The 72,089-nt window shown below is 42.7% G+C and overlaps 2 protein-coding genes across 3 annotated transcripts; one reads left to right on the forward strand and one right to left on the reverse strand.

Moving 5' to 3' along the window:
- Positions 1 to 5,700: 5,700 nt before the first annotated feature.
- On the reverse strand, positions 5,701 to 43,314 carry LOC130123733 (glycogen debranching enzyme-like). 2 transcript variants are annotated; one of them, XM_056293013.1, is made up of 35 exons: positions 43,223 to 43,314; positions 37,403 to 37,554; positions 35,490 to 35,700; positions 34,640 to 34,809; positions 33,932 to 34,135; positions 27,853 to 28,034; positions 27,011 to 27,122; positions 26,505 to 26,625; positions 26,027 to 26,129; positions 25,541 to 25,638; positions 25,140 to 25,279; positions 24,182 to 24,369; positions 22,550 to 22,673; positions 21,185 to 21,348; positions 20,840 to 20,941; positions 20,400 to 20,555; positions 20,035 to 20,185; positions 18,626 to 18,750; positions 18,320 to 18,432; positions 17,942 to 18,076; positions 16,837 to 16,967; positions 15,729 to 15,865; positions 14,642 to 14,775; positions 13,533 to 13,708; positions 12,553 to 12,655; positions 12,246 to 12,369; positions 11,738 to 11,839; positions 10,917 to 11,028; positions 9,745 to 9,880; positions 9,172 to 9,284; positions 8,836 to 9,047; positions 8,185 to 8,282; positions 7,956 to 8,043; positions 6,982 to 7,115; positions 5,701 to 6,759 (listed from the first exon to the last, which is right to left on the reverse strand). In XM_056293013.1, exons 2-35 carry the CDS (start codon positions 37,488 to 37,490, stop codon positions 6,642 to 6,644), a joined length of 4,605 nt encoding a protein of 1,534 aa, XP_056148988.1. In that variant the 5' UTR covers positions 37,491 to 37,554; positions 43,223 to 43,314; the 3' UTR covers positions 5,701 to 6,641. The 2 variants fall into 2 exon arrangements, with proteins under 2 accessions (XP_056148988.1, XP_056148989.1); XM_056293014.1 differs by lacking the exon at positions 22,550 to 22,673 and adding an exon at positions 23,154 to 23,277.
- Positions 43,315 to 59,331: 16,017 nt separating this feature from the next.
- Positions 59,332 to 69,645, forward strand: frrs1a (ferric-chelate reductase 1a). Its single transcript, XM_056293848.1, has 16 exons — positions 59,332 to 59,524; positions 60,704 to 60,843; positions 61,096 to 61,190; positions 61,369 to 61,516; positions 61,885 to 62,004; positions 62,629 to 62,700; positions 62,978 to 63,076; positions 63,449 to 63,599; positions 66,803 to 66,916; positions 67,043 to 67,158; positions 67,484 to 67,570; positions 67,948 to 68,045; positions 68,250 to 68,308; positions 68,679 to 68,825; positions 68,976 to 69,034; positions 69,553 to 69,645. Exons 1-16 carry the CDS (start codon positions 59,332 to 59,334, stop codon positions 69,643 to 69,645), a joined length of 1,791 nt encoding a protein of 596 aa, XP_056149823.1.
- The last annotated feature ends 2,444 nt before the right edge of the window (positions 69,646 to 72,089 follow it).

Raw genomic sequence — 72,089 nt, forward strand, 5'->3', positions numbered from 1 at the left:
CTTCAGGTAACAACCAACCTGCAAACACGCACACATGCACACGCGCGCGCGCACACACACACACACACACACACACACACACACACACACACACACACACACACACACACACACACACACACACACACACACACACACACACACACACACACACACACACACTTAGTGCATTTACATCCTCAGAAATCCTATTTCTCAGTAGCTAATTTGTTCACAAAGGTCGACATACAACCAAGAATGCATTGTTCGCTGGCTTGGTCCAGGCCAATGTACATTTTCTACACTTGTGAAAACCTTCAACTATAAATCAGACAAGAAGTTTTTACTGAACACTGATGATGAATCATGTCTATCAACTTTGTTTATGTAATTGCTACCCGTGTTGTTAATATCACCTTTGCCATTGTAATCGATGCTGTCATTGTTGTGATTGTTGTTGTTGTTGTTGTTTTTAGCGCCACATTTGTTCAGAGCTACACGGTGTTCTGGGTTCGGGTGAACAGCAGCGCTCTGAAGCTGGACAGCGATGGAAACGTATCGGGCTCCGCTGCCAGAGTGAGTGTCCGAGTGACCGGTCAGCTGACTAATTCAGTCCTGTAGGGCCACAGGACGCTGACCGCTGCTTTAACAACTGGTTTTTACTAACCAGCATATGGAACAACTGGCTGTTGTAACTGACTAGCTAACCCTTTTGTCAAGAAGATACTTATGCAGTGAGGTATGTTGGTGTGAAAAGTACTCCCGTTATCCCAAGAGAGTCTACAACTAAACTTGGCCAAAAAAAGGTCCCAAAATATATTTATCTTTAACAAGATGTTGAAGATGAGTATTCCATATATTCTGTTGCATACAGTATTTTCTTTACCCTGAAACTGCTTAATAGTGCCATTGAAACGGCACAGATATACTATGACCAAACGATGAGTGTCCTCAACAAAGCCACAGCACTGCTTGGCTCTGCTGTAGTCCAGATTACATGTGCTCACCTTCCTCTCTCTCCTCTCCTCAGGTCCTCTTCCCCTTAACTGGACTCTGCATAGCTCTGCTGTTTCTCTTTGTTTGCTACTAACGCACACACACGCACACATATAAAGAAAATTCTCTCACTTTGGAGCCCCTCTCATGTGATGAATTGAATTTAGTACACTATCCTGATGACTGTCTGAAGGACCCCCTGTAGTTTGGGGTCCCTTAAACGTACCCCTCCTTTTTTTTTGTCAACCCACTGACAAGTGCCTCTACATTCACACACACACACACACACACACACACACACACACACACACACACACACACACACACACACACACACACATACACTGGCAATGGTTCTTGCTTGAGATCTACCTTTAAATGATCTCACTGATCTGTATAGTCTAAACATCTGGCTGGAATCATTATCCAATCCAACATATCAGCATATGAGTTATCGAATAGATGGCTATGATACTGCTTGTAATATGTCATCGGATACTCTCCAGTAGTTAAAAAGCATTGTATCCAGATAGACCAAGTTTCGGGAAATCAGCACGGGATGAAAATAATGATGTAAATAGCCGGTCAGCAGTTCATCAATAAAAATGGATGTGGAGTTAAATCTTATGTTTGTGTGCTTAATGAATCAAAACAATTTTTTTGTTCTCACTATTAACTTAGATATGGCCATACCTCTTATTAAAAAAAAAAGTGGAATTAAGTTTCCCCTTACACTCCACCATGATAAAAAGACGAAACGTGGCCCTGCAATCCCCCCCCCCTTTTCTCCCTAATTGTACCCGACCAATTACCCCACTCTTCTGAGCCTTCCCAGCCGCTGCTCCACCCCCTCTGCAGATCCGGGGAGGGCTGCAGACTACCACGTCTCCTCCAATACATGTGGAGTCACCAGCCGCTTCTTTTCACCGGACAGTGAGGAATTTCACCAGGGGGGCGTAACGCGTGGGAGGATCACGCTATTCCCCCCAGTTCCCCCTCCCCCCCGAACAGGCACCCCGACCGCCCAGATGAGGCGCTAGTGCAGCAACCAGGACACATACCCACATCTGGCTTCCCACCCACAGACACGGCCAATTGTGTCTGTAGGGATGCCCGACTAAGCCGGGGGTAACACGGGGATTCGATCTGGTGATCCCCGTGTTGGTAGGCAACGGACTAGACCGCTACGCTACCCAGACACCCTTAGTCATGTATTTTGAACATATTTGTATACATACCTTGACAGATGATTAACTTTATTGCATCCCAGCTTTTGAGTTTTGGTTGTAGGAAGTGTTCAGAGGGGAAATGAACCCGGGGGCTTGAGATGGGAGTTCCTCAGGATACTAAATGTCAACTTCAGAAGAGGCAGATGGGTTAACAACGTGTGCTGACCCACCTCAAGATGGCTGCCTTAACTTCAATGGTCTCTCTCTCTCTCAGTCACTCACACACACACACACACTCACTCACCCTCTCTTGCTCTCTCTCACTAGCCCCTTGAGGCAAATTTGTAATTTGTGATATTGGGCTATACAGATAAAATTGACTTGACTCACCCACCCACCCTCTCTCTCTCTCTCTCTCACTCACTCACTCACTCTCTCTCACACACACACACACACACACACACACACAAACGGAAGAGAGCAAAACCGAAGTCACTCAACATGGTGTTTTATTTTGCACCATTGTGTCTATGGCAACAGTAACAGTAGCAAACAGCCAAAATAACAGCGTAAGGGAGCCACACACAAACCTGACAAATAACAATGTCCATGTATCAAACCATCCGCAGGTCATATGACACGGAGGATGGCATGAGTGGATGGTACCGCTGTGGGTAACACGGACATGAAGGGGGTGGTTCGATAATCTTTTAGTGGGGTTTCATGCTATCCAGAAGGATTCTAAAAAATATATATTTAGTGCCATTTAATAAAACTAACAATAGCTATTCATCAAGCTCAGACTATTTCACATTATAATTCAATATTTTTGCCCTTGGCTGATGAAAAAGGACAACAGGTCCCCAAGTGCCAAGTTTTAGGGAACCTGCAGATTAACATTGGATATGGGAGAATTTCCAAAACTCTCACCATGACCACTTAGTTTTATGCACAAAATTGGCTTATTTAGTATCCTTCCGATAGTATGTAACTGAAAATAATACTTTACAGATACGTATTTTTATTGTCAGTGATAACAATTTGCAAAACTCTCCCTTTTTGCAGGTCACAAGTTTACAGGTTGCTACACGTTATTAATAGATACAGAATCTACCACATTGCTCACATATGTTAAGAGATTCATACGCATTATGCACAAGAACAACTCCAATGCACACGTAATGAATGCTTTATTCTGCAACCAGACAACTGCTAGACTCGAACCTCCACATTATTATTTACCCAAGACTCGAACCTCCACATTATTATTATTTCCCAGGACAACCGTTGCAGTTTTCTCTTCTGCAAAATCCCAAGATGTAGAGATCAACATTTTCACAGAACGCACAGTTTCATTTTCAAAACCTCCAGTGACACGGGGTGCGATATCAAACCAAAACACTTTTGCTCATATAAACACATAAGACGTTTACCTATCATGAATCTCTATTTATCAAAAATAAGAAGGCAACGAGGGGCTACTTTGGATGGTTCAAGCTTCATCATGCGTTGACAGATCATCGGGTTTGAGATCGGTGTTGAACCCGGCACGGCACACGCTACTTTCAAACATAAGACGTGATATACACATGATGATAACAACAAACGTGCACTCACAGACATGACCGTGAGATGTTTTGAAGATGTTAGAATATTAAGAGATTTGTGAAAAGTCAGTCTAGGTATCTAAAGGCAGTCGGTGTGTGTATGTGAGGGCACAGGTAGTAGGGAACAGGCCATTGGGTGTTAAGTGTTCACAGTTTAAACTCTTATTATATAACAATACTGGTGCTGGAACTAGCAATCAGCTATCTTTGGGTGAGGTTACATTTAGACCACAGTGATCTATGAAGTAAAGCGTTAGTGGAATAGGACATAGGCAATGGGGTGTAACAGCAATTGGGGTGGGGTTCGGAAGACAGGCGAAGTGGAGGCACGAAGGGTGCTTGAAAATTTTGAACGGGACAGCTGTGATGCCATTACGAGGTCCTCAGACCCACATTCAGAGATAAAAGCGTAAAACATGTACAACACATACTTTATTCCCTCTGAACATGGTGAGGGGCGAAAGTGCTTTGGGCGATGGGGTCAAGGATTTAAGTAAACAGGATCGTCCGACATTTCGTACACTCCAGTGCTGCAGGGCCAGAGTCAATTTTCTTTCAATTTAATCTATTCAAAACGCGATGACAATGGTGTTGAATTTCTACAGATTTTTAGAAGTTGAACAACTTTTTCCTGAGAAATAAACAAAACTAGTATTTGCAGTATGAAGTACACTGATCAGCCAAAACAGCTCTGACCCATCGAGGCATGGACTCCATAAGACCTGAAGGTGTCCTCTGGTATCTGGCACCAGGATGTTAGCAGCAGATCCTTTCAGTCCTGTAAGTTGCAAGGTGGGACCTCCATGGATTGGACTTGTTTTTCCAGCACTTCCCAGAGATGCTCGACTGGATTGAGATCTGGGGAATTTGGAGGCCAAGGCAACATCTTGAGCTCTTCGTCATGTTCCTCAAACCATTCCTGAACAATGTGTGTAGTGTGGCAGGGCGCATTATCCTGCTAAAAGAGGCCACTGCCATCAGGGAATACCATTGCCATGAAGGGGTGTACCTGGTCTGCAACGATGTTTAGGTAGGTGATACGTGTCAAAGTAACGACCACATGAATGCCAGGACCCTAGGTTTCCCAGCACAACATTGACCAGAGCATCATACTGCATCCACTGGCTTGCCTTCTTCCAGCAGTGCATCCTGGTGCCATCTTCTCCCCAGGTAAATGACACACACGCACCCCGCCGTCCACATGATGTAAAAGAAAACGTGATCCATCAGACCAGGCCACCTTCTTCCATTGCTCCATGGTCCAGTTCTCATGCTCACATGCCCATTGTAGGTGCTTTCAGTGGTGGACAGGGGTCATCATGGGGACTCTAACCGGTCTGCAGCTACGCAGCCCCAGACACAGCGAGCTGCGATGCACTGTGTGTTCTGACACCTGTCCGTCATAGTTGGCATTAACTCTTCTGTGACAGCGGACCAGATGGGAGGGGGGGGCCTACAGAATATTAGCCAGGTAGTTTTCATATTTTGGCTGATCAGTGTATGTTGACTTCTTGGGGTGACCAAGGTGGAAGTGAATTGAAACTTGCCCTGATTAGGATTTAAGTGTACATGGCAATGTAACATTTAGTACAAACCGACAAAAAAACAAATCAAATAATGTCAGCACAAGCCACAGCAACAAGCACCACAGGACGGTGGGGATGGAAAGGTTCAATATACAGATGTGGTTTAGTACATACCTTGGTTTTGTGGGTACAGCAGAGGAAAAACAGCATGCTGAAAAACACTACATAAATTGATTTTGTATCGGAAAACCAAAACATCCAACTTCTGCGTTTTCATTTCTTTTTTTAAAATGGATGGGTATTTTAAAAAAACTGAATTAAAAATTAAACTATCCACTGACCAAATTAAAATTTACCATGTAGCTTCTGCAGTTCTTTTCCAGTGAGGAAAAAAGCCCCAAAACTTGTAAGTATTGTGTTTAACTAATTTAGGACATATGACATATTGTAGGAACAAAGTGATGATTTTATTAAAAATTCAACCTTTTTACACATGGATTAGATTGTGTTTGTAAATGAATTTATTTTAAAAAAAATTCTGGAGATTGAGATTGTATTTCAGTATTGAATTTGCCAAGAGGCTTGATTCATTTCATCATAGTCAGGTTATTACAAGCCAGGTCTCCTCCATAAACTGTATGATGCATCTGACCTGTGGTGTGGGCAGCCTCGTGTAATGGGATCGGGCTTTTCAGCAGGGTATCAAATGATAAACGCTGATTCTGCAGGACAGTTTTACCAGTTATAAAAATAACAGCAGACACAGACACGTTGCTCAGTTGTTCACCAGCCCGAAGCATTTCAAACCACTCACCATGACTGAACTGAGAGTACTGAAATCCCCGTGTGCCTTCCAAACCAAGCATTATGAACTAAACACGTTTCTTTAAGATGCACCATCCCATCCCTACAGTAAGTCTTCTCAGACTACAAGGTCAATAGATTATTCAGGTCATGACAATGATGAAACCTCCCAGTTTCCATTAGAATAACATAGAGCTGGGCAATTTGGATAAAGCAGTAGTCTGAATTCTGTGTATTTTTCCACTAAGTGAGTCCACTTGTTCTTTAAAATGTTGTATACTTCCTTAAATACTCAGTTTGGCAACAGAGAGGCTGCTCACAGCAGGGAGGTAATGTGATTCCACCTGGTAAATTTATAGACCTTAGTAGTATGGAAGAGCAAGAGAGAATTCAGCTAAACCAGCTTGTATAGTCAGTGGACTGGGTCTTGACTGGGAATCAAGCCCCGTGAATTCTCCTTTCTGAGCTACCACAGTGAGAACTACAAGACGACCTCTCTGTAACACCTGACATGATAATGCCAGAGGTCAGAGGGCACACGGGTATCACATAAAGGTCATCTAGAGGTCATATAGGACCTCCAGCACAGTAGCCACAGACCAGGCCTGGGTTTCACAGCTGAAGGGGCAGTACTGGCCGTTTTCATTGGTCAGCTCTGGCAGACCCTTCCATGGAGACCTGAGAGAAGGGGAGGAGCATCAATGATTAATGAGCATGCATCTGTTCTTAAAGCAATTTCTTTTTTTTTACATTTTTAAATAACCAATGAGACAACTGCAAATCTCAAAAACTGATAATAGTATAGTTTCTGCTGTAGATGACGAGATAGATGTCATCAGACAAGCTGAAGAAAAGAAAACGATACAATGAACAAGAGAGAGAGAGAGAGAGCTTTCCTACCTCTCCAGGTGGGTGAAGTGTTTTGAAAGAACATTTTTGACCAGGGTGACCGTTTTGCTGTAGGCTTCCTTACCCAGCTTCTTGGCAAAGTAGAGCTTAGCACGTAGGAAGTAGCCTACTGGCCATAACCATTCCTGCATTCACATGAAGAGACACACACACACACACAGTCTGAGTTACTCACCAAAAAACAGATAATCTGTTTTTAATCATAAAAACTTAAAAAGGGGGACTTTATGGGGAACTGAAGCCAGTAACACACAAGGTATTGTTCTCATGCTACCAAATTAATGGATTCCTTACAAAACCGTAAAACCACTAAGATGGATTGACAGTGTATGAAGGTTAGCTTTGTGGCTTAGAATCTTACAGACCCCCCCCCCTTTCTCCCCAATTGTACTTGGGCAATTACCCCACTCTTCCGAGCCGTCCCAGTTGCTGCTCCACCCCCTCTGCCATTCGGGGAGGGCTGCAGAATACCACATGCCTCCTCAGATACATGTGGAGTCGCCAGCCGCTTCTTTTCACCTGACAGTGAGGAGTTTCACCAGGGGGACGTAGCGCGTGGGAGGATCACACTATTCCCCCCAGTTCCCCCTCCCCCCTGAACAGGCGCCCCAACCGACCAGAAGAGGAGCTAGGGCAGCGACCAGGACACATACCCACATCCGGCTTCCCACCCGCATACACGGCCAATTGTGTCTGTAGGGACGCCCGACCAAGCCAGAGGTAACATGGGGATTCAAACTGGCGATCCCTGTGTTGGTAGGCAACGAATAGACTGCTACGCTACCCGGACACCCTCGAATCTTACAGATTTAACCTGCTATGAACCTGGGCATAATGTTTTTCGGGGTGTTATGCTAGAATGGTTGACGTAACTACACTAGATGTGAACGACAACAACAACAGCGAGGACTGACTGATCCAGTCACACCACTCCTCCGCAGAAGAAGAGGTGCTGTATGACTCACTGGTCCCTGATGGTAGTTGAAGCCTCTGGCCACGTTGTAGTTGTCGTTGTCAAGCGCATTGTCATAGACTCCACAGTACACCATGTCACTGTGGCAAGAAAAGAGATATATATGAACATGTCCAGTTAAATCTTGTGTGTGTTTGTATCTGTGTGTGCACTTGTGGTTTTGGTGGATGTGTAAGTGCATATAGTATGTGATATGTCTGTATATATATATTATATATTACTCAGGGTCAAGTGTCTTCATTCCTAGTGGTCCCAGTAGTTTTTTCTCAGCTACTTCCAGAGCTTTCCACGCTTTTTCCACTGTGAACAGCTCAGGAGCCTGTGAAGCACAGAGATGGGGTAAACCAACCAGTTTAACGGCACAGATCTGCTTAGCAAGCCAACAGACTCAGATGTCATTGATTAGACAGTAAATAAAAACAGATGTATTCACATATCCATTGTATAACCCAGATCACCCATCCATCCACATTATACAGGTGAAATAAGCTGGCGGTTAACATTAAAATGATTTGCTCATCTATCCCATCTCCACACTGAAACCTAGTCCTTCGACCAATCACAAGGCTGAGATGTGGTCTTTTAGCCAATAAAACAGGTCCACAATTCCTGCCAACAAAGTGACTTGAGGAAGTGTTTTGTTTCCACAGCAACACTGAAGAAAAACACAATAGTGTCATAAAATGCACTAGTAGATATTGTGATAACAGTTTAAATCTTTAAACCCAAGAAATATAGGCCTCTACATTCTAAATCGAATGAAATGAAACTTAATTAACAATAATTCACCGAACAATGCAAATCATCACATGGGAATGTCATGTGCATGTGTGTTTCCATCTATTGGCATGTCTGTCAGCCTGTACACGTACCACCACCATGGCGATAGTGAAGTTGGGTCTCAGCTGGTAGTCACACCAAGGACTGGAAGCTCCATAGCTGTCCTTATAGATGCTGATTTTGTGCACCAGGTCTGGGTGCTTCTCATTTGGATCATTTGGCTCCCCAGATACCCAGAAACCTGCCTCAAAAGACTGCTGGATTTGGCTATTCCACTTTGCATAGGAGATAAACACTTCTTTACCTGGAATGACATATCATACAGTATTTATTATACTGAGAGTTTTGCTGGAGATTTTTCATTTCTACTTGGTATCGGAGATAAACATTTCTTAATCTGGAAATATCGGTGTATATGTGTGCTATACCATCTCTGTGTACTCGAGCCCCATCGTATGGGAACAGTCCTTTCTTATGGAGCTCAACAACCCAGCGGACTGTGGACTTACTAAGCCCAACTATTTCTACTGCTGCGCCATCCCTGGACAAACAAAGAAATACAGAAGAGAGAGCGAAAGAGACAAAAAAAAGAAGAAGAAAAGACAGAGAGAAACACAAACAGTGATACCATCAGAAATGACTGTACCATGAGTCCACTTAACCCCAAGTGCAGCCGACATTAAAAACAGGTTGCACTGGGCAGCTCCCAAGTGGGGAGTGTGTGTAACAAAGCCTTAGTGAGGAAAATGCATACTCAGTCAGCTTCCCTGAACATAGTGACATGAAAGAAAGAATTACACAAAGTTATTGTTATGTTCCGAAAACATTTATTTCAATGTTTTACTTGCAAATCTGCCATCAGTTATTCAGAGTAAATGGATGAAGGTTTTTCACACCTGATGCCTAACTTATTTTTGGGATGGATAGGGAATGTCTGTAGCATTAGTGTGCATGTGTTACTGTTCAGTGTGTATTTGTGTGTGTATGTCTGTGTGTGTTACCTTGGAGTAGCAGGCATGCCTTTATTCCTGGCTCTCTCGCTCTCTCCCATCTTGTCCATCCATGTTCCACAGTTGAAGCGGTTGCCACCACTTACAAAACCTGTTGCTGGGTCAGCCTTAGCAAACACGTTGAACCCTGTATGGGGTCAGTGACCATGGGTTAGATGTTACAGTGTAGAGCTCACATCTACAATGTGAAGACAGGATTAAGATGATCAGGAACACTTGATTTATGACAAGGACGTGGTCTTCCCCTGTCCTAAATACCCATTCTTTTGAACGGGTATACCTTTATGAAAATACTTTTGACTTTTCTGCAAACCAAAATATCCATTTTGTCAACTACATTGACTCTTGTGTGTCTGACTATCTCTTCCATCAAAACACTGTTGTAAGAACTGACAACATAATTTTTAATGACAAAAAGGCACATATATATATTTTACTACTTTATTAATCCCTGTGGGGAAATTCATGCTCTGCATTTAACCCATCCAGCTGTGTAGCTAGGAGCAGTGAGCAGCTGCCATGCAGCACCCGGGGACCAACTCCAGTTTGTCTTGCCATGCCTTGGCCAGGGCCACAGACCAGGAGTATTAACCCTAACATGCATGTCTTTTTGATGGTGGAGGAAACTGGAGCACATGGAGAAAGCCCACCGCAGACACGGGGAGAACATGCAAACTCCACACAGAGGACAACCTGGGATGACCCCCAAGGTTGGACGACCCCGGGATTTGAACCTTGGACCTTCTTGCTGTGAGGTGACAGTGCTAACCACTGTACCACCGTACCGCCCCATTTCATACTGGCTATGAAAACAAGCCAGTTATGTTGTGATTATATTAGTTCAACTTTTGTCCAGCTTTATCTATAGTGCTGGCTTTGATAAAGCTCATTCTTACCTATGGATAGTGTTAGCCCTAGACCAAGGGTGGCTAACCATGTGCCATGGAGAGTCATGTGCATGCAGGTTATCATTCCAGCTGGACTCCACACCAGGTGATTTCACTGGAGTCGGGTTGGAATGAAAACCTGCATACACATGGCTCGCCATGGCACATGGTTAGCCATTGCTGCCCTAGACCAAGTGATGGACCACTTCAGGAGTTGACTTTCTAAAAAGTCAGTCCACAACAAAGCGAAGAGTATATACACACACTCAAACCTACCTTCATCTCTCATATGCATGTCTATTTTGGGTCCAGCATTTCTCTCTCTGAAGGAGATACCCTCAAGGTGGCGCTGCAGAGCCTCCTGGATCACATCATACAGTGGCTGCTCCTGCAGACAGGCATATTATCAATATTCACACGTAACCTCTGAGAGACCAGCACAAAAACAAGTAATAGTATCTTATGTATAAGTGTTTAAATGCTGACGTTACTTATGAAGCAGCTTTCTTGCCAAGTAAATTTCAACTGGCCTTCAGAGTTTTCAAAAATTCTCTTAGTGCTGCTCACTTTGCACTGTTTTTACCATCCATCCATCCATTATCCAAACCGCTTATCCTGCTCTCAGGGTTGCGGGGATGCTGGAGCCTATCCCAGTAGTCATTGGGCAGCAGGTGGGCAGACACCCTGGACAGGCCGCCAGGCCATCACAGGGGCGACGCACACATTCACACCTAGGGACAATGTAGTACGGCTGATTCACCTGACCTACATGTCTTTGGACTGTGGAAGGAAACCGGAACACCTGGAGAAAACTCACGTAGACACAGAGAGAACATGCAAACTCCACACAGAGGACAACCTGGGATGACCCCCAAGGTTGGACTACCCCGGGGCTCGAACCCAGGACCTTCTTGCTGTGAGGTGACTGCGCTAACCACTGCGCCACCGTGCTGCCCCTGTTTTTACCACAGAAGACCAAATTTGAGAAAAGTTATTATTCTCTAATTATAATTTTTCAGATGAATTGCACTCCTGTGTACGTGCTTGTGTATTTGTGTGTGTGCGCGTGTGTGTGTGTGTGTGCGCACGATACATACCACATCTCCAGGTTTCTGTGGCTCAGAGTCATCAGTGGGGTACATGCGTGTGACGGGACAGCGCAGGATTTCACATCCTTGGGGTACGTGGGTAGCATAGTCCTGGAGATTGACATACGACAATATACCATCAAACAATAACTATCAAGAACAGAGCACAAACAGAGTACAGAGTAATTTACAGGGAGGACTTCTCTGATGGATACAGGGTGGTTTTCAATAGTGGGTGCAAAACTTGTCTTTAGAGGTTCAAATCCCCACTTTTAAAACACCACAGAGTTGGACACATGACTTTCAATGCTGGCTCAAAACAGTTCGCATTGTAGCCAAGTATTCAATATCAGCATGGTGCCCTTATGCAGATGTTTAATCAACGTGAAACATTAACCCGGCCTACTATTAAGCCAACACAACCTCTTTTCAGTCTACCCTCTCTCTTTCTCTCTCCATCTAGCTCTACCTCTCCTTCTGTCCATCCTCATTTATATTTTTATATGGTTCCACCTACCTGGATACACTGCAACCACCACCACACAGCGTCTCGACAGTTAAACCTAGCACAGCGGCCTTCTCCCAGCAGGTTGGGGATCAAACCATGGCGCAGGGTCCCCGCAAAGGCCAGGATCATGTTACTATGAAGACAGTGGAGAGTATAATATGTAGCATACTGTGGTCTATGGATAAGTTCTACACAGGTAGAACAAAAGCACAAACGTACAGGAGACTGCAGATCGGTATGTTGTACGGATTTTCAGTACGATCTTACACATCCACACACGGCCATCACATGTCACCCTGTACAGCCACAGACCTACCGTGCCTCAATGTGTCTCCCAGTCAGTAGCATCAGTCCTCTCAGAGCGATGAAAGTGTCCCTGCCCCAACAACGGAAAATCCCAGAGGAGAAATGAGGGAGACCTGGAGAAAAATCAAATCATATAGTTTTGCATGGAACCCTATTGTTTATACTAAAAAAGGATGGTAGTGATAGGCATGTTACAACAGAGTGGGTGGATGAGTGAAGGGCTGTGCATTTCATTTTTTTTTTCATGATTACAATATGAGAGAAAGCCCTAGTGACAAAATGATTTTTTTTTTATTCTCCCCCCTTTTTCTCCCCAATTGTATCTGGCCAATTACCCCACTCTTCCAAGTCATCCCGGTTACTGCTCCAACCCCTCTGCCAATCCGGGAAGGGCTGCAGAGTACCACATGCCTCCTCCGATACATGTGGAGTTGCCAGCTGCTTCTTTCACCTGACAGTGAGGAGTTTCGCCAGGGGGACATAGCGCGTGAGAGGATCACACTATTCCCCCCAGTTTCCCCTGCCCTCCAAACAGGCGCCCCAACTGACCAGAGGAGGCACTAGTGCAGTGACCAGGACACATACCCACATCCGGCTTCCCACCCGCAGACAAGGCCAATTGTGTCTGTAGGGAGGCCCAACCAAGTTGGAGGTAACACGGGGATTCGAAGTGGCAAGCCCCGTATTGGGAGGCAATGGAATAGACCCCTACGCTACCCGGAAGCCCCTCCATTTAGGTATCTATCATTTGCATCATTATTTAGATTTAAAATGTACAACCTATACAATCAATAATCAATAACCAGATAATACTAGCCAATCAAAACTGTTTTAATCTCTATTGAATGAAATGTATCCAACATATTTTTCGTTACTAAAAACAACCATATTGATAACTATCTATGATGATCACAATACTCATATAATTAACCTGCCACTTAGCAACATAAATAACAGTGAACATGACCGGCTTTTGCTCAGGTTACTTACCTGCAGCCAGTGAGACACAACACTGCTCCTTATGGCCAGAGATTGGACTGACACGATAGGGGACGCCCTCTATTGCTGAAGCGACTGGGGGGAGGGCAGGAAAACGTCCAATGCCACACATCTGAATTGAACCCAGTGCTAGGAGACGAACAAAGGTAGATCCATTCTGAATGAAGCTACAGCATAAAGAGAGCGGGAGGGAATAAAACACAGTTAATTTATATTTCTTCTTCCAATGCACCAAACCCTACTATGTAACAACCCAATACAGCTTAGTCAACTAAACAACCTCCAACAAATATGTTGTCCTCTCAGGGATGCTGTTCCCTTTTGGGGTTTTCAGTGACATCGATGTAAAAACAGTCAAAAGGAAAAGTCTCTACTTCCGGAGATTCAAATGGAAAGTGGCCATAGGCACCATTAAGAAACCATTTTCTAATGACAGACATAATTTGTTTATAAAGTTTTAAGTAACTTTGTTAAAAGAAACACTCAACGGTAGGAAAAGTGCTCAACAAATAAGGAGCAAAATAATCCAGTGATTCAAGCAAATTTTATATGAGACAGTACAAGCCTGTTTCCCATGTAGCTTTATTGACAGCTGATGATTGCTTATGGCATGAAACAGGCTTGTACTGTCTCATAAAGAATTTACCTGATTCACTGGATTGAAGTTTTAAGTATTATCAAAAAGGCAGGAGATTTGTTTTTTTTTTGGACTTGCTATAATTACAATAATATAATGTATATATTATATAATATATAATATTATATAATATTAATATAATATAACATATCATTATGAATTATTATATTAATGTAATATATATTAATATTCATACTAATAACTATAAAAATAATAATGATATATAATTATGTATAGTTATACATCATTATTAATATATTTATATAATTATAATAATATATAATTGAAAATAAAAATGCTTCCAAAATTGGACAGGTTACCAATATATTGCATGTGACTGGTAAATTAATACATAAATTCATGGAGAAGAACATAATTGGCATGCAGGCAAACGCATGCGCGTGCACGCGTGCGCGCGCGCGCACACACACACACACACACACACACACACACACACACTTACTTTGACATGAGTTTGTAGGTAGCGTCCAGGGCTGTGTTATACGTTCCTACCAAGATGGCATCATAGTAGCAAGGGATGAGGTAGCGCGGGATGTGTTTCAGGTAGTCAAACATGGCAGCCAACCACTGGCCAACCTATAAACACAAAAAGGAAAGATGTACACAAGAGAAACATAAGGTTTAAATTGAGTATTTGTACCAGGATCAATTCTGGTACTTGTAGCATTTTCAGAAGAGAGGAAAAGGCTGGCCTGTAATGAAACTGCTCAATTTTAGCCTGGTTTGGCAACGTCTTTAACAAATAAACTTTATCCCTGAACCTATCCTGATTTTCTTGGTTTACGAGCCAGGCCAATACCAGATTATCAAACGTATTGTGTGAAAAGTCTTTTGACTAGTTCTCCTCTCTGTTTGGCACAGATGACCTCCAACCCCACACTAGGTTTTTTTTTTTCTCCCTCCTTTTCCTCCCTAGTTGTACTTGGCCAATTACCCCACTCTTTTGAGCCATCCCGGTCGCTGTTCCACCCCCTCTGCTGATCTGGGGAGGGGCTGCAGATTACCACATGCCTCCTCCGATACATGAGGAGTCACCAGCCGCTTCTTTTCACCTGACAGTGAGGAGTTTCACCAGGGGGACGTAGCACATGGGAGGATCACACTATTCTTCCTAGTTCCTCCTCCCCCCCAAACAGGTGCCCAGACTGACCAGAGGAGGCGCTGGTGCAGTGACCAGGACACATACCCACATCTGGCTTCCCACCCGCAGACACGGCCAATTGTGTCTGTTGGGATGCTCGACCAAGCCGGAGGTAACATGGAGATGCGATTCAGTAAGCCCCATGTTGGCAGGCAACGGAATAGACCGCTATGCTACCCAGACACCCCCCCCCCCCACAGAGTTTTTAAGGGTAGGCTTGCTGAGCCTGCATGCTCATTTTACTCATTTTCTACCCCCAAAATCAATACACTTACTTGTAATTACGCTTCAGAGCTCCACAGTACAATGTTCACTGGACTAATGGAGAAATTAGTGGCTTGATGCCACACTAAAAGGCAATTGGACAGTAATGCCTATTAACACTCACCTGCGCCAGGGGTCCCTCTCTGTGTATCAGTCTATTGGATACATAGTCTATAAGCCAGTCCCCTTGTCTGAGGTTGGCACACAAAGGATGTCCAAGGTCGTTATTTGGGCGAACATGAGCGAACACTGACATCAGACCTAGAGGAAAAAAACAACACATCTCTTAAACTATAATAACAACACCAACAACATCAGCTAGCACACACAATAGGTGTCAAGTATCTGGAGGTTGGTGCGCTGCACCCCACCACAAACAGTGATGTATGTAGTCAAGTCAAGTCAAGTCAGGTTTATTTATATAGCACATTTAAAACAACCACAGTTGAACCAAAGGCTGATACAATATAACATAAGTGACACATATGATTACAGAAATATATGTAAAAAAGACATAATAAAATAAAGAAATTAAAATGTAAACAATAAAACTTAAGAGGAAAAGTATATTTCCACAATAAAATCACGGTGTCAAGCTCAACTTGAATTGAATGCCAGCGAGAAGAGGTAGGTCTTTAACAAAGCTTTAAAAGTGTCTAGGGTCTAAGCAGATCTTATGTGTACTGGTAAGTTGTTCCAGAGATCAGGGGCAGCCACTGCAAAGGCTCTGTCGCTCCTATTCTTAAGCCTGGATCTGGGAACATGTACGAGCAGCTGGTTTTGACCTGAGTGCACTGACTGGTGTTTAATGATGTATTAGCTCAGATAAATAAGATGGTGCCAGCCCATTTAAAGACTTAAAAACAAGTAATAAAATCTTAAACTGGATCCTAAAACAGACAGGAAGCCAGTGAAGGGAGGCCAGTACAGGCATTATGTGATCACGTCGTTTCTTTCCTGTCAGAAGGCGAGCAGCTGCATTTTGTACAAGCTGCAGGCGACAAAGCGATGAGATGTATGTGGTTAGCATGTACTCTGCAGTTCATATTGATTGTAGCATTTTTCTTTTTGTAGCTCTCAGACAGAAAACAACAACAGACATTCGAGAACGCCTTGTTGCTAAACTGTACTTGCAGCTTTGTCATCTTGCAAAATTCTATCAATGTGGAAACAAACTTGCTGGCTGAAGTATGCGGTTACTTTAACGTGGCTTTACATTATATTATGTCTACCTTGCAGTCCAGCATATTTGAGAGCTTCCCATCCAGGGATGCCATAGCAGCCTCCTCCATCTTCTTGTTCTTCTGAGTCACAGCGAAACAGCAGGATATTTAGATCTGCCAACGTAAGCTTGGACATCAGCCTGTGAACATGATATCACACACACACACACACACACACACACACACACACACACTCTACATAAGACAACGTTCTTGCTCCCTTTTGAGTTACAAAAGAGCGGAATCCTTTACTTCTGTAATATAAACATCAAATCATGTCTTCTAAGGATTTTCATCAGGAGAGGAAGGGCATTTATGAATAACCACCAGCAGTTAGATTGAGTGATGTAGACTAGATGAACAGGGTCATGTGATATATATATATATATATATATATATATATATATATATATATATATATATATATATATATATATATTTGATAGCATGGTGCAAGAGAGTTTGACAAAATACAGTACAATAAAACCATTTATCTGGATTAATCATAAAATATTTACAGGGAAGTATTGTATTAATAATAAAGAGTATAGAACAGTACAAGAAAGTAATATGCAGCAAAATATGCATTTAACCTGCCTGTAATGCATACTGTAAATGTTATACAGCCTTGTAAGGTCAGGTTGCTGTACTGTATGCAACGTTTTCATTTCTCATATTCAGCTTTTCTAATTCATAAAAATGAAAAACTATTGGTATACTGATGCAGACTGTTACTTTTGGACACAAGTTATTGCAGTGGATATTTTAACAATATGAATCCTTGCAATCCAGTGGAAATGGAACAGATAGTGGCAGGTAGTGGTTGCCCTTTTTGTTGAAGCTGTATTTTCAGGTCAGGGCGTTTCAGTGACTGTTCTGAGCTTCCATGACTTCCGGTGCATGAGTCATTGATCCAGTAGAGGATTTGATCAATGTTACATTGGTAGTCTGGATAACCACCGATAGGTTACTTAAATGCTGTTTAATAATACTCAGCAATTGTAAGGTGATAATTTTGGGACATTAAGCAGTTTGGATAATGGATGGATATTTACAGGGAAGAATCCAATGTTCTGCCAGGGTTGTGCGTGTGTGTGTATGTGTGTGTGCTCACTGTGCAAGTGGTTTCTGCAGTGCTGATGGTACGTTGGTGTCCATTATGCTCCCTTTTTTGTACTTTGGACTAAACTGGGTCAGATGGTGTCTTAGAACCCCAACCAACTTCTGAGCTTTAGGGTCCAGACTCACCCTGGGATGGAGGGAGAGAGGGAAAGAGGGAGAAAGAGAGAGGGCGAAATGATACAACAACGATGACAAGTTGAATTTCATAAATTATTGCACCCTCAAAACAAACTGAGCCCCACAAATTTCACTCAAAGTGAAATAGAGTGATTTATCAGTAGGTATTTCAAAAAGCTGATGTAGATGCTAGTGTTTTAGTTTGCAACTAACCCAGGTTGCAACTGCATGTTTTTGTTAGCATGTTAGTTACCTGAAGGCGATGACACTGCCAGGTGTCAGCTTTCGGAAGGTAATTTCTTGGACAAATTCAGATCGACCTTTTGATGTAACTCCTGCCTGCTCCACTACCGTACTTTCCTGTAACTGCGCATACACATGATCATTACAGGTATTAGTGGTAGTGTAACCGGCAGTAACAGTCGCAGTCTGAGTGCGATCATATTGTACTCTCCAGATAGATTCAATGATTTCAGTGGTGATCTCTGGCATTATACTTCATAATGCAGTGAATTTCAAGTATCAAAACAAAAAGCAATGCCATGACTGCAGTATTTACCGGTATGTGTTCTTTTATTTCCACAGTGTACTCTGGCATGCCGTTGATGTACTTCTCATCTTTCGTATAATTCACACCATGTCTTTCGACTGTCCTTGCCTCTAATACCACCTCCTCGATCTTCCCTGGAGAGAGAGACAGAGAGACAGAGAGAGAAATAAAGGGATGTTAAACAAAAGAGACAGCAGGATTTTTTTTTTTTTTGTATGGTAGGTCTGAGAGCAAACGAAGATAAAGCCATTTGATTGTGGAGGTTCCAAGGGCCAACAACCCTTTTAATATCTTTTAAAGAGTAACTAAACCCAAGACCATTTTAATGAGTTTGATGACATTTACAGGTTAAAAACCATGTATCGGTTCAAAACATGCCAGGGTGGTCTTGGTACTCTGTGATAAAAGCATACTAGGATAAACACAACTGCAGCTGTGTTTACTGTAACATTAAAGATGGCTGTTTGATTTGTCTGTGTCTGTCTGTTTCACCCCGTTTACACCTAGTGTTAAAACGTGATCTGTATCTGAATAATAAATGATCCGATCTTGCCTTTGTGTTTATACCTGGTATTTTTAACGCGTTCTCGTTATCCTCACTGAGATCGGATCTCTGTCCTCCAGAGCAAAATCTGCGCGTAATTTGAGGTGGCGGCAAATCAGCTGTGGGGACCGGCCGTTCGGCAAAGTCAACCTGACCGCGGAGTCCTCTCATCCCGGTGCCGGAGGTCAAAAAAATTGTGGGACGGTCACCCCAGCCCCGTGGCGTGTTCCCGATGGTATTCAGGGTCAGAGGTCAGTGTGGGAATCATCGCATTGCATAGGGATGTACAGATTGATCCGAACACACATTTACACCTTGCATTAACATGTGTTTTTCCTTATCCGGATAATGTGTCTGCAAACAGACTGCATTTTAAAACCAGATGAGGTGTAAATGGGGTCTATGTCAATGCTGACAGGTATGCTGGCACATCCAAATCAAACAGACCCATGATTAATTGTATTACTCTTTAACGTATATCCTGTTTTCTATTAGATTTTTAATCTAAAAGGATGCTGGTGTATGGACACCTGCAGTAGTGACGACTTACTACAATCAACACAACCACCAGCACAACAACAACTTTACTATCTGGGATTTACAGGATTAGAACACTAATATTTGGTAGATTTTTTTCCCAGTAATGATTTACTGCATTAAATATTCAAGTGTCTGATCTTCTGAGCTCCTTCTTCCAGGTTTTTCTATGGATGGGAGTATTGCTGGCTACAATTGCTGCACCAACACCATGGTGATAAAAGGTCTTTCTAGCTATGAATTACAGGGTTATAATAATACTGCAAAATAAATAAACGGTATCACTGCAAAGTTGATTTTCAGTACGAGATAAATCATGCAGTGTTTGTCATCCTACCTGGTATGAACATGGGTGGTACATTGTTGTGGTACTCATGGTTTTTGGGGTTCCAGAAAGCTGTCCTACAAACTGACACCACAGACTGGTGGGTGCTGGGACAGTGACGAGTTATTGCCACAATATCTGCATCCACCTGGTCCACATACACCTAGACAAGAGAAAGGGGGGGGGTGACATCAGAGCCCCCATTGTTGACCTTTGGATTCAACTTGAATTCAACTTTGGTTTTGCAGTGTAATCAAAACTATTTCTACATGGTCCAGGAGCTATAACTGAATATCTTTACCATATTACACAGTATTGGTGCAAAATATAGAAGTATTAACTGAACAAAAAACAAAACATGTAAACAAAAATCTCACCTGTATGAATCCTTGGGCAGCCAGTTCTTGATGCAGATGATTAAGTGCCTGTTTCCCAGCTATGATCCCAGTCTGGACACTAACTTGACCTGTAGATGTGGTGGAGGCTGAAGAATTCCACTTAGAGTATACACGCTCCTCTTTTACCACTGAGATCTACACACACACACACACACACACACACACACACACACAGACACACACCAAGTATTATCAGTGTGTGCCTTATAGTGTGTATATCTCTAAATGGCGTACTACAGTAATTTATCAAATTCTCTTGTACAGCCAGTACTACAGCATTGTTGCTTTGTGTGTTAGTTAGTACTTGTGTGCATTGCACCAATTTACATAAACTTAATAAGACAGATTTGTTTTAATTTAATCAGTAGCACAGCAGGTGAACATACCTGCGTGTATGTGTATGTGTGTGTGTGTCTAACCTGGTGTGGTACTAATTCATCATATCCTCTGGTGGAGCCAGTAGCACAGGAGGCCATTGAGACTATGGCAGAGCTGGGCAGAGAATCCAACGCTGAGCGCAGCTGATAAACAGAGCAACACACGAGGGTTTAATCACCACATAGCATCCGATGGTCGACTATGTTTAAAATCAAGTCAATTTTATTTGTACAGCCCAGTAAAATCAACACAACCTGCACAAAATAATCACATTTTGAATCGTTGTGCTCATTGTCTCATGATTTCAATTTCCCCCAGCATACATTGGGAACCCTTTTTCATGTGTTTGACACCCATCTTTGTGAATGGAGGACACAGTAACACACCTGTATGGGACACTCGTTGTCATGCGTTACATCCAGGAACATGGCGTGAGCAATTGAGGGCACCAGGGGGCGAAGACTAGGCTGTACAAAGGCTCCCACTGGCTCGCCTCCATAACGATAGACCAATCGTCCCTCTTCATGACTGTCCCAAGCTGACATAGCCTCTGTGGAGGGAGTCGGAGTGGGGGAGAGATGGTCAGTGAGAAGTATGAGGGCTCTCTCTTACACCCGGTGCAAAGCGCAGCGCAAGCGTGTTTGCTAGTTTCTGACGGACGTAATTGTCATTTCCCTGCCCACATACTTGTGCCCATCTTTGCGCCCATGGGTGTGTTAGTCTTAAAATGAGATGTGGTCAGGTGCATTGTTGGTGCATAGCTATCTTGAGGCTGCAGAAATCGATTGCACGATTGACCAACAGAAACCTGGTCTAAGGTCAAAGGCTCAGTATATTTAAACTGCTATTTAATTGCCGCATTATTCAGATAGTAAGATGTGCCTAAATAGGCGGGTGCACAATGCACGTACACTCTGCTTGTTACACACACAGGGATGCACAGCAGCACACAAGCATGCAAAAGAGGACAACTAAAAACATTGCAGTGTGAAAGATATTGTGTACATCACGATATTTAAACAATAAATGTCAAAATGGAGTCTAAAAATGGAGTCTATTGAGTTTTCTTTTTTTTTTTGGAGGTTTCCCCCTTTTTCTCCGGATTGTACTTGGCCAATTAGCCCACTCTTCCGAGCTGTCCCGGTTGCTGCTCCACCTCCTCTGCTGATCCGGGGAGGGCTGCAGACTACCACATGCCTCCTCCAATACATGTGGAGTCACCAGGCGCTTCTTTTCATCTGACAGTAAGGAGTCTCGCCAGGGGGACGTAGCACGCGGGAGGATCACACTGTTCCCTCCAGAGCCCCCTCCCCCCTGAACGGGTGCCCCAACTGACCAGAGGAGGCACTAGTGCAGTGACCAGGACACATACCCACATCCGGCTTCCCAACTGCAGACACGGCCAATTGTGTCTGTAGGGACGCCCGACCAAGCCCAAGCTGGAGGCAACATGGGGATTCGAACCAGTGATCCCCGTGTTGGTAGGCAATGGAATAGACTGCCATGCCACCCAGATGCCTTCTATTGTGTAATCTTATTACCAAACTTGTTACCAAAGGTAACAACTCTTCAGTACGTGGTTAACATATTTGTATAGTGTATCATGCATGTATTCATAGGTAAACATACACAGCAAATAAGCAAAGTATCTTGCCTTCCTTGGTAACACACACAGTTTACTTCTTCACTGTGGAACTATTACAGAAGTTTATATATTCTGCTACATTTGTGTGGTGTATTTGAACATGTACCTCGTATTAAAGATGTAATCCCTAGCTTGGTAACGAAGACGTTATCCAGCTCCTCATTGCCAGTGAACAGTTCAGCAGTCACATACAGGTTAGGACGCACCTGTCTGGCCACATTCAGCAAGAACTGACCAAGCACAAGATGGTAATGCGCCAAGGCCATACAACCAATCACAGCACACCATATCAGTGGAGCAGGCATGGGGCATGGGAGTTGGGATGATGAGATTAAGCAAAGAAGAAAAAAAATTGAAGGGGAAGAAGAAAGGAAGGCGGTGTTTGAGGAGGAGAAAAATGGGGATTAGGAGACGGGGAAGAGGAGTAAGTAAAATGGAAGAGCAAGTGGAGGGAATAAGGGGAAAAAGGAAAGAAGTGGAGGAGGAGAATAAAAGGAAGGAGAGAGGAGTCAATATGAGAGCCAGAAGCAGGAGGTCAGCAGTAACATAATCAGAGAAAGACACCGAAGTCAAAACAACATGCAGTCACACAGTCAGGGGTGGAGGGGGGATTCGGGTGTTAAGAGATAGAATAATGCAACGGAAAAAGACAAAAACAGAAAGACAAGATTAGTTCACGCATGGACGGGTGCACTTGTTCCTGTAGGTACCTCGGATAAGGCTGGTAATTCCCAGTCGATTAACAAACACATTGTCAACCAACTCACTGCCTGTAAACAGTTCGGCTATAACATACAGGTTGGGTCTGACCGCTCTGGCTGCATCTAGCATGGCCTGGACAGACAGTACAACACCATCATAGAGACAGTAGATGGACAGCACACCAACAATACAGACACGGTAAACAAATAGTACAACAGCATCACAGAGAAAACAGATAGACAATACACCACCAATACAGAGAGACAAGGAGAGAAAAAGAAGCTATCACTATCCACAGTGTAAGTGTGTGACAAGTGTTGCCCAGAACAGAATGAAAATAAATATTGGTTCATTCTCCCTAGAGAGTAGTAGTTATGTCTTGCATCCACCTAATAACCCCTTTCAAGCTAGCACCAGCTCTTTATGGAGAAAATCATTAGGACAAGTGTAGAATAAAAGAGTGTTAGCAACAGAGTACTCAAATATTTGTGTGTGTGTGTGTGTGTGTGTGGGGGGGGGGTGTCTAGGATTGAATCCCTGCAAAAAGATTTCGGAAACTGCAAAATTTTGACATATTCTGTCCAAATGCAAAGTTGCATCTTTCCCAAAATTGATATACTTGGCAGAATAACCCCTGTAAGGTGTAAAGTATCTGGCAACAAAAGTGAATTTTAATGATAATACTTATTCTAATCATTTTCACTCTATGAGTCCAGTGGTTTGTTTTGTTTCTTTTTTATGAGTAAATGAATGGTATGGTCAGGGTAGACAGCAATTTTACAGCAGGTCTACATTAGCTTCACATATACTAAAGCTTTATAAAATCAATTTATTAATCCAGGTACATAAATGTATAGTCTTATAGTTATAGTCCTGTACCTCGCATGCAATTCTAAAGAGTGAATTATCAAAGGATGCCTAACAGATAGTTATTTAAAACAGAATAATCAATCATTCAGGTGCTCTGGTATATAGGTAAAAAAAGATAGTAGAATAGTCTTCAACAATAGCAATATCCAGACAGACATAACGATACCTCAGCTACATGTATAGGTGTAGAATGGCAGTTATCTAGTCTGACTCCATGGAAATACTTGGCTGTGATTTCAGTATATTTCTGCATATGGGACCAGAGGTAGGGGCAGTCCCCAGGCCCGTTGCCATAGCGCAGTTTGACGCTGTCACCCCAACAAATCAGCTCTCGTCGCAGGTACACGTTGGAGCCTATGGGCAGGGAGAAAGGCACACTGGTCACTCACTTCCATCATTTGAGTAGTTACTGCACTTTATTCGCTAAACATGTAAGATTCAACTATCCCATATATCCATATTCCAAATTATTCACTCATCCTTACAAGATTCATCTAAATAGGTAAGATAACCCCTCCCATTTCTCCCCAATTGTACTTGGCCAATTACCCCATTCTTCCGAGCTGTCCTGGTTGCTGCTCCACCTCCTCTGCCAATCCGGGGAGGGCTGCAGACTACCACATGCCTCCTCTGATACATGTGGAGTCACCAGCTGCTTCTTTTCACCTGACAGTGAGGAGTTTCGCCAGGGGGACGTAGCATGTGGGAGGGTCATGCTATTCCCCCCGATTCCCCCTCCCCCCCGAGCAGACTGACCAGAGGAGGCACTACTGCAGCAACCAGGATACACACCCACATCCGACTTCCCACCCACAGACACGGCCAATTTTGTCTGTAGGGACGCCCGATCAAGCCGGCGGTAACACGGGGATTCGAACCGGCGATCCCTGTGTTGGTAGGCAACAGAATAGACCACTATGCTATGCTACCCAGACACCCTCCGGGCGTCTTTTTTGCAGTTTATGTAATGGAATGAAGTTTCTTTCTTTCTTTCTTTTTTAGCCATTAAGTTTGTTATAGTTCTGTTACATCTGAACTTCTGCACCCCCCCCCACTTTAATTATATTTACATGTCCATATTTGTACACAATTTGTTTGGTTATTTGTCTGTTTTGTTTGTTTACCAGGCTCAGCAAAGTTGCGCAGTGGGTCATCTCCCATCACCCAACCATTGTGAGCCAGAAAGTTACATATCTTGTCCGGCTGGTTCAATAACTGCATCTCCTGGTCCAGAGTCATCTCTTTGAATGGGAAGGTGAAGTACCTGAGACAGACAGACAGAAAAGAGAACAGGGGAGAGTTTCCAACAGATTTCCAGCTCTAGCCTTCATCTCTTTATTTTCTAGCAACTCTTCAACGGTCTTACTTTACTTGGCGACCAGAAAAGCAACTGTGTCTTATTTATGTGTCTTCTGTATCACTTCCTCTTCCTTCCTTTCTGTATTCGTCTAGCTGACCTGTTTCTCTGCCTGTTTTTCACTCAATATCTACTTCGTTGTTACATTGCTCTATCGGTTTATTTTACCTGGTAACCAGAGGGTGTTTCCTGCTGACAGGGCCCAATTTAGGGCCGTGGTCAGCCAGACGCTCATACACAACATTTCCCACAATACAGTTGGCAGCCTGGGGGACAGAGGAAGAACAACATGAATGCTAACCATGGTTGATAAATTGGCCAAAGTAAAATTTAGAGATGCTCAGATCAGTAAATATCATGGCTCTTGTATCTTTCTTATCAATGATTTTTCTTTTGTTTAGTGGACAAATTATTTCAAACTCACCAAGTTTACCGAAATTGTTCATTGTCACCTAATCTAAGCAATTGGGCAAAGTTGGTGCTATTTAGGCCAGTACTGTTTTTCTTGGTGTACAACACCATATACTACTTATGACAGTTCTTTGTGTTCTTGATAGATACGAGGTTATTATGAGGTATTCTCTCCATTTAACTCTATTTTATAAATTACATCGCAAACAACCATACTTGTTCCTAAATTTCCCCAAATCTTACCTGTTCCTGGTGCTGGTGGACAATGTGGTACTGTTCACCATTCAGCTCGTTCAGTCTTTGTGTCAGCCAACCGCAGCATTCCTCTATATGCCCAGGTGATGAGCTATGGAAACAGGAATTACATGAGACACAACATAAATACATTGTACTCTGTGATATTGTTACATTTATTATCATCATTGTCACACTATTTTCAGAATTCTGATCGTCAATATTATTATCATCATTACGAAGAAGAATCATAGGAATGATGTATTCATGCTTTTGAACTAAAGACTGAAAATACGAGCTTTCAGCCGGTAATATAATTTTACATGAATTACAAGGTCCTGTAGCAGCTAGCCCTTTCGATCCGTTTCAGGAATTCAGTAAGTACCATGTAAGGAAACATGAATGACAAAAAAAGTGGTAATTGCAATTTTCCCACACATTAAGAAACTCCAGGTCCAAGATGGAAATTTATAGCTCTGAGTCTGACCTTCGAGGTACAAAGGTGTGAAGCGCGCAGTCCATGTCCACAGTGCTGCCATACCGACAGTAATGGGGGTCTTGAATGATCTTCAGGCCCTCTTTCCCCTCAATGTTGGCAGGCTTGGTACCTTAAATACAAACAAAATACACACACACACACACAAGAAAAAAAAAACCTAAAGGCATTTAGAGTTAATATGCCCATTAAAAGCAGTCTTCTAGCATCCTCCAATTATACATCTAGGTCTAGTCTGTTTTGACAAATCAGCAGTGTTCTTAAAAAAAAAAAAAACAGCTCAGCCAATGCTTAACTGTTCTGATAGCTTGATCAACAGCTAGCTTAGTTGGGTTAATGTTAGCATTATCTGAGAGAAAATGTCCAGTGGGAGATTATTTAACTATTTTTTAACTGTTTTAACCATTATTAAAAATAGGTTTTTGAACTCTGTAGGTTTCCAAATGTTATGTTACTTTTGATGGGTTTGTGGCCAGTGTTGGTTGTATTGTACTGACCATTCTGGAGCAGGGTTCTGAACCGTTCCACAATGTGGTCCACATTGACCTGGAAGAACTCCCATAATTTGATCTGAGGGTATAGATCCTGCCACAGCACGCTGCGGATGCCCTGATAAACATACAGTCCCAAGAAATATACACAGAGACAGACACATAAACAAAAAGACAAAATATGGAGGTATACATCCAAACTGTTATTAATTTTGTCCAAACTGATGCTTCACTTCAAATTATGGCCTCCCAACATTTGCAGTATTTGGCCAACATATCCATGTTGACAGTGAACAAATGTGTCTATCCAAGTAGGTTCATAAATTGTCTGCACAAATGTCTGATGTTTTTGTGTTATTTTTTCTATTTCAGGGAGTAATTTGGCCTGAACAAAGACAAACTAAAAAAACTTGAGTGCTTACGGTCTGCTTGAGTTAGAGGCTGGTTCTTACATTGAATCACATTAAAGCGAATATTGAAAAATAGAAATGTTGCACTGAATTGAAAGACTAAAAGTCACATGATGATCATTACTTGTGAAGTGAAGCAGTGTATGTAACCAACAGTGTGCATATTTCAGCTGTGTGTCGCAGTATATATAAATGTGTAATTTGTCAAGTCACAATTTTGGATTTCCTTTCTTTGTATTGTCCATTTACAGTCCCTTTGTAGAGTGTGTGCTGATTAACAAACTAACTTTCTTGAATACAAACTTCATGATCCATTTTTGACAATTTCAAATGGCTGAGCCTTGTCCGCATATCATATTGTCAGTTAATCTAGTGGTCAAAATACACTAACTACCTAGCTGTCTATCCAATTAAAAAAACAAACCTGTGTGGACTTACATTCAGATGAGCCTCGTTGGTAATATTAGCAGGTAATCCTTTGGCAGTGTAGCGTCCGTCTGCAATCCGAGTGGTTAAATGAAAAATGGCTCTGTCTAGAACCCAGGCTGGACGCAGGTGGGGAGAGTTCACCAGATTATAACCACATTCCGGATGCTCCTTTATCCACACACTGTTGGACGCTAAAGAGAAAGAGAGCCAGAGAGAGAAAAAGGGAATGAGAGAGAAAATTAAAATAAAGATTGTTCAACCATTTTGACGATTATCTACTTTGTGTGTGACAAGTGTATGCAAAAACAGACTAGTATGCAGAAATCCTTCAGGGAGAACTATGAAAGAAGAAAATGTCCTTACTTAGTCTCTGTGACTGCTAAATCCCAAGGCCTATGCCAACAGGCGCTGGGTACAAGGACTAAGGCTCTTATCGATGGTGATACATGAGAAATTATGGGAAAGTTAAGAGTCTTCAATCAACTTAATTTGCATGTTTTAGATGAGGGGGGTGGCAGGGAAGCTGTAGGAGACATGCTCCAAGCAGAAGGGCAAAGATCCAACAGTGCAACCACTAAGCCACAATGTTTCTTTAAAAAAAAAGTGAGTTTTTTTAAATACTTTTGGAAAACTCCGCTAAATTTAATAAATCAATTTTCATGACTGTTTGAGGACCTCTTTATACCTTTGGAAGTTGGTCAGACTTAGTCAGAAAGCCAGCCATACAGCCGGTAAGTAAAATAGTCTGTCTGGCAGTCAGTCAGTCTATCATTAACTTTTGGAGCAGCTTCAACTAACTATTTGACCTTTTCTAGGGGCGATCAGTGGGGGTGGGAGGCAGAAGAGAAGGGAAAACTAGAAGTGGATGGTGTCATCACAGGAGGGAGGTATTTAAGCAGTAGCCTAGTGACCTTTAATTTTCTTCATCTGAATCACGTTTACTTTTTAAATGGAAATCATCTTGTTTTATGCACTTAAATCCATAGACCCTTATGAATATGGGGCACCATTTGTAAAAAGTTGCACCTACTGTTTCCCTGCTCAGCTTTTGCATATTTAGCATTGCCAAATGTAAAAACAAAGAATGCAATACAATTTTCAACGGTCCCTTTTTTTTAATCATTTAGTGAGAACTTCTTGTAAAAAAAAAAATTCAAGAGTAATGATCTGCATTAAAGCAAAATTATAAGGGTTAGGGTGCTAACCCTACCCACAATCTCTTTGAACCATTTCAATCTGCCAATCATGCCACTGAAAATGCACTCACAAAAGTGGTGAACGACCTTTTGCTTGCTATGAATTCCAATTCCACGTCAGTGCTACTGTTGCTTGAGCTTAGCACAGCTTTCGACACCATTAACCATAATACTTTTGGATCGCATTGAGAATTTCTTAGGTGTTTCAAGTGTGGTTCTGTCTTGCCTTAAGTCTTACTTATCTGCTAATGTTACATCTGATTTCTCTGCAGTGAAATATGGTGTACCCCAGGGCTCAGTTCTTGGTCCTTTGCTATTCTCCCTTTACATCTCTCCTCTTGGCCCTATTATATGGAGCTATGGAATACACTTCCACGGCTATGCTGATGATACTCAGCTGTATGTACCTGTCAAGTCAGACAATCATTCTCATATGAGAAATCTAGAGGCATGCTTATCTGGGGTGAAAAATTGGATGTCATCTAACTGCTTACTAAATAATTCTGAAAAATCTGAGATACTGGTTATCTGCCCAGCAAGACAAAGTCACCTTTATGACCAAGAAACGGTATCTCTTGACAACTGTGTGATCTCCCAAAATTCAATGACCAAAAATCTTGGTGTTATTTTTGATCAATCGCTATATTTTGAATTCACATTAGAGAAATCCCTAAGACCTCCTTTTTCCACCTACGAAACACTGCCAAAATCCTGTCTTTTCTGTCCATGGCTGATGCTGAGATCCTGATCCATGCTTTTGTTTCATCCAGATGAGATGACTGCAGTGTCCTTTTATCCGGTCTGCCACATGCTAGCACTAAAAATCTTCAAATGGTTCAAAATGCTACTGCTAGAATATTAACTAAAACAAAAAAGGTTGACCATATCACACCAGAGTTATTATAGTTTTGTACTTTTCACAAGTTTTCATTTTTACTTCGCTTTTAGTTTTTGTTTTCAATTGAGTTTAGTTTCAGTTAGTTTCCAGGGTGAGTTTGCTCATTTCATTTTAGTTTTTATCATTTAAAAATGTTTCGCTTTAGTTTAGATTCTATTAGTTTCATTATTAGTTTTATTTTATTTTTATTATAATATGGGGGCTATTTGTTAGGGGTAAGATTCAAGAAGTTCAGAGTAAGTATTACCTGTGTGTACCCGGACCTGGGGCAACAGAACCTTCTCCATAGCTGCCCCCTCCCTCTGGAACTCCCTCCCCAAACACATCAGTGACTGCACTGATCTTTCCATGTTCAAATCATGAATCAAAACTCACCTTTTTTAGAATTGCTTTTAATGTATGATTATTGTTGTGTGTGACATGTTTTGGTGTGCTGCTTTTATGTTTATTTTAACTTATGTAAAGCATCTTTGTGTACCTTGAAAAGCATGCTATACATAAAATGTATCATTATTATTATTATTATTACAATACAAATGCAATACTTGGTAAATACAACTGACTCAGTGTGGAGTTGCCAGCCGCTTCTTTTCCCCTGACAGTGAGGAGTTTCTTCAGGGGGATGTAGTGTGTGGGAAGATCATGCTATTCCCCCCAGTTCCCCCTCCCCCCTGAACAGACGCCCCAACCAACCAGAGGAGGCGCTAGTGCAGCGACCAGGACACATACCCACATCTGGCTTCCCACCCGCAGACACGGCCAATTGTGTCTGCAGGGACGCCTGACCAAGCTGGAGATAACACGGGGATTCAAACCGTCGATCCATGTGTTGTATAGGCAATGGAATAGACCGCTACACTACCTGGATGCCCTAAAGACATTTTCTGTATATTTTCATTTTATTTTGATTTGATTTGTAAGTACACAATATTGTTTCAATTAATTTTCTTTTTTTTCTAAAGTCTAGTTTGTATTTTTTATTTCAGTTAACTAAAATGTTTTATCACACCTAGTTTTAGTTTTTAGTTAACTAATATAATCTTGTTTCACACCAATTCTAACCTCTCTTCACTGGTTCCCCATTCATGCTGTATCTGACTTCAAGGTGCTACTGTTAACCCTATAAGATACTTCATGGGCTTGCCCCTCATATTTGTGAGATCTTATATAGCATTATGTACCTTCTCGTGCCCTCTGTTCTCAAAGTGCAGGCCTCCTCTCTGGCCCCAGAGGTAAAAAGGTCTGCAGAGCCTTCTCTTACCACACCTCCTTTCTTTGTCACCATCAGAGAATCTGACTCTGTAAGACTCTTTCACATCAAAACTGAAAACCCATCTGTTCTCATTAGATTTCAATGAGTTGTACATATTTCTTTGGTAGTTTGACTTCCTTCTGAGCTTTATTACAACTATCCTCTTTTGGGAGGGTCTCAGTCTCAGTGTATTTATAACTGTAGGTCTTAGCAGTAATCTCTTGGTTTTGCAAGAGACAATTTTTCTTCCTTTATGGACTGTCTGATAACCATGGATCATCTCGGCCCGAAAACAGATCCTTCCTCTGTTGCACTCCCTGAGGGTTTTTTCCTATTTTTTCTCCCTGTTAAAGGTTTTTTTTTAGGGAGTTGTTCCTTATCCGATGCGAGGGTCTAAGAACAGGATATTGTGGTGCTGTAAGGCCCCTTGAGGCAAATTTGTAATTTGTGATATTGGGCTATACAAATAAAATTGACTTGAAATGACTTTGTCCTGTAGACGAGAATGTTCCTAAACTTTCTGAGTGCATTGCACTGTCCTAACCTTCTGTTTTTATCTCTGAGCACGTGTGAACCCATGTTGTGTTCCTGCCCCCCCCATCTCTCTTTTTTTCTTTATCCCTCTATCTCTCTCCTTCTCGCTTTCCAGGACAACTTTTCTTCCTTTATGGACTGTCTGATTACTATGGCTCATCTCTCTCCCTCTTTCAACTGCCTGATGACTTCGGAGCCTGTTTGTGATGCGTCCTGTTCTCCCCTGGTCACACTGTTATCGTTATGCTATCGTTTGCGCTGTTCTCGTATAAATTGCTTATACAATATTTGTTTTAGCTGTGACAACTTCAGCATAACTCTCATCTTCTTTCTCTCTCTGTGTCAAAGTGTGTTGTGTCGCCTGTTGTGTGGATGTGAAGTCTATTCTCTCTGCAGGGCCCCACTGAGTAGAGCTGGGTTTGTGGCGCAGGGTCCCGCCGACTCTCGACTGCATCTGTGGGGCTCCTGACATCGTCTTGGATGGACAGAGATTCACTACATTTACCTTGCACCATATTTACCCAGCACATTTAAATTTGCTAAATTTTATGCATTAACGATATGTATTCTACATTACCTTGCTCTGTGTATTTGTGTATTTTGTGCATTTGACACCTATTGCACGTCTGTCCATCCCGGAAGAGGGATCCCTCCTCTGTTACTCTTCCTGAGGTTTCTCCCATATTTTTTTCCTGATAATGTTTTCTTGTAGTGTTTTCCCCCATTCAGGTTTAGGGTGTTGTATGTTGTATACTGTTGTATATTGTAATGATTGTAAAGCCCTTTGGGGCTACCTTGTGAATTTGGGCTATAAAAATAAACTTGGCTTGACTTGAACATGTGGTGAATTTCCAGTTCATTCTTGTATGGCTTCCTCTCTGTTGTTCCTCTTGAGGGCCAGTGGCACCGGTCCATAGCATGCTGCCAGGAGAGCTGACCTCCCTGTTCATTCAACACAGCACTGAGTGCAGAGCCGTGGCAACGCGCTCCTTTAACAGGCAGCTCAGACACGACATACTTCACAGTGGGTTTGGTGATTCTGTGTACCACGTCTCTTTAATCACGTCATAGCCTGACCAGAGCTGTGTTGTACAAATAAAAGAGTCCCGCACAGCCTCACTCATTTAAACAAACACAAGCGAGCAGGAACATAGCCATGCTTTGCAATGACAGCCACGAGGTTTTAAGAGAGAAATAAATCTCAGACCAGTCTAACAATCTGTCTGATTAATGAAGACTGCGGCTGGTAAATCACTGTGGATATACAACATGCACAGCATTCAATTCTGTATGATATGGCGTATTAGGGTATTAATTTTCCATGTGGTTTTACTTTACATAAACTAATGACAAATACTTACTGTTTACACAACAAGTAATAAGGCCACTGAACTGAATGAAAAGGGTGCTGAACTACTGACCCTGATATATCGCAATCACCTCTGGTTACTGATAAGCCTGTTCTGCACTTTGATCTTTAACCAATCACAGGCTGGGGTCCACTAACTTTACACCCAACTCATCCACAATGTAAATCAGGAAACAGAAAGATGTACATATTCTGTAAAATGTTCCTGTGCAGAGCTGAATGATTTTTACAGTAAGCCCAAACTTTTCTTTCTTTTTTTTTTTGTGTACCCCCCCCCCCTTTTTCTCCCCAACTGTACCAGTCCAATTACCCCACTCTTCCGAGCCGTCCCGGTGGCTGCTCCACCCCCTCTGCCGATCTGGGGAGGGCTGCAGACTACCACATGCCTCCTCCAATACATGTGGAGTTGCCAGCTGCTTCTTTTCACCTGACAGTGAGGAGTTTTTCCAGGGGGACGTAGTGTGTGGGAGGATCACGCTATTCCCCCCAGTTCCCCCTCCCCCCTGAACAGGTGCCCCAACCGACCAGAAGAGGCGCTAGTGCAGTGACAGGGACACATACCCACAACCGGCTTCCCACCCGCAGACACGGCCAATTGTGTCTGTAGGGACGCCCAACCAAGCTGGAGGTAACAAGGGGATTCTAACCGGCGATCCCCATGTTGGTAGGCAACGGAATAGACTGCTATGCTACCCGGACAGCCCCAGCCCAAACTTTTCTGATGCACTGTTTCACCAATGAGCTCATGGAGAGATGTTGCAATGGACCTTCAACCACACACACACACACATACACATGAACGCACGCACGCACGCACACACACACACACACACCCTTACCAGTATGATTGTACACTACGTCGGTAATACACAACATGTTCCACTCTTTCCTCAGCTTCTCCACCAGCGCCCCAACATCAGTCCAACCGGACTTCCGTCCCTTTGCACTGAACTCAGGGTTAAAGCTCAGCTGATCAGCCAATGAGTAGCATGATCTGGACTCTCCCAATGTCTGCAGTGGGGTGAGGTGGACCATGTTGTACCCTGAAAAAGGAAAAAAGGAAAACAAAAACAAACGGAGAGAAAGTCAAATACATACAAGTACAAAAAAGATGCATGTGCACCTATCCATGAAGAGTTTCAGATATCTCCAAAGCCATCTCAGCGTATTTCTCACTAAACATTCTGCCCAATGTGTACTCACATCCATTGATATAGCAGCACCAAACGTTACAAAATCAAATAGTGCTAAATCAAAAAAGTGTAGGTCACACAATGCATCTCTTTTCATTTCATTATAAACATACCAGTAACCCTAAGATGTGGATATTAAGCATGTTTACTTGCTCACCGTTTCAAAGTAATTATGAGAGTCATAGCACTGATGGTGTAAATAGTGTTTTGTACATTTCAGCACAAAGCCAACTACCTCTGTCCATCTGCCTCTTTTATATGCACACACACACACACACACACACACACACACACACACACACACACACACACACACACACACACACACACACACACACACACACACACACATACCAGACTCTTTGGAGACTCTCAGTCTGTCTGACCATTCATCCAGACGTCCCAGACATTTGGAGAGGTAAGTCTGGATGGTGATACAGTCTAATGGGACGACATGGTTGTCTGCTCCCACACGTAGGACAGGGTCAACAACAATATAACCACCTCCCGAACGCTTTGTGTCTCTGGAAAGAAAAGGGTTCATTGGTTACAAATATATTCTCTACTGTATGTATAGCATATTTACTATATATAGTCATCTTTATTATATTCAACAGATCAGTAAAAAGTATAAATATAGGACAACAATTTAACTTTGATACCGATTTAATTAAATTATGCATCCACAAATGACTCAAACTGTATGCTTATTAAAGAGATGTAAAATGGCCATGGCAAAAAAAAAAGAGAAAAAGAAAAAAAAGGGGTTGCAGATAGGAGCTGTGGCATGTTGTGAAAGGAAATATGGGAAATGGAATTCATGTCCAAAATAGAACTTGCAGGAGTGGGCCCCATTCACTGTGTCATTATGTAAATGGTTATGCTCCTTATGCATTAAAGAGTGAGGCAACAGTTAGATTTTCTTTTTTTTAATTCATAAAATCATATCCCAAGGATCACTGGTAGGAGCTCAATATGATCTTTTACTTTCATGCCACTGCATAATTTCAAAACCAAATTAATGTTAATATCCAAACAAATAGTGGTATGACCAAGTTAACTATAGTTAGTATCGTGCTAATATTACCAATGACAGTAAGCACATAATGCTGATCAGACCCAGCTATCTCCTGGTCTTGGCAATAGAAGGCCATATTGTACATAAAATTTTGTACTAAGTGCTTGAACACTGTAACTGCATTACCCATGTCCGAAGTAGAACTGATAAGACCCGGCTACCTTAAGGTCCAGGTAGCAGTACTTATCAGAGTCATCCTCTCTTCCAGCCGGGTTGTTCCACTGCAGAACCTGGAAGTTGCTGCGCTCAAACCGAGCTCCCTCAGCTGGGTAGTTGGTGAGCACTGTAACATTCTTGCCCTGGAGACTAGGACCCAGGCGGAACTGAAGCTCAAATCCTGGACGGAAACAGAAATTTCAAAAATAGTTTATTGATGTCCGCATGATAAACAGTATTTAATATCTAAGATTAATTAAAAATGGCTGTACCAATCACCTTTAATAGATTCCAATAATTTATAAAGGGTCATTCATCTTAAAAGGGCCGTTTCAGAAAGCTATGACTAAGCAAAGTGTTTCAGATTACCCTCACTTCAACCCTTTGGCTCTATGTCCTCATAAGTCAAGTAATACACACACACACACACACACACACACACACACACACACACACACACACACACACACACACACACACACACACACACACACACACACACACACACACACACACACACACACAAATGGCGGATTTATTATCAAACTTATGTAACAGTGGACCTGCCATCCACCCTGTCAGCTTTAATCAGTCGGCCATCAGAAAATACTTCTAGTGGTTCTCCAGAATTGTGGACCATGAAGAACTAGACTATATATAGACTAAGTTTAATACCCTGCCTACAAAATCCCTATCAGGTTCAGAGTGCTGCAAATGTCAAATGGCACATCTCTCCCTCTCGATGTTTCTGCCTCTCTCTCTCTCCCTCTCTTATGAAAACAGTTACAAAATTAACGTTCTGAACCAATCATATGCTTATTTGTGATTGCTCACAGAGCAATTACAATTAATTTTTTACTTCTACTCCATGTACGTTCATCATTTAACTGTATTACATTAGAAGTATATTTGCAGTTTAAAAGAGTTTTATAAGAGTAATTGGGCAGAAGATACAAATAAAAAAAAGGTTGTGCATTTTAGTTTTTCCTACTCTGAACTCCTGCATGTGAACGCACGAGACTCTGAATAGTTAACATGCTTAGTATTGTATTTGTATGATAATACAATTACCCAAACAGACCCACATACGATGGGTATGTATTATTACAATGATAATAGTATCATCGTAAAAGGTGCTTTTGCAAAGTATTAATTCATTGAATTGAAACCAAAGCATCCATTCCTAAAAAATTGTTATGAATGAGTGGTCTTTTATTTTAGCCTTCTTCTTCTTGGTAACTAAATCCAAATTAATGGGTTTTGACTCAGGCGTCAAAGCAATAAAGACAAATTGTTCATTGGACATGGATAGGAGTTGCCATGTCCATTGTGTGCAACGAATGGGTAAGACAGACTAGACGTGACAAAGATAATGAGTTACGTAACTAAAATGGAAGGAATTTCTGTCGGCCTGTATCTATGTCTGTCTGTCCTTCAATTTTCTCGACAACCGTTCATCTGATCAGCTTCACACTTGGTGGGTGTATTGCTGAGGATCCAAGGAGGTGTATTGTTGAGTGTGAATTTATTTTGGATGAGTGGTTGTCAAGAAAATTGAAGGACAGTCATATATACATACATACAGACAGACAGACACGTTCTACCAATGGCAACCAGACGAACAGCGCCACTATGCCATTCCACCCCATATTGTGGTCAGAGGGGGGATTACACCCAAACGTGCAATGCGATAAACCGACAAACCAGGCTGTCTCTAAATGCATGACAATTTAAAGTACTGTATGCATTTATATCATAGTAAGTGAACTGGATGGTACAAACAGAGTCTCTAGTCAATCTATTATATTGTACATCTAGACAAACCGATAAATAAAACACAGTAGACAGTGTTGTGTGTGTGGTTGGTTAAAAGTGAGTATTACCTTGGTCTAGTCTGAACAGAGTTCTTTCCAGATTCTCCTTATCATTGAGGAGAAGGACTCTTATCTGCCTCATGTGTTGGGGCAACATCTTAAAAATTCTCCTGAAAACTCACATACACACACGATATTGCACAACAACACACAAGTACCTCCTGTGGGTAAGGTGGCGAGAGAGAGAGAGAGAGAGAGAGAGAGAGAGAGAGAGAGAGAGAGAGAGAGAGAGAGAGAGAGAGAGAGAGAGAGAGAGAGAGATTACTCAGTTTTAGTCTTTAATACTGAGGAAACACTTGTACAGAAAAAAAAAACCTGACTAGTTTTGTGAGTAATGGTGTAATCCAAAGAAGTGTGTTCTCTCCACACTGGCTTCTTTTCAGATTACTAACTCGATAGTCATCAGAATTTCATTCACCCAACCAACCATCTGCTGTTTCACCTAGACAAAATGAAGACTATTGGGAAATATTCCTGTGAGCCAATCTAAGGTCTTGGCTCACAGTTTGGGGAACCATTGCTGATTTCTTCACATTTAGCCAATGTTCCTGTGTCACAGCCAATGAAAGCTCAGAGTCTGGTGGCCCTGTGCTCAGCCACCGGAATCATCAACGTTATAGTCAAGAGACATTGAAGAGTGTTTAGAGGGTTCACGTTAACCTTATTAACAGGAACATTTTCATATTCACCCACGTCACTTGAGCAAAAAAAGTGACGTTACACCAGTTGACTTGTCTGTGAATGTTCTCATTCATCCAGGTCATGGTTATCCAAAGGAGTTGAATCAAGTGCAACTGGACTTGGTATATATCCGTGAAGACGTTTCGCCTCTCATACAAGAGGCTTCCTCAGTTCGTGCCTTTCTGACTAGACCAAGCTAGTCTGACTGGCTGGTGATGAGACTCAGAATTTATCCTCTTGGAGTCATTGTCAGAGCTATAGATGTCCATGGCTCTTTGTGTCCCGATGTTTACCAACGCCCGTCGCTAACAGAGCCATAGATATGAGTGGCTCTTTTGTGCCTCTCTGACTAGCTTGGTCTAGTCAGAAAGGCACAAACTGAGGAAACCTCTTGGATGAGAGGCGAAGCGTCTTCACGGATATATACCAAGTCCAGTTGCACTTGATTCAACTCCTTTGGATAACCAGTTGACTTGCCTTCCTGACATGCGTGTTTTTTGTTTTTCCACAGCTGTCACCTTAACGTCTTTTCAGAAATATTTTCAGAGCTAACAGAATATGATATATCAGATACAACATGTTATGAAAGGAATTACAGGTTGCCAGTTGAATCTAGAAGACAGTTGTGGTTCCTTTAACATTTTAACATTTTGAATGCTCGTCGGTTGTGGTAGATGCAAAAGTGGCAGATTACATGAAGATTTTCAAGCACTGAGACAAGTACCTGCAAATCTGGCATGTACTTCAATTTGAGGAATTTTGTTACAATATTTTGTGTGCTCATATTTTAGTATCAATCAAATGGACAATATCTGCAGCAAAAGGCTGATTTGGTCTATTCTTTAGGCAGTTGGTGGGTGAGATGAAGCAATCTGTTCCTTCTCAAATAAACCACAGGGCTGGTGTTCAAGTTAGGCGAAACAAAGGTGCATGACGCCACATTTTCCAGCAGAGATTTCATTAAATTGGTTCTCATGCAACACAAACTCACTTACAGTATTGACAGCAAGGTGTTGAGCAACTTTAATATTTGTCATGCATGTGTTATGTCTGAGTAACTTTTAAATGAGGCAAGTTTGAGTACTACAGATGATATTTCTTACAATTACAAAACAATCAAACAGATTAGTAAATTAGAGTTAGTCTTAAAACCACAGAGGGTAGTAACTATGAACATAGGATTACATGATAACAAATATAAAAGGGGTTACATATTGTGTAATCTTCAGAGTGAAATGAGAGTACTCTAAGTATTTCAAGGTTTAAAAAAAGGTAAAATTTCCATTTACGTCACCCCCCCCATTTTTTCTCCCCAATTGTATCCGGCAAATTACCCCACTCTTCCGAGCTGTCCCGGTCGCTGCTCCACCCCCTCTGCCGATCCAGGGAGGGCTGCAGGCTACCACATGCCTCCTCCGATATGCGTGGAGTCGCCAGCTGCTTCTTTTCACCTGACATTGAGGAGTTTCGCCAGGGGGACATAGTGGGTGGGAGGTTCACGCTATTCCCTCCAGTTCCCCCTCCCCCGAACAGGCACCCCGACTGACCAGAGGAGGCGCTAGCACAACGGCCAGGACACATACCCACATCCGGCTTCTCACCTGCAGACACGGCCAATTGTGTCTGCCGGAGGTAACACAGGGTTTCGAACTGGCGATCCCCATGTTGGTAGGTAATGGAATAGACCGCTACGCTAGCCGGATGCCCCCCCCCCCATTTACGTCATTTACTGAGATATTTACATCTACTTTTGGATATCTGAACTTCGTAGCCTACTATGAGATAAAGGTTCAGTAGGGCTACTCCTCAGTGACTTGACACTCAACTTTATAATCTGATAACGGTTGAAATAGACACATAAATATCAGAAATTCAAAATAAGCCAATATTAGTCATTTGTCCAGGATCTCATAGGCTTATAGAGCCAAACCTGGCTCTCCGTGTGGACATATTCATTTGGGCATTGTGTAACCAAATGAGCTCGTCAGCAGTTTTTTGGTTTTTTTTCTCCTCGATTGTACTTGGCCAATTACCCCACTCTTCCAAGCCATCCCAGTCGCTGCTCCACCCCCTCTGCTGATCTGGGGAGGGCTGCAGATGACCACTTGCCTCCTCTGATACATGTGGAGTCGCCAGCCACTTTTTCTCCCTGTTAAAGGGTTTTATTTTTTGTGGGTTTTTTTAGGGAGTTGTTCCTTATCCGATGCGAGGGTCTAAGGACAGGATGTTATGTTGCTGTAAAGCCCCTTGAGGCAAATTTGTAATTTGTGATATCCATCCATCCATTATCTGAACCACTTATCCTGCTCTCAGGGTCGCGGGGATGCTGGAGCTTATTCCAGCAGTCATTGGGCGGCAAGCGGGAAGATACTCTGGACAGGCCGTCAGACGGCCCACCCACACCCACACCCACACCCACACCCACACACGCACACCTAGGGACAATTTAGTATGGCTGATTCACCTGACTTACATGTCTTTGGATTGTGGGAGGAAACCGCAGCCCCCGGAGGAAACCCACGCAGACACGGGGAGAACATGTAAACTCCACACACAGGATGACCCGGGATGACCCACCAAGGTTGGACTACCCGGGGCTCGAACCCAGGACCTTCTTGCTATGAGGCGACTGTGCTAACCACTGCACCACCGTACTGCACTAATTTGTGATATTGGGCTACACAAATAAAATTGACTTGACTTGACTTGACAGTGAGGAGCTTCGCCAGGGGGGGCATAGCGTGTAGGAGGATCACGCAATTCCCCCCAATTCCTGCACCCCCAGACAGGCGCCCCGACCGACCAGAGGAGGCGCTAGTGCAGCGACCAGGACACATACCCACATCCGACTTCTCACCCGCAGACACAGCCGATAACCCCGCCGTAACCCTAACTTTAACCAACCCAACCAACGAAGGCAACGAGTACTGGCCGATCTGGCCAATACTAGCGCTTGACTGCTACGTGGGGCGTGTCTTGGCTAGAAGTGCGGTGGGATTCATAATAACGCGACGTCCGACCAAGCCGGAAGTAACGCCTCGCCAGTTGTTTTAAGGACCGAACCGATGTTTTTGCCCATTTACCAAAATCAAGTATAATGGGCAATATCATCGACCATTTTCCAAAACATGCCGCAGATCGTATGATTCTCAAATAAAAAAAAATCTATTTCTTTTAATTCAAGCGTTAAAAATGAACACACCCTAACATAATCTTCCCTGGCAAAAATCCGTGTTACAGTAAGCGGGTTTCCATTAACCTACTTAATGCGCAATTTGAAATTGCGAACAAAACATTGAATAATGGAAACACGAGGATTTCGGGAAAAGCTCTCAAATATTGCAAAAAGTTTATACGGTAGCATTCGACAAAGCAATATTTCGGGAAACTGAAATGGAAAAAATGTTTCGTATTTAAGTCACATGACATGACAGTAAAAAAACATGGCGCGTTTCCTCTGGCCGGATGAAGAAACTGAACTTTTCTTAAAGTTGGCTCGAGATTATTTTTTGAATTCTGAAAATATTCTTAAGTTTGTCGTCCGCGGTGGCGTAGCGGTCTAGGCATCGGCTTGGTGGCGATGCAGTTGCCCACTGGGGACTGGGGTTCGCGCCCCGGTCTCGTCAGATCCGACTATGGCCGGACTCGAGGAAGCAGCAATCATTGGCAACGCTGTCTTCGGGAGGGGGGCGGAGTCGGCTGGTGTTCGTCATTTGAATGCGTCTCTGTGTGTGTCGGAAAAACAGTGGTTCGGCTTGGATTCGCCTTGCAACGAAAGTGGGGAGGCGCTTTCCTTCGAGACTGCCGGCCGGAGAGATGCAGTTGGCGAACGCATGCAATACGAGGGTGGGTGTTTGAATTAAAATAGGGATCAATTGGCCACTAAATTGGGAGAAAAAAGGGAAAAATCAGAAAGAAATTTATAAAAAATATTCTTAAGTTTTGGATCCACAGGACCTGTGTAAAGTCATTGCGGACAATGGCCTCCCATAAATCCCTGATATGTGGCTGTTGTGGCGGATGCAATCACCATGGCAACAACCTTCTGTGATTTTCTTACCTGGATTATTGAGCATGCATAAAGACACCATGGCAACACTTATCAGGTGGAGATCCGTCGCCATGTTACATTGGAATGACTATCGCTAAAGGAGAAAACCCAGCTTTAATCGCATAACATAATTCACACAAGACCATTCGCAATTGTTTTGTCGATGCTTTTTTAATCGCCTATCTTTTGCCCAGAACTGCAATGGAAACCCGCCTAATGAAGAAGTCACTGACGTTTGAATATAATTTGTAAAACAATTTTTATAGGATTATTTTCTCACATTAATCCGAACTTTCAACCAAATAATCCAGTTATTTTAATCTAACTTTGACAAAAAGAAAAGCCGACCAGATAAATATTAATTGCGATTGTTTACGCATCGCAACCAAGTTACAAGTCTGCAAGTTCATGTTCACACTATACTGAAATTAATGGAAAGGGCTGTATGTGTGTCGGCGGGGGGGGGGAGCTTTCAGACAAATCTAAATAAAATGCAATGGCCTGCTTTGGAAAACAATGTGTCATCGATTTGTAAAATATGAACTCATAGATGTAAAAAAACAAAAACAAAAACAAAAAAACACCGGAGTTGTCCTTTAACTCCTGCAGAGCCGCGAACCCTCCCACTGAGTTTGCGCAGACCCGAAAGTCTGACGACAACTCACGTCGGGACAAGGTCAAGAATCCAGCAGTTAATGTCACACAATCTATTTATAAAACTCTACCGACCGCAGTTCAGGTTCGTTTGGTGCGCCGGGTCAACTAAATGACATAAAGATGATGGACAGGATAGATGTATGGTGATTAACATCGCACGCTCTTTATTCAACCACTGACGCAGAAACTATCGCGTTATCTTCGCGTTTGAACAGGCCATCTAGCAGAAAACGTATGAATCGCAATGTCACACATGAAGACGTTGGCGATTTGTATGCATAACTATAACACTTAATCGTGTGGGTGTGTATGTAACCTGATGAACTGTCCGCCTTAGACTGACTATATTTGTTCCGATGCATGCTCGTAGAAGCAGGTCTTAGCAACAACGCAGCTACACCATGATGTGTCAGAATGAACGAAATATGAATTTGAATCACCTGTCTGTCGTTGTCTTCGGTCCGTCCAAGCAACAGGAGGTAAATAGTTCGTTAAAGTAGTCCAGCTCTGTTTTTCCTGGATGGAAGGATGGGTAGACCGGACCGAGGGGGCGTGGTACGCAGCACGCAACTTCACTACCGTACTGAGTGTACTAACCGTGCAACGGAATAAATAGTGTGTTTATTCGTACGGTGATGGAACAGTGGAAAAAATAAAGTTTATTTAAAACAGAAGATTTCATGAAGGATCTCAAGACATCATGGACGTGTCTCATAATGGCTTCTGAACTAACAATTTTAGATAACTGAACTCCACTGCGTTATTTAAATTGCGTAACTTCTACAAACACCCTACCGTCACATGCACATGCAGACATGCAGGCCAGGCACACATGTTTCCTCACACACGCGCGCGCGCACACACACACACGCACACGCACGTTTGGTGAGCACAGAGAAGTTACATAAGCTGGGACCGCAGTGCAGCATGCAGCCAGCCAGACACTCGTGAAGGCCACGGAAGAACCAAGCCTGTTTACAGCGCTTGTTGTCTACGTACATTGTCTGTAACGCTTGGTTTTCGAATCAGTTACATTCAATTGTATGAATAAAAGTATCCCGATTAAGTCATCTAAAATGTAATCGTAATTTATAATACGAAAGAGTTACTTCTGTATTTTTGTTATCCAAACTGATAACATCTTACAGACAGGTGATCTGAAATTACGGAAAATACTGTTGGGAAGCCATCTCACTTTAAACTCTCTGGCTATGTTAGGAGAGGATTTGATGAAAAAAAAGACAGACAGATTACTATTATTATTGTTATTATTGTTATTATTATTATTGTTGTTGTTGATGCTGTTGTTGTTTCTGCTATCATCATCATCATTATCATCATCATCATTGATATTATTAGCAGCAGAAGCTACAGGGTGGCTTGGTATTATTTCTATCACTGTAGGTTCATACTGAGCAAAACTCTTAATCTGACCCTTGTTTTACTGTATTTAGCCCACCCCCCGTCTCTCTCCGGTGCTAGCACTTCTATTATCCCACTGAAAAATGTTGTCCTATATATAATTCCTTCGCCATTCCTCTTTCTATAAATTACCTCTGAATTGATCTGTCCTTGCACTGTCACTACTTGCTCTTATTTCTCCTTTCCATCCTCTATCTTCTGCTCATTTGCCTCAAGTGGACCGCTTCTCATTTCTGGTTCTGCTGGCATCACATTTTTTTCTACCTTCTCCTCTTTTGATCTTCTCTGTCACCTTTTGTCTCCTCTGTTGGGTAGAGCCACAAGTGACCTTACTGGTCAGAGAGGTATGCCTGCATCTTCTTAATAACTCTGTCTATATCTTCCTCAGCAGGTGCTGCATGGACATGGAGCCTGGAACACAGACTCAAAGGCCGGGGGGGGGGGGGGGTTCTCTGAGCTGTGGTGTGTGTGTGTGTGTGTTTGTGTGTGTGTGTGTGTGTGTGTGTTCATGTTTAGTTGTATCCATAACCACTCATATATCAGAACTAGCTTTACCCCTCCCAGCTGAACCACAAGATTGTTTCAAGAGTATGAGATAAGGAGATTAGAATTGTTCCAAAAATATGAACTGCAAAAACAAAACAAAAACAAAAAACAAATTGCACCTCCTTTTCTTCTCATTTATTCTTAGTTGAGGTATGCTCTATGAATTTCGTCCCAAAACACACTAGCTCTTCATTTGCTTTTATTGTCCATTTCCACAGTGCCAATTGCTTTATAATGCATAAATATGAGTTTGAACACCACTGAATGCTCGCCACTTGTTTTTCCTGTTCAGTAATGCTTTACATTTTCTACCCACCAGAAAAAGTAATACTTAAATGCACACATTCTTCATTTATCTATCTATCTAGTCATTCATTCATTCTTTCTACTTTCTGTGTCATTCTCTTGGCCACCGGTTTAATTTGGTTTATCACTGCTCTTTCTCAGTTTCGCCAGCTGGTGGAAGTAGTGGGCTAGAATGAGTTGGGTTAATGGCAAACCAAGAGCCTCCAATGAGTAATAGTTATTTATGTAATAATAGGGGTGGTAATAATGATGGAGAGTGTTGAGTTGCACTACATCATATTGGCATTAATTACAGTGATCAACATATCGATCAAGTTGTAGATAGAGGAATTAATATCTTTAACTCCAAGCAGCTCATACATGTCAAGAGACATGCCTGTTTTCAGACCTTTAACTGCTAACAAACTATAGCATGAGACAAACATACATTATACCATTAGTGATCTGAGTAAAAAAAATATTAGCGGATCTTGCAGTCTACATTCCCTTACAACATACAGTGCACCAGCCATTCCTTTCCCTTCATCAACTTTTGAAATTCAAGCAACCAAACCAAGCAACCGTCCAAGCATCCATCTATCCATCCACCCAATCAACCAACCACTTTTTATGAGTACACTTCATTTCTAATAATTCAAGCAGTGGGATTTACATGATCTCATGTTACATATTGTGTATTTTAAAGTATGTGAACAATCTAGAAATTGTATTTCTTTAGCAGTATAAATTAATTGACTTATAAAAATAGAGTTTGATTCTAAAATTTGATTTAAAATGACTTTTAGAAGGGATAAACCGAGGAGATACCGTGCATAAATTATCTCTTTATGCTGATGACCTCCTTTTATATATTGCCAACCCATCATCTTCATAGACATGCCCTGTCTGTTCTGGAACAATTTGGAAGGTTCTCAGGCTACAAGTTGAACTTGGAAACAAGTGAATTTTATCCTGTAAACTCAGTGGCCCTCAATATCCCAGCTACAGCATTTCCATTCAAGAGAGTGACATCTCACTTTAAATGTCTTGGGGTGGTGGTACCTCGCTCCTTTCACATGCTATTTAAATTAAATTTCACACCTCTGATCGAGCAGTGCAAGCAGGACATACACCACTGGCGTTCCTTACCTCTATCACTAGCTGGCTGGATTAACCTAACTAAGATGAATATTTTTCCTAGATTTCTCTATTTGTTCCAAAGTTTTCCGATCTTTATTCCTAAAAAACAGTTTTTGTCACTGGACCAAATCCTCACTGGATTTATATGCAATAGCAAAACCCCACGTATTCGTAAGTCATTTCTACAAAGGCCGAAAGGGTTAGGAGGTATGACCATGCCTCACTTTCTTCACTGTTATTGGGCTAGCAATATCAAAAACATTATAATGTGGGTCAGGGATGATGCAGAAGCTCCAGTCTGGGTAAAATTGGAATCTTTTAAATTGAAACTTCCGTCCTTAATCTCGGCCCCTTTACCACTTAGCGCTGGCTCCTTTGAAAATCCTGTTGTTACCCATACATTAAAGATCTGGGTACAGCTCCGCAAACATTTTGGGTTGCAGAATGCTTCACTTCGGGCACCTATTTTTGCAAATCATCTCTTCACCCCCTCTATGCCAGACCTGGCTTTTCGGGCCTGGCATGGGAATGGCATTAGAGTTGTTAAAGATTTATATATAAACGGAGTATTTGCATCATTTGTACAATTGTCAGAAAAGTATGCCCTGCCACACTTCCATTTTTTCGATACCTTCAGGTTAGGCACGTTGTACAAAAAGGCTATCACCCTTTCGCAAAGCAACCTCCAAGCACCCCCTTAGATGCTCTTTTAGGATCTAATACTAGTCTCAAAGCGGCCATCTCCTGGATATATGATGTAATTAACACTATTAACCCACAATCTCTAAACAACCTAAGGACAATTTGGGAACAAGACCTAGACCTTTCTTTTGGAGAGGACCAGCGGACTTCAATTCTCGACCTAGTACACTCCTCATCTCCTTGTGCTAGACGTAGTCTAACACAATTCAAGATAGTTCATCATCTTTATATCACTAAGGAGAACTGACAAGGATATACCCAAACATTGATCCCATCTGTGATCAATGTAAGACTACCACTGCAAACTGGTTGCACATGTTTTGATCATGTTCAAACCTTCAGACTTTTTGAGAAAAGGTATTTGAATCCGTTAGTGACATGTATAATATGACAATTGTACCTCAGCCCATTATTGCCCTGTTTGGATTGAGGCCAGAGGATGCAGTGTGGTCAACTGAATTGTGCAATGTGGTCGACTGAAATGTGCAATGTGGTTGCCTTTTCTACTCTGTTAGCTCAATGTTTCATCCTCCTCAATTGGAAGAGAGCTGTGCCACCATCCCATACAAGATGGCTTAGAGAGATTATGTTTTACCCGAAGCTTGAAAAAAATCAAATTTACATTGAAGGGGAATGCAAATAAATTTGAAAGAGTCTGGAGGCCTTTTCTTACCTGTTATGATAACCTAACCCAAATAACAGACTGGGATAGTTTAATGACCTAATCATTTCTTGGTTGGAGCAGAACTGTAGCAGTATAATTAAGAATAAGTTTAAAAAGATAAAAATGAGTGTATTTTTTTATGAATTTTTATTTTTTAATTTTATTTTCACCCTTGTCTGTGTTTATGTGAATGAGGTCATTGTATATCGCTCACATATTTATCTGTACTTGATGTCATTTCGAAGGATGTTGGGGGGGGGCATGTTAGGGAGCAGGGGAGGGATGGGAATTATACTGGATTTATTTCATGATTGAATCTGTGATTTGTAAAATGCAAAATCCAATAAATATAAGTTAAAAAAAAGACTTCCAGAAGCATCATAAAAGCACAGTGGGTTCACACACACACACACACACTCTACAAAAGGGAACGCATGTGACAATGCAGGTTCAAAATCACCTCATGATATTTTTGCAAGTCACCCAAACTAACATGGAGTATTTTCAGTTCAATTCAATTCAATTCAATTCAATTCAAATGTATTGTCATTAAAAACAATGTGCAGACACATGTTAAAAATGAAATGAGGGCTGTGGCTTCACCAAACAGTGCAAGACAGACACAGACAAACACAGCAAACACATTATAAGATATACACACATGAAGACCAAAGCTAAAAATAAGTTAAAAAAGAACTGGAGTACAAAATATTTAAAAAATATCTTTTCATTTGATCTTCATAATCATTATGATCACATTCACTTGCGAGGGTCTAAGGACAGGATGTTGTGTTGCTGTAAAGCCCCTTGAGGCAAATTTGTAATTTGTGATATTGGGCTACACAAATAAAACTGACTTGACTTGACTAACATTATCCTCAAAATCGTCATTATCTTCTGGTGTATCCAGCTACATCTTGCCCGTCCCCCCGATGTATGCTGTTTGATAGAACGATATGCTTTATAAAGATATCATTAATTCACGATGACAGTGTTTAAGTTAAGAAAATAAAAATCTTTTAACCAGATACCATGTATTTTTGAGTATCATATCGCTTATGAATAATATACTGCCTTATGGTCATGTTTACTTTTTCACAGTGGGTGGAAATGGGTATTTCTGGCTTTTCTGTTGCAAACAATGCATTTATGGCTCAGTCTCACATGGTTTGATCTTCTGAATTACTCTTTAAAACATTATATGAGTAAGCCTTTTAATTAATGTCACTTCACTTACTACCGTTTCATTGTTCTGCTCTTCTTCTTTTTTTGTACTTTTCAGTTTTTTCTAGTCTTGATTTTAATTGTTTTGTTTTCTTCATCACAATCATGTCATATGAATTATTTTATTCTGTGTGGTTTCTGCTACTTCCTTTTTCTCATTCTTTAATCATCTTTTATTCTGCTATGGGGCATTGTAGGTCTTTTTATTTTAAAAAGCAACCCACAAATAACATAAAAATAAAGATTATTATCGTCATTAGGGAGGAAAAATCTTCTAGGTAGGGAAAACCTCACTGATAATGTCACGTGTAACCGGATATTTTCTTGCTCGGTGCGGGATTCGATACGAGTGTACTGCACTACAAAGGCGACGTCACTAACCGCTCGGCTAGAAGGAAAGACTCGTTAACTAGGGACTAACGTTTCTTATTACTAGTTTACAGTCGTCACTCTCTCCGGGAAGCGCGCCCTCGCGCATTGTTATTCCCGCGCTCCGAAGAGACTTCTGAGGATCTGCACGCTTCCGGATTCCACCGCTGCCACCAACGTAACCGGTTATTTTCTTGCCCGGTGCGGGATTCGATACGTATTGTACTACGCCACAAGGCGACGTCACTAACCGCTCGGCTAAAGAGTCAGACTCGTTAGTCAGGGACTAACGTATCTTATTAGTAGTTTACACATGTAAAATAAAATCTTGAGACGGGAGTAAAGTCACAAGACCAGCGCCTAGAAGAGAGCAGATCCACCGCTAGGCAGTGCTCGGATTTAAACTTGATTATATGCAGAGCTACGTTGTAGCCTACGTAAGTGGCCTACGCCGTTGTGAACGTTCATACCCCCCCTCTCTTTATTGACTAATTGACAAAAAATTTTACACATGTCACATTTTTACAACATGAATGACTACAGTGCAAACAAAAATGCTAGGGGGTAGGCCAAATAAAAAATAAAAATAATAAAAAGGAAAAGAAAACTAAAACATTTAACAGCAAAGATCACAGATCATTTACATACATATTTTACAGCGAACACGTGCCATTACAGTTTTTTTGGGCCTTTTTATTGGCACTAGAATTAATACTTTTTATGTACTGTTCAAAAGCGAGCGTTCATATTTGAGCGCGGGTGTCTGCGTCGCTCTGCAATTACACCGTCAAAGCGCTAGTTGGCGCTAGAGTTTCTACGTCAACGTGTTGGAGTTTCTAAGAGACAGTAGAAGTTTCTTCGCGTACTTCAAACAATGGCGACTGAAAGTGATCGGTTCATGTTGTAGTTGAAGCTAATACATGTTGAACAACTGTTACTTTTACTGAAACTCCTGCAACGCAGAAAAGAGAAGACGCCGGAGGAGATGGAATGTATGACCACGGAACCGACTGAGGCAGATTTAAGGTGAATTTTCTGTGCTTGTCCTGCCACTGAGAGACATGGACGAGGAAATGCGTAAAGATGAAATGCGGAGCTACCAAGCGGACCAATCACAGTTGTTGCGGCCTGCGCTGCCGAGACGTGTAGCTACATTTCTGGGGAGGCGCACGTCAAGCTACGGCGCCGTATTTACGGCGTAGATTCTACACAGAAGGACAAATTGGCCTTTAGTCGACAAACCAGCTGAGGAGTGCGCGCTCATTGCGGTATAAAACAAGTTTTTCAAAGGGTTTGATCCATCGCAACCACGAGAGGCCCTTCATTATACAGTCGTGACTGTGCATATGCTGTCCTCACAGTGCGTGACTATCTGGCAGAGCTAGACAGCTAGCGAACAACTAAGCATTCTCCAGTAAAGACCAAGCCGTGACCTTTCTTGATTTTACTGAAGCAATTATTTGTTGTAAAACTGAAAATACACAGAAAAAATGCATACATCATTATACATGATTTATTACAGAATTCCATTAAACAGGATTTACATCATAACCAGTTTATGCTAACAGTGTAGCTTATTAGCAAAGACCACGGATTAACATCAACATTTTGTTTAGTGCTAGGTATAATTCACAATTACAGACGAATGGCCTCCAAGGCTCTGCGTGTAAGGAAATACACTGCTCAAAAAAATAAAGGGAACACATAAGCAATGCAATGTAGCTCCAAGTCAATCACACTTTTGAGATATCAACCTGTCCAGTTAGGAAGCAACACTGATTTGTGAATCAATTTCACCTGTTGGTAAATTGTCTAAGTTCCACCAGGTGGAAATTAGACAATTTGCAAGACAACCCCTATAAAAGGAATGGATTTGCAGGTGGTGGCCACAGACCATTTGCCTGTCCTCATCTTTTCTGGCCGATCTTTGGTTAGTTTTTCATTTTGCTAGTGCCCTCACCACTAGAGGTGGCATGAGGCGGTATCTGCAACCTACAGAAGTTGCTCAGGTAGTGCAGCTCATCCAGGATGGCACATCAATGCGTGCTGTGGCAAGAAGATTTGATGTGTCTCCCAGCACAGTGTCCAGAGCATGGATGAGGTACCAGGAGACAGGCCAGTACACCAGGAGACGTGGAGGGGGCCGCAGGAGGACAACAACCCCGCAGCAGGACCGCTATCTGGTGCTTTGTGCAAGGAGGAACAGGAGGAGCACTGCCGGAGCCCTACAAAACGACCTTCAACAGGCCACTAATGTGCAGGTTTCTGCTCAAACAGTGAGAAACAGAATGCATGAGGATGGTATGAGGGCCCGACGTCCACAATTGGGGCCTGTGCTCACAGCCCAACACCGTGCAGCCCGATTGACCTTTGCCAGAGAACATCTTGGTTGGCAGATTCGCCATTGGCGCCCTGTGCTCTTCACAGATGAGAGCAGGTTCACACTGAACACATGTGACAGACGTGAGAGAGTCTGGAGACGCTGTGGAGAACGTTCTGCTGCCTGCAACATCCTCCAGCATGACCGGTTTGGCGGTGGGTCAGTGATGGTCTGGGGAGGCATATCCTTGGAGGGCCGCACAGACCTCTACGTGCTAGCCAGAGGTACCATGACTGCCATTAGGTACCGGGATGAGATCCTCAGACCCATTGTCAGACCATATGCTGGTGCAGTGGGCCCTGGGTTCCTGCTCATGCATGACAATGCTCGTCCTCATGTGGCCAGAGTGTGTCAGCAGTTCCTGTATGTCGAGGGCATTGATGCTATGGACTGGCCTGCACGTTCCCCAGACCTGAATCCAATCGAGCAACCCTGGGACATCATGTCTCGTACCATCCGCCAACGCGATGTCGCACCACAGACTGTCCAGGAGTTGACCAATGCCCTGATCCAGGTCTGGGAGGAGATCCCTCAGGAGACCATCCGTCGTCTCATCAGGAGCATGCCCAGACGTTGTAGGGAGTGCATACAGGCACGTGGAGGCCACACACACTACTGAGCCTCATTTTGAATCGTCTTGAAGAATTTCCACAGAAGTTGGATCAGCCTATGTTCTCATTTTCTATTTTGATTTTGAGTATGATTCTGAATCCAGACCTTAATGGGCTAATGATTTTGATTTCCATTGATCATTCTTAGATTATTTTGCTCTAAACACATTCCTCTGTCTAATAAATAAAGATTTTCAGCTGAAATATTTCATTCATCGAGGTCTATATTGTGTTTTTAGGCGTTCCCTTTATTTTTTTGAGCAGTCTATTTCTTTTTTTAACCACGAAGCACATTCACGTTCGCAGACTCGCCATGAACTTAAACGAAACTAAATGCCTCTCACTAATGTGTGCAACAGCACCACGAATCGGCCGCAGGTGGAAGTATCATAACAGAAATCTCAACACAAAATTACTGCTGCTACTACTACTACTTTCGGCTGCTCCCGTTAGGGGTCGCCACAGCGGATCATCCGTTTCCATTTCTTCCTGTTTTCTGCGTCTTCTATTAAACAGAAAGGGCATCGCAGTGCACAAAAATTATTGAGCTGACAGGCCCAGTAGTATGTGAGATTAGCAGCGGACAGATACACACACACACACACACACACGGACAGAAAAAACAGCATTTTTCCTGCCATCGTAAGACTTTTGCGCTGCGCCCAAGTTGACTGAGCAGGAAATATGGGGGAAAAACGTTTTTAATATGCAGTGCTCCAGCTAAAAAATATACCTAATAAAAATGTTTTGCCTGTCAGTCTGAATGTGTAGCATCCTAGGCAGACCCTTGCAAAGAATGTGACCAAGTCTGACATGAACTTGCAATTTACAAAAGGAAAAAAGGTTTGCTATGCTACAATTCTTTCTGACCCTAACCCTGTCTTTAATTTCATAATATAATAAAGCTGACTAAACCGTTTATGCTTGTGCATGCTCGATTCACATCTATGGTTGACTCAGATCGGGCAGCGACAAGAAAATGCAACACTTCCTGTGTTGAGTACAACCTAGTGGAAGTTGTACCTCTATAACTTTTGCATTTTTGGATTATCAAAACTCATAATAACTTTTGATCATGTCGCTGCCCGATCCGAGTCAACTATAGTCACGCATGCCCAGCGTTGGCCGAGCGAGCTAGAGCGTGAATGACGAGAGGGAGCGACGGTAGCAAGAACATTAAGTTTTTCATCCATCCATGCATCCATTACCCAAACCACGTATGCTGCTCTCAGGGTCGCGGGGATGCTGGAGCCTCATCCAGCAGTCACTGGGCGGCAGGCGGGGAGACACCCTGGACAGGCTGCCAGTCCATCACAGGGCAGTTTTTCAGAGGTTTTGCATTACTGCAACCATGAGAGGTTTTTCATCATAAACTCATAACTGCACAAAAAAATGTTAGGCTGACAGGTCCAGTAGTTTGCGGACAGATACATGCACACATGCACAAACATGGACGCACGCGAAAACCCCCCCTGCATAATCCCACCCCCACCAGGCTGCCTGGTGGGGATAATAAGGACCAGATTTTTCCCAGTTCCATTGTATAAAAATAAACCCCTGTTATAAGGAACTGCATTTTTGCTTTGCTTAAATCTGGAAAGTGACTATTGGATACAGTATACCTACAGTGGGAAGAAGAAAAAAAGACTTGGGACCTTGACCTCAAAAGTAAAGTCATGATCACCGTTGTATCAAGATGTTTCAGTAGTCCAGCAGGTTGTAAATGTAGTGGTGTATCACCAATGTAAGACTGAAGTCACACACACACACACACACACACACACACACACACACACACAGAGTCAAAGGGCACTATATCATATAGGTGGTAACATTGGACTCACACTTGCAGCCACACATTCCTACTCTCACACAGACACTATTACCTGAGACAAACCCTTATGTACAAACTCCCTTGTTAAAGGTTTATCAGTATCAGCAGTCCCATACAAAAGACGCTGTGACTGACTTACTGTAGGCAGAACTAGAACAACCTGAATTCAGTTTGTCAGTTTGCCTAGTGGATCCTATACCAGACCACTGCAGCACAGGAGGTTGAGGGTAAGTGCAATACTATTTTTCCAGGCTGGGTAAAATCCAAAATTTTTCCAGGGGGTGGACTTTATTCAGAAGTCAACATTGAAAAAAAACAAAAAAACAAAACTGGCCTAAAAAGCAAGTCATATCTATCCTAAGAAATGATTAAGAGTCGGGAATCACGTTCATGAGTGTTTGTCTTGAAATTCTGGACCACCCGAACTGAAAGAGAATTTACCCGAAGACTGTTTCAGCTATTTTACAATACACAAGAACTTTTGTGAATTTTGCATTTGGCTTTTTGCTCTTTCAATTCCTCATCTATCCCTATTTGTCAAGACCACCTTTTCTCGAGCAGGTGTCTTTTGATGGCGTTCCACAACTGCTCCAACTTTTTTTTCTTGTTGATGTTAAAGGGAAAATTCTCCAGTTTTTATGTGGATGTCCAATCAGTGTGGATGGCATATGTAATTAATTGAAGCAATAAATTCCTCAAGTGCTTTATTTTTTATTTATTTATTTTTTCAAAAAATGTCTCCTTTTTTCTACCCAATTGTATCCGGCCAATTACCCTACTCTTCTGAGCTGTCCCGGTTGCTGCTCCACCCCTCTGCCGATCCCGTGAGGGCTGCACACTACCACATGCCCCCTCCGAAACATGTGGAGTCGCCAACCACTTCTTTTCACCTGACAGTGAGGAGTTTCACCAGGGGGACATAGCACGTGGGCGAATCACGCTATTCCCCCAGTCCCCCCCGAACAGGTGCCCCGGCCGACCAGAGAGGGTGCTAGTGCAGTGACCAGGACATACACCCACATTCGACTACCCACCTGCAGACACGGCCAATTGTGTCTGTAGGAAAACCGACCAAGCCGGAGCTAACACGGGGATTCGATCCGACAATCCCTGTGTTGGTAGGCAACGGAATAGGCCACCACATTACAACAAGTGCTTTATTGCGGAGCTGTGCCAGCAGTGCCCACATGTATCAGGAGGCATTGCGCGTGAACTTCTGACCCCCAAATCCCAAATCCTTCCAAAGCCCGCCCAGCTCGTGAAGGTGGGCATTTCTTGTGGATTTGTCTCCAAAAAAGTTAGAACAGTCTTAAAATCTTCACTCTTAGATCATAAAACTGAAAAACGACATAAATTGAATTGGAATAGTTTTATTGACAACAAACATGCCTTGTCGTATCAAGCCTGCATTTTATATGGCGCTTTTCTAGCTGCAACAGTCACTCAAACTACTACTACTACTACTACTACTACTTTCAGCTGCTCCCGTTAGGGGTCGCCACGGTGGATCATCCGTTTCCATCTCTTCCTGTCCTCTGCATCTTCCTCTGTCACACCAACCACCTGCATGTCCTCCCTCATCACATCCATAAACCTCCTCTTTGGCCTTTCTCTTTTTCTCTTCCCTGGCAGCTCCATATTCACTATCCTCCCAATATACCCAGCATCTCTCCTCCACACATGTCCAAACCATCTTAATCTTGCCTCTCTTGCTTTGTCTCCAAACCGTCCAACCTGAGCTGTCCCTCTAATATACTCTTCCCTAATCCTGTCCTTCTTCATCCCTCCCAATGAAAATCTTAGCATCTCCAGCTCTGCCTCCTGTCTTTTCGTCAGTGCCACATCCCCAAACCATACAACAAAGGGGGTCTCACTACCATCTAGTAATCCTTCCCTTTCATTCTTGCAGGTACCCTTCTGTTGCAAATCACTCCTGACACTCTTCTCCACCTACTCCACCCTGCCTGCACACTCTTCTGCACTCCCTGTTACTTTGAACAGTTGACCCCAAGTATTTAATCTCATCCACCTTCACCACCTCTACTCCTTGCATCCTCACCATTCCACTGCCCCCCCTCATTCACACATATGTATTCCGTTATGCTCCAACTGACTTTCATTCCTCTTCTCTCCAGTGCATACCTCCACCTCTCCAGGCTCTCCTCAGCCTGCTCCCTACTCTCACTACAGCTCGCCCAGCCACTCAAAACTCACTCCAAAAACTTTACAATTACTGAATGCCTCACATTCACTCATTCGCCGATGGTGATGTCAACCATGCAAGGTAACAACCAGCTCATCAAATGATGTAAATTGTGCTACCCTGCTTAATATAAGTGATTGAGTAGAACATATTGGTAACGCTGGATAAACATATTTATATAAAATGTTTTTTTTCCTGTGGTTCTAAATGTGGATATGTGGACTTGACTGGAAAGGTGGTTGAAGTCAATTTGCAACCCGTCTATGTTTTTTCAGTCACCAAAGCTAGCTGTGGTCTATTTGCCCTATACAGAGCACAGAGTTGAGTTATCATCGGTTCTGTATACCAGAGGAAAGATGTGTCAAAGCAGTATGTGAAGGCTATTGGTCAACATTGGTCATAGGGGTAGAGATTGGCGATGGGGACCACAAGAAAAAAATCATCACCACGGTAAAACTACCTCTATTACCAACAAAGGCTGGAATATGTTCATTCATTCATTCATCTTCAGAACTCCGGGGTCGGGTCACGGTGGCAGCAAGCTAAGTAGGGCACTCCAGATGTTCCTCACCCCAGCAACACCCTCCAGCTCCTCCTGGGGGATCCCAAGGTGTTCCCAGGCCAGATTGGACATCTAGTCCCTCCAGCAAGTTTTGGGTCTACCCCGGGGTCTCCTCCAAAGGAAGGCACCCAGGAGGCATCCTAATCAGATGCCCGAACCACCTCAACTGGCTTCTTTTGATGAAAACGAGCAGCGGCTCTACTCCAAGCTCCCTCCAGATGTCCGAGCTCCTCACCCTATCTCTAAAGCTGAGCCCAGACACCCTACAGAGGAAACTCATTGCAGCCGCTTGTATCCACGATCTCACCCTTTCCGTCACTACCCAAAGTTCATGATCATAGGTGAGGGTGGGAACGAAGATTGACTGGTAAATTGAGAGCTTTGCCTTCCGGTTCAGCTCCCTCTTCAACACAACGGTCTGGTACAACGTCCACATTACTGCTGATGCTGCACCAGTCCGCCTGTTAAATCTGCTCCATCCTACCCTCACTCATGAACAAGATCCCAAGATACTTGAACTCCTTCACTTGAGGCAACAACTCGTCCCCAACCCGGAGGGAGCAATCCACCATCTTCCGGTAGAGAACCATGGCCTCAGACTTGGAGGTGCTGACTCTCATCCCAGCCATTTCACACTCAGCTGCAAACTGCCCCAGTGTGTGCTGGAGGTCACGTTCTGATGAAGCAAGCCAACAAAACCACATCGTCTGCGAAGAGCAGAGATGCAATTCTGAGGTTCCCAAAACGGACACACTCCTCACCTTGGCTGCGCTCTGAGATCCTGTCCATGAATATCACAAACAGAATCGGAGACAAGGGACAACCTTGGCGGAGTCCAACACCCACCGAAAACATGTTTGACTTTGTGCTGAAAATCCAGACACAGCTCTCACTTTGGTTGTTAAAGGACCAGATGGCTTGTAGTAACTGTCCCGGTACCCCATACTCCCACAGTACCCCCCATGGAGTGCCCCAGGGTACACGGCCATAAACCCTCTCCAAGTCCACAAAACACATGTAGACTGGCTGGTCAAACTCCCATGCCCCCCTCAGTGCTTCCGCAAGGGTAAAGAGTTGGTCCATTGTTCCACAGCCAGGACGGAATCCGCATTGTTCCTCCTGGATCCGAGGTTCGACAATCAGTTGGAGCCTCCTTTCCAACACCCTAGAGTAGACTTTCCCAGTGAGGCTGAGCAATGCGATGCCCTGATAATTGGAGCACACCCTCCGTTCCCCCTTTTTAAATATGGGAACCACCACCCCAGTCTGCCACTCCACAGGTACTGTCCCCAACCTCCACGCAACACCGAAGTGGTGTGTCAGCCAAGACAGCCCAACAACATCCAGAGCCTTCAACATCTCAGGGCGAATCTCATCCACAACCGGCGTCTTGCCACTGAGGAGCTTCTTAAATACCTCAGAGACTTCTTCCAGGGATATGGGTGGGGCTTCCCCTGAGTCTTCAGACTCTACCTCCTCCACCGAGGACGTGTTAGCCGGGTTCAGGAGCTCCTCAAAGTGTTCTTTCCACTACTCAACAAAATCCCCAGTCCGGGTCAGCGGTTCCCCTCCCTGGCTGAACACAGGCTGAGTTAAGCCCTGCTTCCCTTTCCTGAGTCGCCAGATGGTTTGCCAGAACTTCCTTGAGGCCAACTGAAAGTCCTCCTCCATAGCCTCGCCGAACTCACACCGAATTTTTGCTTCCGTGACCGCCGAAGCCACAGTACATTTTTACATATATCAGCTGAAATATGTTAAGTTCATTATTAATGTAGCACAATCAAGAATATTCACAAGTGACTGACACATGACAAAGACGGGATAAATTCAATTAGAAATTACATAGGGATAATAAAGGGCGGCACGGTGGCACAGTGGTTAGCACGGTAGCTTCACAGCAAGAAGGTCCTGGGTTCGAGCCCTGGGGTAGTCCAACCTTGGGGGTTGTCCCGGGTCATCCTCTGTGTGGAGTTTGCATGTTCTCCCCATGTCTGCGTGGGTTTCCTCCGAGTATTCCGGTTTCCTCCCACAGTCCCAAAGACATGTAGGTCAGGTGAATCGGCCATACTAAATTGTTCCTAGGTGTGTGTGTGTGTGTGTGTGTGTGTGTGTGTGTGTGTGTGTGTGTGTGTGTGTGTGTGTGTGTGTGTGTGTGTGTGTGTGTGTGTGTGTGTGTTGGCCCTGTGATGGCCTGGCGGCCATTTGGACATGTAAACTTTCGGAGCCAAACACTTGCAGACTTTAACCAGAAGGGGTTCGACATTGCCAAACTTGTTACAGGAAATGCATATATCATACATACACCCTGTGATGGCCTGGTGGCCTGTCCAGGGTGTCTCCCTGCCTGCCACCCAATGACTGCTGGGATAGGCTCCAGCATCCCCGCGACCCTGAGTAAGGATAAGCAGTTTGGATAATGAATGAATTGAGAGAATAAATAGTAGCCTACTTAACAAATGTTTTCTTAATTATTAAGGGACAACAAGTATTAGTAAGTATTATTATCAATATGCAAAGTTGTGGCTTTTGGGGAATGGGTAATTGGATATGCCTATGTGAGAGGGTTTATTATTATCATTATCGTTATTTTGTTTGCAGATGTCTTCTATGTGGCTGTGCTACCTTCTCTTCCTCTCCGTCTCGTACTACTGGCTGCCAGCTGAATCCTATGCAGATGGAAAGGTAACCAAAGCCTGTGGCAGTATGAAACCTCACCATGATTCCCACAGCAGGACCAGTAACAGCCCCTATCACCTAGCCACCAACACCACCCGCTTCAGCCCTGGAGACAGAGTCCAAGGTAATCTAAACACTGTATCTCAGTTTACTGCACGATCGACCAGTTAACTAAGGTTGGACCCGACCTACAAGATTTAATGCAGGTATCATGTACTAAATCCAGATTTGACGTGGCAGTCACATCATTTACTATTGTGTGTTGGGGACTGTGATAAAATAATCTAAGAAAAAAAAAAGATGTTGTATTTTGAACTGATTTTATAAGTTTACATTAGGAATATATATATATATATATATATATAGGAAGAAATGGAAACCGATAATCTGCTGTGGTGACCCCTAACAGGAGCAGCCGAAAGTAGTAGTAGTAGACATTAGGAATATACACCCTAAAAATAGACTTCCAGAATTAGAAATAACTGAGTCCAAATAGTAAATAAATAAATAAGTTAAGTAAATGTTGGAAAGCATTGTGAAATCTTTATTTTTTACAGAATTGTTTTGAAATGTCACTGGGAGAAGATTTTATTTTCAACATTGATAAGGAAAATTTTTTATTTGATAATGTTGTTTATAGGCAGCACGGTGGTGCAGTAGTTAGCGCGGTTGCCTCACAGCAAGAAGGTCCTGGGTTCAAGTCCAGAGGTTGTCCAACCTTGGGGGTCATCCCAGGTCGTCCTCTGTGTGGAGTCTGCATGTTCTCCCTGTGTCTGTGGGTTTCCTCCAGGTGCTCAGGTTTCCTCCCACAGTCCAAAGACATGTAGGTCAGGTGAATTGGCCATACTAAATTGTCCCTAGGTGGGAATGTGGGTGTGTGTCGGCCCTGTGATGGACTGGCAGCTTGTCCAGGGTGTCTCCCCTCCTGCTGCTGGGATAGGCTCCAGCATCCCCGCGACCCTGAGTAAGGATAAACGGTTTGGATCATGGATGGATGAGTCTAAATAGCAAGAAACCAGCAAACAAAGTCACTGATCACTGATTACAGCCGAACTGCTGTCAGAGTCTGACTTTGAACAACAGAACACGTTTGCAAGAATCTCCTAGTTTATGGTGCTGGGGAATGATATTAAGCCTGGTTAAACCAAATTGTATGACTGGCTGGATACCTGACTTAATGACTGACCCACTTATTTAATACTAGAGTCAGGTCAAGGCTTTAGTAACGGTTATAGTAACATAACTATGTTAAGAAAAAAAAACAGTATGTATGAACATCTGTGTGATACTTTTCTATTTACAGTCATCCTGTCGGGGTCAAATTTTGAGGGCTTCTTGCTGGAGGCCAGGGATGCGGTCATTCACAGCTTGGTGTCCGCAGTTGGCTCCTTCACCCTAACCGATCCCACCAAGACACAGCTGCTCACCTGTAATAATGTCAAGGTACTGTATGCACACACCTACCAACACCCACACATGAACACACATACACAAGAATGGAAGCTATATATGTAAGACAACTAAAATGAGAGACAACTAGTAAAAGGTTTTGAGTATATGCATACGTATGAATGGATGCCTATCTGTTCATTTGTAAATGTGTGTGTGTGTGTGTGTGTGTGTGTGTGTGTGTGTGTGTGTGTGTGTGTGTGTGTGTGTGTGTGTGTGTGTGTGTGTGTGTGTGTGTGTCTACAGGACTCAGCAGTGAGCCATACAAGTAGTGTAGTACAAACAGAAGTTGTGGTTTTTTGGAACGCTCCAAAAGACGCTCCCAAAGTGGTTCAGTTCTTGTAAGCATGTCTTTTTTTTCCCCATGTATGTACACATACACATACATACCTGTGTTTGTCGCTGCAATGCTGTATCTGTGTGTGGGCCTAAGCTGTATGTTTGCCAGTGTAAGTGTCTCTTTCAATTGAGCTGTGTGTGTCTCTTTCCATTTACGTGTCTGATATTTTTTTTCTTCAGTGTGACAGTGGTCGCCCACTACAGTGTATTTTGGGTGAAGCAACCTGGACCTGTCATCTATCAGGATGGAGTGACACCTCTCCCGCCTCAGTCTACAACCATGCCCACTACAATGCAGACAACCACGCCTTCTGTGCTGCCCGGACCTGTAATCACTACCGAATTAGAAATACTTGCTGCCAATCTTGCCTTTTTTTAATACGTTCCCAATCAAATCAGCAAAACATTACATTGTAGCAAATGTCGGTGACAGCATGATAAATGAAACATAGTGCCAGCGACTCTGCATTAATCTGCTATTTTACTTTTGGAGAAAAGGACGGGAATTGTCCTTTACACATCTGCTTAGTCTGAATTTTCTACATTTTCCCAACAAATGCTGTTTTAATGCTTCTGCTTTATTGATACCAGGTGTCTTGAATGCACCACCACTAACATTGTTCTCCCCCTCACCACTATCACTATCCTCCCTTCTTTCTCTCTCTCTCGCCCCCCCCCCTCTCTCCCTCTCTCCAGTTCAGTTCAGAGGGTTGTGGCCATTCAAAATCCTGCCTCCTGGATCCTCCAGGCTGTGACCCAGAAAAAGACCCTAAATGCTTTTTTCTGTCCATGACGACAGAGGGACCAGAAAAAACGGTTCAGCTTTCCCCACGTCTCTCACAAATCTATCTATCTATCTATCTATCTATCTATCTATCTATCTATCTATCTATCTATCTATCTATCTATCTATCTATCTATCTATCTATCTATCTATCTATCTATCTATCTATCTATCTATCTATCTATCTATCTATCTATCTATCTATCTATCTATCTATCTATCTATCTATCTATCTATCTATCTATCTATCTATCTATCTATCTATCTATCTATCTATCTATCTATCTATCTATCTATCTATCTATCTATCTATCTGTCTATCTGTCTGTCTGTCATTGAAGAAGGGGCTACTGTCACATTTTCACAATGATGGGCTTTCATACACTGTCCATAGACCATGGCATCAATTAACTCCCATGGCAACAAAGCCAAATAGATCCTTTTTATCTACATTCCAGTGTTGGGATGTTGAGAGCCGTGCTCATGGTTACATTACCCAAGGTGATATCCGAGATCATGTGAATGGCATAAAACCATAATAAATCTATTAAAACTATAGGTTAGGGTTTAGTATTTATACCTTCAAACACACTGAAGGTTTATGAACTATTGTTTATGAAGGTTTATAATGTACTGCATCCAACTTTTCTCTGCAGTTGGTGTTATTTGAGCTAAGCGGCCCAGCAGAGGGATACGTGACCTTTGCTCTGTCTTGGGACACAATGATGGTAATCTAGTCTTTAAACAACACCACTGAAATTAAAAGACATAATTTATTGCTAATGTAATATCTGTGTGTGTAGTTCAATGATAATGTCTACAAATATGTCCGTGTGTGTGTCACCCTCCAACTTCCTGTGTGTGTGAGGATTTGGGACTGAAGTAAATACTGTGGTAGACTGGAAGACACTTTGGACAAGCTGTACATTTCAAAGGGGAATTTCAGTGTCTGTGGAAGGTCCTCGTAAGTGTGGTAACATTATTGTTGTGCGTGATTCTGTGAAGGGTGATGACGATGTGTACATGTGTGTAATGGATGAGGACAGAATATCCGTGAGCGCAGCCTATGTAACTGGAAGAACACATCCTGAAGACCAGTCACAGGTGACAAAGAAAAACTTAACGCACATGCAGAAGGCACCCATTCAAAGTTTTCATAATGTAATGTTAATATATATAAAAGAATCAGTATGAACCAGAGAATCTAATACTGTAACCAGAAAGTAGTTAAATACTGGTTGAAATGCGATTATCAAAAATCAACATCGCGATAAACTTTTGAAGGTATTTTGTTCAGGGCAGTGGAATCACAGCAGTATTAGCCACTAACACAATGAGGTGGAAAGGTGCACTTTTGTGTTTGTCTACAGTACACATGTATTTTCTCTCAAAAGATGTACTTTACTCTTATATTTCATCTTACCCCCAAACCATTCAAGCTCCCTACAGAGCTTCCTTTTGTGGGTCTGTTTTCAGAGTGGCCTTTCCTCCGTATCATGGCGAATTGCAGAAGGTGTGATCCAGTGCAGGTTCAGTCGACCAGTCAGAATGACCAACCAGAGACCACATCGCTATGATCTAGACCAAGAATACTTCCTGTTTCTAGCCAGTGGAAATGCTCAGTATGGTAAGACTATTGGATAGATGCGACACACATGCACGCGCGCACACACACAAATGAAACCAGTTTGATGGAGTATCTGTCTGTGAATTCATGACGGTTGGTATGTGTGTGTGCATGTTTGTAAGTGCCTGCATTGTCCTTGTATGTGCATGCATGTGTGCAGTCATATCCAGTTATATGGTGCCGTCTTTATGGGTAAATAAAAAGTCCTAAAACCTTCTAAGCATTACTGTCACATGATAGTTTGATGCAGTTAACAAACCTCTATGGCCTCGTGCATTTATGCATGCTCAATAATCCAGACAAGGAAATCACAGAACTTAAACGAACTGATTCAACTTTCTGCGGCTTTGTTGCCTTAGCGTTTGAGTGCAGTGGGCATGTGTAGGTGCATGTGCATTTAACAGCTCTTAATAAGTTTGAACCTATAGTACATTTTGATGACATTTGATGAGAGGATGGCACTGACAGGATACGCTGAGTTTGGAGAACAGGCAGTTTTATTGCTCAGGAAGATTTCCTGCTTTCTGGTTGGTTAATATGCAAGTTGCGCATTTAATGCATTAAGGGCAGAGATCAGTGACACCAAAACCTGAATCTGATTTACAATAACTTGAATTTGTAATGCTGAAACCAAAACATTTAAAACGTGATTCGTCTATTTGATGTGGCATTTCACAATTTGAACTTTATTGTAATAGTTTGAAATTTAACTGGAGCCTGCTATCATGCAACTTCCATAAAAGAAACGAAATAAAAATAAAAATTCAAAATGCTTTCAAATACAGTCTTTACATTTCAGTTTCTATTCATAGTGTCAAATTCAGCTCTCATAGTTAAATTTTAACTTTTTTTTTTTTACCTGGGAGTGGAGCAAAGATTCAGTATAACTTCTTTTCAGCAAATCAGTGGTCACCAACTTGTGAAACCAGGAAGTTGGTGCTGTGGACCACATGCATCAACTCTCTCTGCCATCTGTGATTATTGAAATCTAAAGTCAGTATTTAGGGGCTCCTAGTTTCTGCTCATAAAATGTACTGTTGCTTTGCTCTTGAGAGGAATTTACTCTTATTTTTAAATCCTGCAGAGGAACTTAAACCAAGGCTGTCTGTGAATTTTCTCATTCATCCAAGTCATAGTTATCCAAAGGAATTGAATCAAGTGCAACTGGACTTGGGTTATATATCCATGAAGACGTTTCACCTCTCATCTAAGAGGCTTCATCAGTTCCTGCCTTTCTGACTAGACCAAGCTAGTCTGACTGGCTGGTTATGAAACTCAGATATTTAGCCTCTTTGGAGTCGTTATCAGAGCTATTGATGTCAATGGCTCTTGTGTTCCGATGTTTAGCAACGACAGTCGTTGGAGGTGTTAGTTTCGACTTCGTTAGTGCTCCATTCAGTGGTCATGAGTCGTTGGAGCCGTTAGTGACCAACTGTTGTTCTTGGAGGCTAAACTTTTGAGTCTCCTGGGTAGAGATGAGAGGACGGCATTGTAAGTGGGAGATAGGTGGTGTCGCAGACCTCCTCCTCTGTTGAGGGATGGTTTTTCCAGTTTCGCATAGATGGCTTCCTTCACCCCTCTTTCAAACCATCTATCTTCCCTGTCCAAAATGTGTACGTTGCTGTCCTCGAAGGAATGTGTCTTCTCCTCGAGGTGTAGATAGACTGCTGAGTCTTGTCCTGAGGAGTTTGGCCTTCTGTGTTGGGCCATCTGTTTGTGTAGTGGTTGTTTGGTTTCTCCTATGTGTAGGTCAGTACAATTCTCATTGCATTGTACAGCATACACCAACTTGCGTTTTCGGGTGTGTGGTACACGGTCTTTGGGATGAACCAGTCTTTGTCGGATTGTGTTGCTGGGTTTGAAGTATACCGGGATGCGGTGTTTGTTAAAAATTCTCCTGAGTTTCTCGGAGACCCCAGAAACATACGGGATGACTATGTTATTCCTTCTGTTCCTCTTCTCCTCATCGCTCACCCGGTTGGTCTTTCTGGAACGTGTTGCAGTTTTCACAAAGGTCCAAGTGGGGTAGCCGCAGGTTTTTAAAGCTCCCCTCAGGTGTTTGTGTTCTTCTCGTTGGGCCTGAGTGCTGCTGGGCACATTGTCAGCTCTTTGTTGCAGAGTTCTGATGACACTCAGTTTGTGTCCCAGAGGGTGGTGTGAGTAGAAAAGTAGATATTGGTCTGTGTGTGTAGGTTTCCTGTAAACCCCAATGTGGAGGCTCCTGTCTTCCCCAATGTGGACGTCACAGTCCAAGAAGGGCAAACTGTTGTTCTTTACATCTTCCCTTGTGAACTTAATGTTCTTGTCCACTGAGTTGATGTGTTTGGTAAACGCTTGCACCTCTTGTGTTTGGATTTTGATCCATGTGTCGTCACATATCTGAACCAGTGACTCAGAGGTGTTCCTCTGAAGGAGTTCAGGGCCCTGTGTTCTACCTCTTCCATATATAAGTTGGCCACAATGGGTGATACTGGTGAGCCCATTGCACAGCCGTGTTTCTGTCCGTAAAACTGACCCCTGAATTGGAAATATGTGGTGTTCAGGCAAAGGTCCAGTAGTTGGCAAATCTGGTCTGGGCTGAGGTTGGTCCTATTATGGAGGGTGTTGTCACATAGCAAACGTTGCCTCACAGTTTCCAAAGCCTCCATGGTTGGGATGCAGGTGAATAACGAGATTACGTCGTAGGATACCATGGTTTCATTAGGCTCCAGTTTTACGCCTTGGACCTTGTTCACAAAGTCAATGGAATTTTGGGTATGGTGAGGTGTTTCGCCCACTAAAGGGGTCAAGATGTTGGTTATATGTTTGGCAATGTTGTACGTGACCGAGTTTATGCTGCTGACGATGGGCCTGAGGGGGGCTCCATCTTTATGGATCTTAGGGAGTCCATATAGTATGCATGGAATGTTATCTTGTGGGTAGAGACGGTGGTATTGTATCCGGTCAATGGTTCCTCCTTTCTGTAGTTTCTGTAGGTACTCTATTATTCTCCTCTTGTAACCACTAGTCAGAAAGGCACAAACTGATGAAGCCTCTTGGATGAGAGGCGAAACGTCTTCACGGATATATAACCAAGTCCAGTTGCACTTGATTCAATTCCTTTGGTTAAACCAAGGCTAATATTTATATGCAGCAAAATGCATTGCCTTCTCCTGGATGAGAGAGAGAGTTCAGAAACTATTTGAATGTCTCTTTGTCTCTAGGGAAAATATGGAAACATACTCTCCAACCATTAATCTCCACCAGCAGGAAACAAATCACCGGGGCCCCTGAGGTCCTCAGAGGCTCCCGGGGACCATTACTCATGAAACTTCATGGTGGGTTCAACATTATCATCATAAAATGGAAAATGTGATAGACATCAGCCCCTGACATTCTCTGTTTTGTCCTGAGGTTTTTTTTTTCCTTAATACTTACAGCCCTCATTTCCTGCCTCTCTGTAGGTGCACTAATGTTGATAGCCTGGATGCTAACTGGGAGCATCGGTACCTTTATCGGCAGCTACTACAAATCTGAATGGCTAAACAAAACCTTACTGAGTCAGAAGGTCTGGTTCCAGGTGAATATGTATTCATGTAGCTATGAAGAAACACACATTCACAATTGGTAACACACAGTCACTTGTCTTCACACACAGAACCACACAGTGACAAACAAGAGACAACAATGGCTTGGTAGGATATGATGATGATACTTTGTCAGATCAAGTCTAAAATTTTTCTTGCATCGCAGGATCTCCATTTGCAACATAACAGAAAAGACAAATTGAGACAAGAAACAAAGATACATACATTTAACATAACATTACAGTCACAGAAGACAATATTTAAGGCCCTATAGTTGTAGTGTGGTGATGATAATTGTGCATGTGTGTGTGTGTGTAGGTTCATCGAGGGTTGATGGTGCTAACTGTTGGTCTGACAGTCATAGCCTTTTGCCTCCCATTTGTCTACAGGAAGGGTTGGAGCAAGGTACAAACACACACACACACACACACACATTAACAAATATTCACACAGATGCATATGCATTGAGACAGTAGATTTTCAAACATGACATAAAACAATTGAGTTCTCCATTTGTTTTTCCTCAGATGCCCCCCTCTGGTATAATGAGGGGAAACAAGCATAATGAATCATTGAATACATTTCTAATCCGAGGACACAGAATGGTTTACAATGAAACAATTTGCGTCACAATCTTCCTTATTTCTGATTTGTTTTTTAAACAAACCAAAACAACAACAAAATATCAACAAAATCTTGCTCACTCAGTTGTAAGTCACTGTGGATGAAAGCATCTGCTAAATAAGTAAATGTGAATTGTATAGATGTGTGTCTGTGTGTAGCATGCAGGTATCCATCCCTACCTGGGCTGTTGCGTGTTGGCATTAGCTCTCATTCAGTCGGTCATGGCTGCGTTCAGACCTCCACCTGACTCACACAGGTACGCAACCTGAACTGCTTTTCTACATGGAGGACTGTCTGGGGCTCTGGTTGATTGATTGATTGATTGATTTATTGATTGATTTATTGATTGATTGAAGGAAGGTTTGGCTGACTAATTAAAAACCTGCCTCAGAAGCAGATTGATGAATTAATTGATTGATTTGTGTATTGGTTTGCTGATTATGTGTCTTCATGTGTCCAGGAGGTATATCTTTAACTGGGCTCATTGGGGAGTTGGTTCTGTGGTTGAGATCATGGCAGGTAAGTCACAAGAATAGAACAGAATAGGAATAGCTTGAAGAATAATTCTAATTGTTCCACTGAGGACCAGTGCGTTCTGTTCCCTGCTCAAAACCACATGATAGATAGATAATACATAATGCAAGTAATTCAGTGAGCCTTTTGTAACTTCTTTAGCAGTAAATATGCATTGCAGCAGCTAATATATGTCTAACTAAGTTAAATGTGCAGATTACTGTACTACACTGTTGTTGATGATGGTTATTCAGTCTTAGTTTGTGTGTGAAGCTGTAATTGAAAGTTGTATTTTTTCAGTTTTCTGTGTGTGTGTGTGCGTGTGCGTGCGCGTGCGTGTGCGTGTGTGCCTGTGCGTGCACGCACGTGCATGCAGTGGTGTCCATGTTCCTAGGGATGCGCCAGTCCTCATTGCTCCTCCCCCTGCCCAAGGCAATGTTTGTTCTGATTGGCTACGTAGGCGGGCTAGCCTTGTTTAGGCTCATTCTCTCCCTGCACAAATTCAGCAGATACATCAAAAGACGTATGACAACAGCTATAATCATTCACATGTTATCCATTGAGATCATCCATTTATGCCTCTTTTACCATTGTTTTTAGCATTACTTCTGCTATTCTGTATTGCTTTTATGATTATCGTTGTTTTTGCTGACCTTTTGTTGTCCTCCGTTAGCAGCAGCATCCAGCGACCAAGAGACGCTCCTTTCTGACCAGTCAAACCTGGGTCACTGGGTAGGTTAAAGGGCTGGCAACACAGCTTTTCTTAAGTCTTGTTAAGCCAACTTTCTCATCTACACTCACTTAGGCTACTTTATATCAAATACATTTCTCACAATACATTTGACAGTTCTCTGTATCTCACATTGCAAAGACACAGGAAGGGTCTGACTAGCTACACAGCTAGTATGGGATAAATGCAGAGCGTAATTTCCCTACGGGGATCAATAAAGTATCGCCAAAAAACAAAAAAAAAGCCAATATAGCCATAAAAATGTAGACCTGGAATCTTATCAACAATTCTAGAGAAATCACATCGTGCCTGTCCTATGCTGAAAATGAAATGTGCTGCTGGTTTCAGAGGTTTCTTCCAATTAAATGGCAAGGTCAAGTACTGACAACCGAAAACTGACTGTCGATTCAGAGGCGGTTCTTAACAAGTGACGTTTCCCAGATCTGCTGCACTGAACACACTTTAGACACCAAGTAATTTTATCTACGCGCTAACTCTTCTCGTCTCCATTCCCTTTCAGGAGTCTTTAATGAAGTCCATCATCTTGGCTGTCCTCATTTTAGAGAACACCGGACTCCTAGTGGTTTTACTGACCTCTATTGTTGAACTTTGACCTCTTAAAGAAAAACAATCAATCCGGTTAATTGTATGCATTGGCTCTGTCACTATTTCCTGTCTTGTTATATCTAGCTAGCTGTGTTTGTGTTTACTTCAGTCTTGTGTCTCTAGTGATTAAAGCTGGCTGTATAATTAATTACTTCACCATTTATGAGTTTGTGGATGTTCCCCAACAACCTGTTTCCCATTACTGAATAAGTCATCGAAGCAAGTTCTACTTAAAAGTGTGAAATTTCCTTTTTTTTCCCTAATGGCTTGTAATCTGTTTGTATGATGTTTCGTTAAACACTTCAACGTGTACCCAATATTCCCTCAGAAATCGAGAGCCATGTGTGCAGACGCTGTTGGAAACTTGTTTTGTCACTATGAAAGAGAAGGGGAATGTAAAACAAAAGAGATTCAGTTCTTCACTTCGTTTGATGCTGCCCCCTCCCCCTCTCCCCCTCCATGAAAGGTGACAAATAGCACATTTACCTTATAGTCTCTGTTTACACTTTAAATTAATATTAGTTTTAGGCCAAAATGAATAGTCATGCTACTCTACTGCACATCCACTGCATCCTATCCTCATTTATCTTAGTTAAGGGTGCCCCATGTAAGAGTTTCTCCTTAATTTCACTCATGATGTGCAGAAGGGATAAACTCCGCTAATCCATTCCCTCCCAATTTGTTTGGTTGTTGTGTCTGGTGTTGAAGTCAAAGCATTTTATCTGACCTGTAAAATAACTCTTCCTCTAGGGCTTTAGCCCATGCCGCCCTTAAAATGGGCTTGAAAAGTGGCTTTACGTTGGTGCACCAGTATGACGTCTCTCTGGCAGAGGCATGATTTGGGCACTGGTATAGAGGTGGGTAGGCAAAGTTAGACGTGGGCAACAAGGAGGACCTGTGGATTATAAACCCCTCATCTTGTGTGTGTGTGTGTGTGTGTGTGTGTGTGTGTGTGTGTGTGTGTGTGTGTGTGTGTGTGTGTGTGTGTGTGTGTGTGTGTGTGTGTGTGTGTTCAGCAGGCAGTTTTCTTTTCATTTCATGAAAGGAAGAAAATGGTGGGACAAAGTAAAACGAATTACACAGTTTAGGTCTTAACCTGTTATTCCAGAGGATAAACAGTAGGTGGCGGTAATACATTTTATTTGATCTGGTTGCCAGCAGCAGCAGAAAAATCTTCACCAGGCGATCCTGATAATTTACAGACACATTGGTTGGTATGAACGTCCATCCATTGTCTATCTGCCTAATCTGGTTCAGTGTCATGGGAGGCTAGAGCCTATCCCAGAAGGCAGTGAGGCACCCTGGACAGGTCACCTGTCTGTCTCAGGCCCCCCCCCCATACACACACTTTTTTCACACCTAGGGGCAGTTTAGAGATTCAAATTCACCTGACATGCATGTCTGTGGGAGGAAAGCGGAGTACACGGGATCCCCACACAAACACAGGGAGGACATCTAAACCCCACACAGAGACTGGAACTGGAACCAGGACGTCTTTCTGGGAGGCAACCGTGCAAAGTACTAAGGCACTGTGCTGCCCTGATATGAGTATTTACAAGAATATTTGATTTTGATTTACCCTGACGAGAATTCAGCGACTGCATGTGGTGCTTCTCCATATTAAGTTGTGTAATAGATATTGAAGGTAGGAAAACTGTTCCCGGCACGTCCTCCTGCTGCACGGCCCAGATCCCTCATGGCAACGATGTGGATGTTTACAGGATGCATCCCACACTGAGGAAATGAACATGAATACCTGGAGATTAGGGAGCCAAAACTCCACAGAAGGGAGTACTTCACCTTGAGCCTATCCCGACAACAACTAAATACTCTTGTCTTCACTTTACAGGTGCAACCCCCCCCACACACACACACACAATGGGATGTGATGGATTTACAAAATTGCACAAAATCATGTATGCTATCTATAATTTGAAATGTCTGGATTTTGAATTGAGTACTATTTGATGTGTTGTGTAACCTGCTTCATTTTCATAACTATGGCCTCCACACGGTTAAATACTAAGTGGTTTCTGTTAGTGCCACATTTTAAATGCTACTCTGGTCATGGTGAGACGTAATGGAAAGCTAAATCCATGATCAGAACAACTGTGTGAACTGCTAAAATGTACAACTAGGCATCTGACAATATTGGACTGAACTTAAAGTCTTGTGCAGCAGCGCTGCCAACATGAAAATCTTCTCAGATTGAACACATGCGCACTGGCGTCTTGTGGAAGCATCTGGTGCTCAGCTGCTTCTGCAAAAGCTCTGAACTGGTTTAATAACTTACCCCCATGCCTTTGATAGAGCTGAACCTTGCTCTGCAGAGTTTACCTGTAAATTCACAGCCCAAACCGAGTCTAATGCGACAACTACAAACTGTCATCGCCAGCACTTTTGATTTCTGCCGTCATTTGTTTCACATATTGTTGCACATAGTTTGAAAAT

Source organism: Lampris incognitus, chromosome 14 (assembly GCF_029633865.1).
Source record: "Lampris incognitus isolate fLamInc1 chromosome 14, fLamInc1.hap2, whole genome shotgun sequence".
NCBI lineage: Eukaryota > Metazoa > Chordata > Actinopteri > Lampriformes > Lampridae > Lampris > Lampris incognitus.

Coding starts and splice junctions, on each gene's coding strand:
- LOC130123733 (XM_056293013.1), bottom strand. CDS start 37,490: ATGTTGCCCCAACACATGAGGCAGATAAGAGTCCTTCTCCTCAATGAT. Junction 14,776..15,728: donor GAGAGGGACCCCTGGCGCAG/GTGAGTGTTAAT, acceptor TTGTGTTTATAG/GTTGGCCAGTGGTTGGCTGC. Junction 7,116..7,955: donor TCAACTACCATCAGGGACCA/GTGAGTCATACA, acceptor ATGTGAATGCAG/GAATGGTTATGGCCAGTAGG.
- frrs1a (XM_056293848.1), top strand. CDS start 59,332: ATGTGGCTGTGCTACCTTCTCTTCCTCTCCGTCTCGTACTACTGGCTG. Junction 61,191..61,368: donor CCCAAAGTGGTTCAGTTCTT/GTAAGCATGTCT, acceptor TTTTTTCTTCAG/TGTGACAGTGGTCGCCCACT. Junction 61,517..61,884: donor CTTCTGTGCTGCCCGGACCT/GTAATCACTACC, acceptor CCCTCTCTCCAG/TTCAGTTCAGAGGGTTGTGG.